We start from the raw sequence: 67,363 nt of genomic DNA on the forward strand, positions 1-67,363 counted from the left end.
TGCACCCGTCTCTAAGACTATACCCTCCAATAAATCAATAGCCTAGATGTGTTTGTCCTGGTGCATTCCATTCTCATCGAGCCCTTTCCTCTCGTCCTGAAGTACCCTCCTCTCCTTTTGCTATTATCCACACAATGTCTTTGATATTTATGTGCCTTTGTTCTTCTTTTACATTTCATTTTTTAGGCCTATTTGTCAAACACCATCTAAAAGCCGTTGTAAATTGCGTCGTCTGCTAATTTGTCATGATACAGTATTTCACAGTACTTCCCAGTGTTTGTCATCAAACATACTTCACACCCGGTTGTCTGTTTTGGTTAATTTTATAGAGAACAAAGGAAACTGTCTGTATACATCACCAGGGGAGAGGCCTTTTTGGACTGTGAAAGCTACACGATATGGAAAACCAAAGAAAGAGGGAATTTGATTGAGAGTCACGACAATTTATCATCAAACAATGAAGTATGGCACTGAGAACAACAGGACTTGGGGTGTTAGCGTTAATATGTTTCCATTAAGATGATTCCAGCCTGGAGAAAAAAAACATTTTCTCTTTTAATTTCATGTTAGAACAGAGTCATTATTTTTGTAATACTCACAGGAACAAGTTTGTGGATGCCGCAATTAAATTTCCTGAACAAAACACTTTTGGTGCGGCGGTGCAATCCCTACAGGATTGACGGTCGCCTTCTTTCTCTCCCAAGATCTAGTGGAAGGGGGTGTTTTCTAATGACTTCAAATAATCTCACAGAGCGTCAGCCACATATACCAATTATTAATTAGAAACTGGAAATCCCTCCGAGATCTCGTCTTGGTGCGAGAAAAAAAAGAATTAGGTAGTCCCATAGTTGCCATGCTGCAAGCTATTTCAAGTTCATCTTCAAATGCAGGGTGTACTGCCAAGTATCCAAGGGATGTTCCGAGAGATCAATCAAAACATCTTAAGTGAGATTATATGATGTGTACATACACACAGGGACACAGTTACATGAGCTTTTTGTTCTGAGTTTCAGTTATGCATTAACCTTTTGTCTAACTTTGTCCCCCAGTTAGCCCTACTTACAAATGTTGGTTTGAAAATGTAATCAAGTACCTAGTTTGAAGCTTAAATAATCATTATAAGTCATAATCAAACTAGAGATGTTCAGTTATTAGATTGCAGATCTTTGCAAGGTGCTTCTAAATGCCACCACTTCATTACTTTATTGAATGAGTACAATGGAAGTCCATCTGTTCCATCTGATTTGGAAATAAAAAAAGCCATTGGATTTCCAGCACCGAATACTTATGCATTGAAATGATATAGTATCTGAATTATTTGCCTCTGAATTGTTCACATTGTCTAGAACTCATTTCCAATTGCTTTTCAATGTTCACAAATTAATTATCAGAAATTCACATTTGAAAAGGAACATATATTGTATATTCAAGTTTCGAGTAACCGAGATTTGTTGATAAAAACATCCAGGAACCCAAGGAAAAGCAATGGATTCTAAATCAAGCCAAACATCATCCAGCCAGATCAAGCTTCGCTCATTTGATTTGTACAGTATAAGGCACAACGATACAAGGACAGCTTAATTAAGAGGTGTGAGAAATAAGGGGGGGGTGAATGACAGTATGAAAAAGTCAATAACATTTTATTTTTAGTTGTAAACATGCAAACGTGAGGTATTATAGTCATCAATAATCACATACAGTATCAATTAAACCAGCAATAACTGATGTATTGACTTATCATGTAGATATTTTAAGCACGTGTTAAGAATCAGTAAAGGAGCATCATTTACATTTATTTGGCGTCATGCCTAGGGTACGATTCAATATCTTAGTCCAATATTCACTTTTGAGCTGCTTTTTTATCTCTGGCAATTCTTGAGGGAAATATCTGGCCCTTTTGCTGTTAAATGCTCCCCTATGTTCATTCTAGCTAGTTGCTGACTTTGTCTTGTTGCTGTCTGGTGTAGAGCAGCTCGTGTACAGTGGGTTTTTTAGAGCTGTATTGCCGAAAACAGCAGTGACGAGTAGTATTTATGGGCGTTGGAGTATGTCAACTCACAACTCATACTCAGAAATTCTTGCTTCTCTAGTAAACCTCCAGTTATTTCACATTTATCATAATCCACATACAATGCAGTTGGAACTCACTACATACTTACTTTCAGGTCATACTAAGAATTGAGAAGATAAAACAAGGCTAACCCTGACCCTAAAAATCTTGACATCTGGTGTTTTGTGTAAAAATCAATTCAGCTGTTAATGTACATGTGTTGCATAAAACAACACTTACAAGGGGAAATATCAACTTGTAATCTTGTCCGAATTAAAATGTTGAGTTGTGTGACAAGCACCTTTATTGATAGTAGTAGAAATGTGAACTCACATAGAGGTCAGGGGGTTAGTTTGTAATGTCTACAGCTTTTAGTCGGGTTGTCCTATACCCATTTGTAAATAACCAAAAATACATACCAGTAAGTTCTGGTTTGGAGAGTACTTTTCCTTGTTGTTTATGGCTATTGGGAAATATTGATATTGGTTGCTAGCTCACACTTACATACCCCTGCAAAAATACTACATGTACACAACCGTCCATGCTGTATATATACTAACATTTATACCACTGACTTCACTGTGCATATCAGATCTAAATAGTGTTAAGACTGTATTTAAATCATACCTCCAGCTCTGCAGTCTGTAACATACTGTAACATACTGTTAGAAATAATTGTACCTACATCTATACTTTATGCATACTCATTACGTACTCTTATAACATAACTGTTCCAATTTTCTATTTATTGTAATCATATCTTCCTCGTTTTTTTCTTTATTTAATATTTCACCCAGTGAATATTAATTTTCATTCTTTACACTTCTTTGCAACTCTGGCTTAATGTTGAATGAACGCTTCACTCACAAAATGTTGTATATGAATTCCTTATCGAAGAAAACTTGCATAACTTCACAGTTAACTGTTATTTATCCACTCGTATGCTCACTATCTTCCAAAAAACAATGTTTTCTCTACAATTTAAAACACTTCCAAATAAAAACAAAGATTTCTATATTTGAAAACAGATGTTTAGTTAAAGTTGTGTTGTTGTTGAATATTAACTTAACCCCCATTAACTTCCAAATAACATGTTTTGTTAATGATTTGCTTACCGTGAAGGCATGCGAGAAAACAGGGTTTGTGATTGATATAAAAACGCAATGTTGTGCTTTTTCCATCAGAATATGTAAATGGACAATTATTAAATTAACAATGTAAGACTAATTATGCTTTGAGGCAGAACTTCACATTTCTAGCACAATTGTTTTTGTTTTACAAATGTTCCCTCCATTCTTTCAGTGTCTCTCATTCTGCCCATCAATCAAATTGTACTCGACTGGCTCCTGGATGACCATGACTATAAGAACCTTGCGTCTTCCATGTATGTATTTTGTACCTCTTATCACCAAAGACATTCATAAGACTCTTCCTCCGTCTATGGCCTGACGACAGAGCTCATCTTTCATCCTCGTCAACCAAGTGGCTAGTCTTCTTAATGAGCACTATTAAAGGTAAAGTGTCATTACCACAGCACTCTGTCTATTCATTACAACCATCAATGTCTATTGATCTCCGTCCTCATCTCATCATAGGACTCCTCTGCTAGCACTTGTCTTCATCTATAACCTCCCTCTCACATTACATCCGATTAATGTCAAATTACCTCTTTTGAGCCACATTCAGTATTGTATCCCAACGCTTGTAAACGTCACAACTGTAATGAGGCTTGTGGAGGGACAGACTGATGTTAATAGAAAGAGCCGGGTCATGTGAAGTCCTTAGGTGACTTTATCTCAAGTTACAATACAGAACTGTCTACAAAATCAATGTTTAGAGATACTTAATCGCATCAACCATATCAATAAATACAAATTGGTCACTTTCGTCGATCAAATGCAGTATGGACAACTCCTAGAACTTGAGTTGGTTATTTGTGGCTTGAATAGACATACTTAAGAGACAGAGCAATCACACTGTGTGGATGTCATATCTGAAACAAATATGAATATTGCAAACTTTAACTGTGCGCTAAACTGTAGTTCACTATCTTGGAGTCTTGACAGTACTTTGTAGGTTATGATCACTGTGGTCTCACAAGTGCATCACCTCTTCAACCGCTCCACCAAAGAAGCTCTCACTAGTGCACAGTCACTTTCAAACAGAGGCTCTTAAAACAAGTGCAACACATCCTGTGCATTAGTCACATTGACTTTCGAAGACATGCTAGTGTCTTTGGGACGGCAATGTTGCTTTGTTGGTCCATCAATCTCAATGGCTATTGGATAGGAAAGGCTAAGAAATTCCCAACACTATCCAAACTAATGGTTTCTGTGCTTTGTATGCACTGCATATGTCATTTACCAGCCTTCTCCTGAAAATAGGTTCCCAGAAACAGCATTATCTGTTTTTTGATATCCCACATAACTATTTTAAATGTTGGTCAGCAGAAATCAACAAAGTGCAAAAGTTCAGTGCGGATTGGTTTTTCAAAACAAACATGAGACTATTGCTAGCTTTTCGTGTCCCGTTAAAGCAAAAGTCAATGCATACTTTTTAGTTTTTAATTTAGGTCCGGAACTTAAATAGTGTAAAAGAATATACTTATTTCAAGCAGAATCATGAGCTTAAACTAGCCAGGCACCGTGGTTGCCTAAACAAAGCCAGGGAGTTTTTTCTTTAATATATTACATTTACCATTTTTGTCAAAAACGAAGAACCTAATACTGGAAAAAATATGTTTACATCGAAAGTAAAATGATAATTCTGTCCAGTTATATGATAACATAATTTTGTTGCAGACAGGGTTTTATTTAATGCAATGTTACAACCATAAACAGTTGTTACAACATTGTGTTGACCCAATAGTATTGTGGTGGGGTGGGGTATGGGGTCATACAGTATTCTTCCCAAAATTATGTCTTGCACCCTATTGGAAAAAAAAACTATTCACTGTAAATAAGAAATGTAGGGATTTAATACCTACATTTTTTACATTGTTTGAATAAATTAGAATGTTATGGATTTGTCCTAAGGATATGATATAATAAATCGTTCAGCCATGCTCAAAGTGAAATTCTAATTCAACGCTGACCCGCAAACACATGCTCAGCTGTTTCCCTGTTCTCACCTGAAAAAATACATGTTAATGTTACTCATGAATTAGATCAGTTAATTAATACTTACAATAGCTAAATGCAACATCTGCTAATGAATTGAAGTCATTTCAGTGTCAGCTAACAATTTTAGAACAGCATATAAACTTGTTTTTTAAAATGTGTTGGTGGGCTGTGTGTCATGTGAGTTAATTCACAAGAGTTCTATAAACCTCCTTTTATAGCGAAGCGTTCATGAATATTTAATATGTTGCTGGGTTTTATTGTCTCTCCCTGGCCATTTTATATATTCTCCACTTTATTCTCTTCTCCTGTATTTTTATGTTTTTCTGATCCCTCTGTTTGTGTTTTATTATATTGTTGTTGTATTGGAGTTTATGATTTTCATTTGCTGTTCTTTCGTTCGGAAAGACCTTTCTTCAGAAAACTTCTCTATGAGAAAAGTTTATTATTATTATGGAGTAAATTAGGCCTCTATTTGGACATTCCAATAAGAACGCAATAGACTCAATATATATATAAATAAATATAGTAAGCAAGCCTCATAATCATTCCTGATGCTGTGCTTGTTGCTGCTGCTCTTCAACCTTGGATACTCATTTGTCGCTCCATCCCCTTAGCGTCTTATTACATGCGTCCCCTAATGAAGCAGGAATAGAGTCCCTGTTTGTTCTATCAGCGGGGGACCGAGGACTGTCCTGCATAATTGGGAAGTAAGTGGAATAGATATGTGAAAGTGAATAAATAAGCCCAATGTAATTAATGAGGACCAGCGATTCGACCGATGATAATTAAATCCGCTGTGTTTTTTAATTTGCATGATTAAGATGTTAGTTAACGTTATGTTGTACCCACGCGTCGCAGGTTGTTCACTCTCAAAATATCAACATGTCAGAATTCTCAACACTGCACTTAATTATCTTCAGGAGCTTTAAAACTATCAGCTAAATCAATTAACTTTAATCTGCAACCAATTAAAGTGTGACTTTTAGGAATGCTAATGTGCCACATGCTGTACTTATACTTCGGGCTCGCTCAAACACACCCACAATGTGTCAGTGACGTCAAGCGTTGGGGGGGATTGGTTGCACATTTTCTGAACAAAACACTCAAAGTGTTTAAGCAGGAGGGATATTTTAACATTCTCCTTGCACTCCACTCAAATATAAGTTTGATTATTTTCCATGTTTCGTGATTCAAATAAGGTCAGGAGGAGTGATTTGCATATTAAAAAAAAAAAAAGGATTTTTAAAAACCTGCCGCAGAGGTTTTGAAGAGAGCCAAATGGAAGGAACCAGCCAGGGTACTCAATTGTGCTGTTAATATTATACTGTCAAATGGAGAGGGCGACACTTGACAATGAAGAACAATGAGTATTTCCAAAGCCTTTTATGTCCACCAGCCACACGACTTTGAGTACAGCACTTTTACTGATATTCTATATTAATGTTTTATTGACCGAGACTGGGGGACAAGGTGAAGAGGAGGAAAATGAAGACACTTTTTGTCAATTCAGACACAGAGCCATTCCCCCTGCCCCCATCTCTCACAGTACTCTAATTCATGAATGGCATTGTAACGTCATTGTAACCTTTCTTTTGCCCTAATGGTTTTGGCAGCAGCCCAGAATCTTCAGGAGATTCAATCTCTTGGTCACCTGGGAAATCCTGGTAGCATGATGTGAATGACCATTATTCTCAATGGTCTACCTTCAATTAAAGCTGCAATGTTGATTGTTTTTCTCGATAATACAATCTTACCAGATGAGTTTGACATATAAAACAGCTTCAGTCTGAATGTGTCCGACCTTGGGTGTTTATACATCGTTAACTGAAACAAAACGTTTTACAACGTGAGCAACAAAATGTGTATTTAAAAAGATTAATATGAGCGTGTTTCGGTTAAGTTGAGGCCACTTTTTCATTAGGTTAAGGCAGTGGTTCTCAAAGTGGGGGGCGTGCAGAGGCATGACAGGGCATGCCTGTCGCAGAGGCGAGAGACCAGGAGGAAAAATGGTTATTAAAAAATATATATATATATCATATTCTAAAAAATGATTGATTCGAAAATAATATTATACAGTACTATTACGTATGGGTCTCTGTGTTTCATTAAAGCTCGGCTCTGTGTGTGTGTGTGTGTGGAACGAGCCATTTTGTGTGCGTGCGTGAGCGAGAGAGAGAGAGCGCACCGGTACCGGAGATCGTTGTTGTTAGCTTCTGGTGCTAGCGAGCTATGCTAACGGATATAACGAGTTTTTTCAACAACAAGGTGGAGGAGAGTCCTCTCCTGTCAGACTGAGAGACTCAGTGAGCTAAAGGACTCTCTGAGTGTTATCTCAGTGGGCCTCAAACGTTTTGGTCACCATTAATGTAAACAATTATTTCGGAGGTACACGTTTATATGATCATTATAGTTATAAAAAAATAAGAGAATAAATGAAAAACAGGTATGAAAATGTACTATATGACAGTAAAAAAAGAATAAAGTTTAAAAGGGAGTGATTTGTAAAATATCCATAAAGAAAAAGTAAATCTGTTGGGTGTTGAGAGAGGTATCCATAGATCTCTTCATTTTGCTCTCAAAGTGCACCAGATTGATGCGTTTAACTTCAATATTTAAAAATAAATCTTCCCGGGGGAGCTTGCCCCCGGACCCCCCTATGTAAGGTCCACACACCACCTATAAAAATAGCACTTTACCTCTACGGTAATATGCCGTGAGCTGATTATCGAGCCTTCATTGTAACAGTCGCGGGTACATTGTATATATGCGTGGGGAATGTTGCAGTAGAAAACTCCACTGTAGCGACCGGTACATTAATGGGAAACCCTAAATGTTTCAGCACCCTCTATGAAACGTCAAGCTACCACACAGCACCCCCAAAAGAAATCTCTGGCGCCGCCACTGAGCCTGACTAATTGTGTTGGGGGGGCCCGACTTTTTCTCCAAAGGGGGGGCCTGACAGAAAAAGTTTGAGAACCACTGGGTTAAGGAAAGGTTGTGGTTAGGGTTAGGGTTCCCTTGTGTAGAAGCCAAGATGTAGTAATAACTATTTTTAATGTAATAACTGCCAGTAACCTAAACATTTTAACTACCCAAACATTTTGAGAACAACTGATTTCCTGTGGAGCTAAATTGGTCGCCTTGAAAACAATTAATAGGATTTTTACTGCCATCTAAATTTCACATGAAGCCAGTGCAAATAAACCAGCTCCAGGGTAGGGCTGTACCCGGATATCCGAATATTCGTTTGTTCGTTGGACTACTATTCGGGTTTCAATTTCGTTATTCGGATATTCGGTTTGCGCTGCGGCTGCCAAAATGAATGTATTGAAAACTCCAATATCAACGTAAGAGTTTGTGTCTCTTTGGGGGTGCTAACACTGAACCATAAACGTTATTGTTTACTTTCTCCGTCTTTATATTATATCTATATGTAGATATTACTTTTTCTCCGTTAATCTCCGTCACGTTGTTTCCATAGCAACAACAACTTCCTGTCAAAAGCGCTAACTCTCCTTCAAAATAAAAGCATGTCCATACAAAATAGGAAGCCTATACAACTGCAACGAAACACAAACACAATGCAATATCCTTTTAAATTTCAAAGAACACAAATTGGGTTGTATACATTAACAAATAACTATAAAACAACAATACTGTAGAATAACAAAATCAATGCCCCGATTAAACCGAAATACACATGTTGAAGCGGGCCGAATATTCGCTGCTGATTACTACCGAATATCCGGAGCCTGGAAAATGGTATTCGGGACAGCCCTACTCCAGGGTTATATGGAAACACTGTGGAGCTGAAACTCTCAACTCCCTGCATGCTTAGGCTTGTAGAGCCTTACCCTAATACTTGGTAAACTTCTTGGTCTAAAAGTGCAAGATAGACATAACAATGTAGGATTTGTGTGATCTGCTGCGTAAAGACAACATTTTGGAATGTTGTTAACAGGACATATCAAACTATTTTAAAAGTCTAGGGAGTATGATTTAGTGATATATCGTGGTGAGGTTGCAGATTGCAACAGACTAAGAACCCCTCCCCAAACCCCTCGCCTTTTCAATGTTTCAGGGAATCAACAGCGTCCCCCATGTTTTGTTAAACTGTTAAAAGCCCATAGCTAGAGTTTGGTTTGTCCACTCTGGGATACTAAATGGGGGCACAACATGGCGTATTCCGTAGGAGAGAAACCACTTACATTTGTTCATTCTAGTCTAATGAATACACAAAACACACAATTCTATTTTTAGGTAATTGTACATTAGTGAAAAAAGTTAATATTATATTCCATTACTGTCAATACATCAAAGTTATCCTTAAAATTGAAACTTGCAAGATGCATTTTTTTGGAACCAGAATTGGCCTCTTGGTTTTTTGCGATGAGTCCTTATTTCCATGACGACAAGGTGTCACAGATCATGCAAACTTAAAAATCAAGTTGTTCTTCTCGTTATGACAGTTTTCCCTTGAAGGCACCTTTCCAAAGAGGAAAATATTTTTGCAGGATTTTCTATGGATGAGCTTGGCCAGCTGCAGCTGTTGAGGGTTGGGGTGACACGGCAGGGGGTGAGAGGGGGCCTACCAGTGACGATTACAATAAAGAAAAAGTAAAGAAGAAAGAGCATGAAGTAAAGAAGAAAGAGCATAAAGTAAAGAAGAAGGAGCATAAAGTAAAGAAGAAGGAGCATAAAGTAAAGAAGAAGGAGCATCAGGCTGAAAGCATAGTTTGCCATTCCTGGGTACTCAACCTCAGGCTGGACACTGTTTCTATGAAGACTCATCAACATGATTGATAGGTGTTAAGTCAGTCAAATGAGTATGCAGGGATGCTGGTGGTGGGGGTTATTTGCAGAAATGTGTCCTTGATGACACTTACCCCTGCTTTAACAGGCTCAACTGAGAATACCCTGGTGTGAGAAAGTTGTGTGCTTGAAGTGATTGACCAGAGAACAAATAACATACTAGAGAATCCAAGTCATGCAAAACCATGACCAAATAGTACAATCCCGCTGTGGTGAGTTTCGAGAGTTTCAGATGTTGAAGTCAGAAGCACACACTGCAACAGCTCTGTGATTAATACCACTGACAAAGCAGTAACTAATGATCGATTGAGGATGCTTGGATTCTAAAGACCATTTCCCCTTCACTTGCTTGCCTTTTTTTTTTTAAACCCTTCTGATATTTTGATCACTGGCAGGGGCCATGTAGGTGGAATTAATCACTAAGTTAAAGCTAAAGAGCCTTCTCATTTTCACAGAACTCCACTCACAGAACGAGATTTTGAATGATGAGTGGGTTTCAGATTGACCTGATGTTAGCGGTGCAATTACCTTACTTTTCAGAGAACGTGCCATGAATGACAGTCATTTGGTTTATGTAGACTTGTATTTGGCATGAATTAGGGCTGTGCTTTGGCACTTTTACGGTGTGTTAGGCACTGTCTGTCTGTCTGTCTGTCTGTCTGTCTGTCTGTCTGTCTGTCTGTCTGTCTGTCTGTCTGTCTGTCTGTCTGTCTGTCTGTCTGTCTGTGTGTGTGTGTGTGTGTGTGTGTGTGTGTGTGTGTGTGTGTGTGTCTGTCTGTCTGTCTGTCTGTGTGTGTGTGTGTGTGTGTGTGTGTGTGTGTGTGTGTGTGTGTGTGTGTGTGTGTGTGTGTGTGTGTGTGTGTGTGTGTGTGTGTGTGTGTGTGTGTGTGAAATACATCAAAGTAATTACACCACCCCAAGAGGTCCAGCATGTTGTATGTGTTAAGAAAGAAGATGGAGTCACTGTTACGTCACTTATTGGCTTGTGGACTTGAGTTTTGAAGCCTTGAGTTTAGAATTATGTCCGTCCCCACCTTGTTTTAAACCTGAAGTGACACTGTGAATGAGGTAAAGTTGTTAGCGGAAACATGGAAAGCACCCAGAATGTGAAGCGCTGTGTGGTTGCAAATTAATAACAAGGTAGATGCACCCTCAAGCAATCCTGCTTGTATTTTACTCTAATTCAGACCATCATTTCCAAAAAAATACATTGTGCTTTATCCAAGAAGACTATAAACTAGGGATTGAGGCCATATTCTTATTGGAAACATGTTTATGAAGGTAATAAATCAAGTAAGAAGTACAGCGATTTTCTCATAGACTTCTATGCAATTGGACTTCTTTTTAAAAGCAATCTCTTATTGTGACCATAATAATGCAAAATTTAAGAAAACTAGAGATTGAGATCACAAACGTTTTGGAACAATCTTTACGAAGGTAATAAATTAAGCGAAAGAAGGGGAATCCTCTCATAGACTTCTATACAACTTATCTTTAAAACCAATGTAGGCTCCCCCTGCTGGCCATTAGAAACAATGTTACATGCACACTGGCACTGACTTCACTCATACTTGGATGTTTTCCTCTAGGTTTACTTAAGTCTTCTTTTAATGTCTCATATTTTTAAGTAAATATGATTATCTATTAATTTACTTTTCTTAACTAGACCTTCATCAGGCAAATGTAGTCTGGTATTCAAAATGTTGCAACTATTTAAAGAAAATGTGCAGGTTAGACAGGAAGCGTATTTGCAACTTTTAATCAACTCATTCCTCCTACACAAATGCCACACAGGATGGATTTGAAAAGTTGTTTCCTGCCCTGTTTACGTATACTTACTGTGATTTTTAAATGAACAGCCGCCCGGAGCTGTCTTTTTTCATACATTTAACTCTCCACACACACGTCCGATATGTGTCCGTCAATGAAAAAAACTTCATTCATTCCGAGGAAGAGAAACATGGCTCAACATTTACAGCCTAATGTATTATGCAGCAGAGTCTTTTAAAAAAAGATGATTGGAGAATTCCCAACTGAAACGCAGCTGCAACATCAAAGTGTGAGTGGGAAGGAAATTAAACGGTACAGAAATAAATAATGGTAGACTTGATGTCTTTGCTAATTGGGATCTCATGGCACTCGGGTCAAAAGGCCTCCACTGTGAGCCTAAGAGGCTGTTATGTTAAGGGGGAACAATAACATGTTGTGCTTTGACTCCCTGAATATGCATGGCCGCACTTCAGGTTGAGTTGAGGGAATGGGGAGATATCAGCATTCCGAGGTTTAATACTCTGTGGTTTGTTTCATCAAACGAGTGTCATAGCCCAGGGGAAAAAATCAACCTGTGTCAGACAATACACTGACCATCCTCTCCTGCTTCACTAATGAAGGCTGCTCTCCCCCTCCCCCCAAGGCTGCCAAGTATCCGGACAAACACTAGAGGGCCCTCTCCGTGGACAGCAGCATGGGCCCCCTTCTGCTGTCACTCACACTCAAACACAGCTATGCAACCATGACCTTTTCACAAACGGTTTTAATAAGACCTGTGTAACACTTCCCCTGCTACTTGTCTTTCAATAATGTGGGCTTACGTTTTTCCATCATGTGTCGAGAATACAAATAAACTATCACTTTAAAGGGCCAGGGAATTCAATAAATTGCCTTCAAGAGGATAGTTACATTCTATTGTGCCAACTGGGCACAACGTCCATCTGTTTGCTGCTATCCAATGACAGAGTAAATGAGCTTCGGCTTCGTTTTACTAATTACCTGGCTTCCACTAATAACCGAGAAAGGCGAGGGTCATCTCAAATACAATTATAGAGAGGGGGAAAATGCAGTAATGAGAGGGTTTTTACCTGCACACACCTTGCCTACAGCTACGGTGCACCCGGCAATTTGAGACGATAACCTTTGCGCGTCAGTGCCTGGGCAGAGCGGCATGCGTTCATTTGTGCGCCTGTTGACCCGGCTCCTCATCAACCCAATGAGCGCCGTGCAAGGGAGGCTCTCTTCGCCGCCGTGCATCTCTCCTCCATCTCCCTCCTCACTTTTCCAGTCGGCCAGCAAGCCTGTCGGAGCTCTTAACTACAAGCCCCACACTGTCTGTCTGTCACTCTGCGCGTCGACAAACTGCGGGAAGGATATCTAGCCTCTTGCCTCTGCCGTTTTTTCCCTCGCTTTCCCATCAAACGCCTTTGAATGAAACGAATTGGGACTTTTAGTTTTTGCGTAACGAGAGAAACATCGTGAAATGATGCAGCAGCAGCGGATGCAAGTCTCTTTGGTAAGTCACCGTAAACCTAACAGGTATTACTGATGGTGTTTAGTGGGTGGACTTCTTCTCTTTCTCCATAGCGGGGTTTCAGTGCTTTTTCCCCCGGCACGCAGCCACGCAGCAAGTCTCCCAAAAGGTCTGCAACTTAGGCTGCTTTATTTATTCACATTTCACTCTCCTATGTCGTGATTGGTCTCGCTTAAATGCTGCTTATGTATGCTTTATTCCCGTAAACCGGACTGCTTGTGCGCTCGAGTCCCACATTTGATGCACTGACACGGGCTCATTGGAAACAACGTATCCTGAAATGGTAAAACTTCAGAGAGACAGGGAATTAAGGTAATTTGGGTACGTGATGCAGACTTTAGAGGCTGTTAAAGGCATGAAGTTGAAACTTGGTGGGTTATTTATTGGTTTTATTTGACATTATATTGGAAAACGAATAGCTCATGCATGTGTATGGACTACCTTGGACAGTTCCGCCGCTGCCGGTGCTCGGTGTGCGGCTGAGCCGTCTGGACCGGCTGTTTTCTGCCGGGGAGTTGTGCTACCCCCGTGGTGCTGAAACAGGCTGCTTAGTCACGATCCAAAATTACTTAAAATGCTCTAAAATAACAGGAAATATCTTATTTTTACATAAGCTATTTATGTCTAATTGGTACAATTATAAAAAATGTTTATATCTGTATTTGTTCAGGTTTTTACTCTCATGTTCAAATGGTTTGCGCTTTTTTTCCTTGCATATATTTAACTAAATCTGCCCCAGTCTCCGGGTTATAGTTGTAGAATGTCACAGGATCCCTCCTCACTTCATGATATTGCAGTTGGTTTCAGGTGGAATGCGTTATTGTCCTTGGAATTGCTCTCCTGGAGCCACACACGCAATATGAGCACAGTGACATGCAGTGTGTGGTAAAAGTTACCGGAATTAACCGGGCTGTGAATCACAGCCCGGTTAATTCACAACCTGTGATAGCATGTCCACCTGCATCAGATGAGTCTGAGGACAGCTCAAAGACAAACCTTTGTGTCTTTGTTTTTTTTTTTTTCTTCCTCTAGGTTTTGCAATTTTGGGATCAATGCATATCAGTGTGAAGCCACTGAGGTTGTAAAATGGATATTAAAGCTAAAACAGTTCTTGATTAAAGGGCAGAATTTACATATATTTCTAATCAGTCACTCGGATGCATTTAATTTTTGTATTTTATTTCAGTCTTTTTGTGTTAAAAGTTACATTTCATGCCTATTAGGGAAAGAGGTTGTTTGAGTGTTATAAAACATCAATGTTGAAACACCTTCCCTGAATGCCTTCACATGTATCTCATCTGGATGATACCTGCAGCGCTGTTGACATTGTAGCGCTCACCTGCTGCCACCCCATCAATCTGAGGCTTAAAAAAATCTTGCGTGAAAGGATGTTTAAGGAATTTGATTGCAGAATGATGACAATAATTTCTACACAGAAAATGTATTGCGAAGACATTCATCATAAAGGGGAACATGTAATTGCTCAAAATCTTTCTGGGATAATCCCCAGAACAACAGATTAAAGCAACGCAATCTGATGTTGTGGGCTGAATAGCTTCGGAGTACAGACATCCCCATTTGTTGTGCAATTGTAGCAGCATTATATGGAAACACGATTGGGATAAAGTGCCATGAATGCTGCGGCAAGATCGTTCGCAATGATGAAGTGACATCTTGCCTTCTTGTCCCAAAATGAGAATTTTCTTCCTAAAACCCGTTTTTCGTTTATTTTCCTTGCCTCAGAAACTGTTTTCCCTTCCCTTCTCATTGCGTTTGTCTCCTCTGATTAGTTCAAATGTGTATTGGCCTCCACGCTCTTTATCCCTGCCTCCCTTTTTTCTCCCCCCACCTTCTTCATACAACTCCTCACAACACTTTAAGACAACTAACGGACAACTGCTTCCTTTTACAGGTCTCCCCCTCGGAATAACGCCAAATGGATGCTGCGCAGAGCTCTTCACCCCCTCACCAACTGCTATGGAGGCATGCCAAGCCATGCAAGTGACCTTTATCGCACCATGAATGTAGGCTCTGCAGTTCAAAGAGGACACAAGTAACCTTTTCTCATTATCTAAGAAGGAGCTGTTGATCTGACGACAGGAGCCAAAGAGAGACTTTGTAAGACAAATAGACGGACAAACAAACAAAAACACACGGGAGACAGGATGCCACGGCGGTCAGAAGAGATGCTGGTGGATCTGTGGATGTCCTTGCTGCTAGTGTGGATTACTTGCGTTCCCTGCGTGTCTATGACTCCGATCATAGGCCCGTCGAAAAGTACACAAACTGGTGGGTCCGCAGCGGTGGTGAGCGGCCCTGGCGAAGGACAAAGATTACTGAGCCGCGCCAAGAGGGGATGGGTTTGGAATCAAATGTTTGTGCTGGAGGAATTTTCTGGACCCGATCCAATTCTGGTTGGCAGGGTGAGTGCTGTGATTGTCAGCGTTATATTAAGCTTTCTTATCGTGTGGAAACATTAATTCGGCCATCTGAATGCTCCCTCCGTTTTTTTCTCCGTCTTCTTCTTCCCATGGGCAGTGGGAGGGTTTTGGGTTGTCAAGGGGAAGCAGAGATACGGGGACAAGAGAGAGGGATGGAATGCTTTTAGCAATAATTAAACTCTCATTAAATAATGGTTCTCATTTTCTGTGTTGGACGTCCTTGAAAACCAAGATAATGTGTAACAGACAGATTTTAATGTTACTTTGGTACTATTTTCCACATAACATTTTAATTTCAATCTAACATTTTTCACCCACAATAATTTCTTTCTGACTCTTTGACTTTGACATAGCATAAGAAAAACGTATTTAGTCGGTTTTCTTGATGAATAGCACTGCGGCCTAATCCTGCGGCTAATGGCCACCTGCTCCCTGGTCTGTGTGGAAGTGTAAGGCTGGTTTCAGGGGGTGAGGGGAGGGGAAAAGCCCGGCCAAAGCAGCTTGTTCACAGCTCATTGCTGGGACTCACCTGGGGAGAGTCGGCCTGGCAGTCACGCTCGCTCCCCCCCAGAATATCACCCAGCCACTTTGGCATGGAACGCGAAAGCAGGCCACGAAGCATATTTGATCTCGTTCAGTAATAGCTTTCACAAACAGTGTCGTGGCGCCTGATATTTGATAATTGGTCATTTTTGCTTATGACACTTTGCCATTGAAATATACATTGTCCCCCCTATGACATGGCACATGAAACAAAACAGCTGAGAAAAAGAAATCACTTGCAGTCCAAGCAAACACTTTTAATTTCCTCTTGTTTATTTATGTTCCTGTCCCTGGCATTGTCATATGGCTGCATCAATTAAACAGTTGCCACCATGTGGGATTTGCACCTGTGTTTTCCAAATACCATACGAACACAAAAATGCTGTTAAGTGATGCATTAATTTTTCAAGCGAGTCAATTAGGCAGCCTCTGCTGGATTCCATAATGTCTGCTCATCAAAATGCTGGAACAAACAAACACTCATCAGGGGCCACGGTGACCAAACATCACCATGGCATTTGTGTAGACATTTGAACTGCAGATGTCTTAAAACATGGCAACAAAGACTACATGTAATGCCTACAATCATCAAAAACCCACAGTTTGAACACCATGCTGTGTGAGTGTGAAACGCTACAGGGGATTGGTGGCACAAAATCAACTTCCCCTGTCATGAGGGATGCTTTTTCCCAAGGCCTCTCTTAATGCTTTGCAACAAACTTGACAATATGGATAGGTTAGTCACAGGCATAAGCATCTTCCTGTTGAAGGACATTCAAGGATTGGGCGCAGGGCGCGGGTAAAAAGAGGGGGGAAGCTCAGGATGAAGAAGAACTAGCCTTTTGCGAGGTGATGATGATGATGGGTTGCGTTCACTGCAAGGTTAAGTGCTCATGACTATGCCTGGCAGAGCTAAGATAAGTCCCGTGTTGAACCAAAGATGGCACTGTATTGGTTTATAAATCTCTCCCTTTTCTCTGTGTTTCTCACGCTTGATTACAAAATGAATCAAATGGGTGGGAGGTGTGATTCAAACGGGTCACGCAGCGCTGTGTATTATATAGTTTCCTGCTTTGTCTGTGCTATTATCAAGGAAGAGCAGGCCAGGACTGGACTCTTTCCACCCCATAGTTTTTTATTACCCAGTGTGCTCTGAGGTTTAATTATACGAAGCATCCCCAATCTACTGTCTGTGACTAGGCTCCCTTCAACTACACCGACACCAGAGTGAGAGATAGTGCTTGTGAGAGGGACAGAGAGGAATTGTGCCATCGATTTTTAACCGCGTGTCATTCTCGGTGTTCTCTCTCTCGGCGGAGGCTATTAGCATAAACGCAGGGAAGTCGAGGGAGGAGGGTTTAGAGGAGGCGGACGTGTGGAAGAGTGAGAAGGACGGCCACAAGGCGTGACAGCACCCTTCCCTTTCGCTGTTCTTCTCCAGCGCGCCGTTTTCCTGACATTGTGATTCACTGAGCGCCGTGTTTTCGTCAGCCCCCGCCAGTCCCGCGGAGCAGACATGCGCTACCTGTTAAAGTGAAGCAGGAGAGACAGCTGTGAAAGCTTGTTGCTCGGATGTGGCTTTAAAAAGGAACACTGTGTTGGAAGGGATTTGAAGGATTACTCATCACGAGCCAGGGACGCTTCAGAAATAACGCGTCATTAAGAATAGAAACGGGCAAATGGAGTGCGAAGGTAGATGGGCTTGAATATATTGCTCACACGGAAGGGGGGGGGGGCTTGGGGACACGTGTTTGCTCGTTGTTGGCGACGAGTGGGAGATAGCTCTTCAACAAGTAGAGACCCTCATGTAGGCTATTGGAAGGCAACAGAGGGTACTTTTAGGTAAAGCAGCTCTCGCTTTACCATTCCACAGCCATAATGGAAAAGTATAGCCTGGTTTTTAAAGTAAAGGAGAGTCCCTAAGTGTTTAAGGTTGTTGAAGACCTTGCTTTGTTTTTGTATGAGGCCTATACAAACCCTAATGCCATGTTTTCCCACCATTTTGCCTCTTCAATCAAAGATATTTCAATTATCCAGACATACAAAGAGGCAGCTCATTTACACCAGGCCATTAAAAGCAAAACATCGCCTCAGAACAAACAGACAAACACAGAACAAATTGCTGTGTTTGCATCAAAGAGAAGTCAGAATTCTTCCCTTTGTAATGCGTGGCAGATTGATGGCTTGAATATCTAACAGCCTCAGACGTAACTTTTCTAGACTCCCTTATTTACCCGACAATCATTAAGCATATGGTGTGTGAGGATTGATAATGATGCGTCCCGCTCTGACGAATTGTTGCGCAGATCTGGTAAATTGACTGATCCCTCATCCCATTGTCCAACACTTTTATCCACCGCAGCATTGTATGTGTTTTTTTCGCACAAAGATAAATGATAATCAACCATTAATATTCATAAATTCAGGCTTGCACTGCAAGATTGCAAGGACTGACAGCGAAACAGAGAGGAAACAAGGCTTTGATTATTGATTCAGCAAAGAGAACGGATATGTTCGCATGAAAAAAAACTTTGTGCCTTTGTTTGTGCTGAGAGAGAAATACAAGCGTCATTCTTCCAAACAAGCTGTTTGACAGGAATCCCAACAAGATGTGCCAAAGTACTTTTAGATAGGTGCAGTAATGGAGGTCCGCAGGGTGTTTTGGCTTGAAGCAGAGGGGATAGTCTGCAGTTTAAGTGATGTATGCTTTGTACACCTCTAAAATTGAAGACTCTTTTCTAGTACGGACTTTCCTGAGATGCTGTAATCCTTCTGCCCTGTTTAGAGGTCCACTCGGGTGAAACTGATAAGAAATAAAAGCTTGGATTCATTGGTTAAGTATGTTCCTTGAGAAAACAGGTGCCCTTAATATGTATACATGCATTTTCTGAAATGTGTTGCTCTTTTTGGCCACCTCAGTAAATAATTTGTTATCTGGGATGTTTCTTTTTTTTGCCCCAACGTTTTTTTTGCTTTGTTACCTTTTGCACTTCGGACTGCTGGTACACGATGTGGGATATCAGTCTATAAATACTGAAGCAAGCTACTTCTCCTCGGCTGGATTGCCTCGTTCTGTCTCTGTCCCCCCACCTCCACCTCTCTCCCCTCTTTGTTTCTCTGTAACTGGGTGATTATAGAGAGATTGACTCTTGAGCTCAAGTAAGCTCGCCTCCGGGGCCGATGAGGTGTGGTAAGATGACATTGTTCGGCTTTGGCAATGCGAGGCAGCAAGGCAAAGCTGGGGTGGGATTGAGTCTTGACTGCAGCATACTCTCAGGTTCTCTGCCTTCCACAGGACAGACTGTTACTGGTTTACAGACCAGATGTTGATCCCAGTTCTTGAGTTTTGTCAATGTGTTTCCCCTTTCTGATGTTATCAGCCCAATGGATAGTTGTTATCAGTTGTTATAAGAATTATAGATATGGGTTAGAGGTGGCCTGCTAAGCCGACTAGTAGGTTCATAAGACCGTTATGACCTTTTCACATGTTTGATCACCATTACAGATATAATACATCACACACCTCTAGCAGCCTTAGTTATTATGTTGGGAGCAAAGGTGGAAGTAAGGTGCCTTAGAGTAGAGAGCACCAAAGTCTGAAGGTGGAGGTCAGGGTGGGTAAAAACAAAACAGAACAAGAGCGCCCAGGAGCATGGAGTTAGTGAACATTGAGATACCAACCTGTTTTAGGGTACGTTACGCAACAATTTACACATTTTAAACAGAAACCATGATTTTTTCCAAACCTAGCCAAGGAGTTTGTTGCATAACTCTAACCCAGTCATTTTGTTTGATTTCACAACGTTAACCATGTGTTTACAACATTGCGTAAACGGGTCCTGACAAAGCGTCCGTATATGAGAATACATTGTTGACCCCCTTCTTTACGGAGTAATGTCAATGTGGCCTTTGAGCAACGATAATTCAACCTTAATTTGCATTAACCCCTTTCTAAGAAGCGGACATCTCGCTGTGCCTTTGATTGATAGATGCAGAGTGGGAGTTAACAAGAATAGTACCCGAATTATTGCCAGTGATTGATAGCCACTATGACACACACATTATAAGCGTTGGCTCGGTTATAATACATTGTCAAATATAGCCCAAATTAGACGCAGTGAGAGGAGGTGAATCAGAAAGCTGTCAATAAACCGAGGAATGGAAAATCCCGTCTGTATGTTTGTTGGACTTCATTTTGGTTTCTCACACCCACAGCAGCTCGTGGAGATGCAGCTCTGTAATCTCTCTTCAGGCAGCACCACAAAGATCCGTATTGAGCTGCATTCTAGCAGCAGTTCCTCTGTCTCCCAGCCCTTAGATCTCCATCCCCTCCTCTTGTGTAATTTAGAAAAAAAAACATGCTTACATCCCTCTGTTCTCTGCCTCCACCTCCTCTCCCTGTTCTGTCACCGCGTTCCTCTTTCCCCGAGGCTCACCTGTACAGTATATCACTGGTGGTGCCGGCAGGGCTATTATATCAATGGGCCCTCTTCCTTTCCAATCCCTCCCTCTGTCCGTCCCTCCCGGTCTGTAATAAAACACAGGGCCCAGCAGTGGCTCTGATAGAGCTGTGGGATCACATTAGTGCTGCCCTCCAAGAGCTTGACAGGTTTTCTATGTCTCTGTGTTGTCGCCCGGTTCCCATTAAGAAGCAGTGTATGTGTGTGTCGTACAGTAGTCCAGACGGCAGTGCTGTGGACTAAAATGAGATGAGCGGACAGGCTCAGATGGAGTATATTTAGACGGTAAATACAGCGTGTCCGTGAAGCTTTATAGCTGGTGTATCTTTGCAAACACTCACTGGTGTCATCTTTTTTGAAAGATTTCTCCCTAAACTGCTCTCTGTGTGTCTTGAGCAAAAATTGCTGCAAATTCTGTTTGTGTTTCCAATTTACAAGTGATCTTGTCCTCGCTGGCGATATTGCTTTGAAGGCTATTGCTTTTATCTTAAATGTTATTGCTACTTTCAAATCGGCAGATCATTTTTTTGAAATATAATTCCGTTTCCCTTTTTCATGTCTATTTTCCGAACACACTCACACATATAAACACAACGCGCCGTCTCTCCTCTCACATGTACCTAGTCACCGCTCTGCATTAAATCACACACTGTATTTTCCTCCCTGCGTATGACCACGAGGGAGCTGAAATCATGTTGCAGTTCAGTGTATCGCAAGGAGGCACATGACGCGTCTCGTCCGCGATCCCTGGAAGCTCTCTTGTGTACATGCATCAGCTGCAATTATAATTTAACAGGAAAGCACATCCATTCGCACGGCTTCAGAGTCCCCGAGCAAAATAACAAGCTTGCTGCTATCACTCACATCTGTGGCTCAGCGTGATTAAATCCATGTCGTACAGTGAGAGGCTCGGGCGGGGGCCACTTTCCTGAGCTCCTACACCCGAGCTAATTCAGAGTAAATGGCCCCTTTATGGTTTCACCTTGGACTGCGCTGCCGCGATTATCTCAATCCCATGCTGGTGTTTGTCAGTCAACGGTGTCAAACTCGTATGGCGAAATTCCTGAAAAAAGCCCCCGCGTCTCATTAACACTCCCCTACTCCCCACCCTTTTTGAACTGCTACTCTCATCTCCTCCTGCCTCCCTCACACTCTTTGGCCTGGGCTGCCTGTGCGGAGGCGGAGCGCTTAGCAGGCTAAATCATCTGGCGCTCTGCCTTGAACTTTGCTCTAACTAATTTATAGGAATTAAAGCAGTTCACCTCAAACGCTTGGCCCGTGCGCCACTCGGCTAAATTAGTTTCCCAAAAAAAGGGGGGGGTTTGTTTATACTTTATTTTGATTATCAAGAGATGCATTTGCAATTGAACAGGCTTAAGCCACTTGGCCTTTTATGTCTTGAGCTGACATGTAAATGATTGTTGATAAGTCAGACAAAACACCAACCCTTGTATAATCGCGTTCCGAGACGCGGCGTTAAAGAGTCGGACATTCTGCTTACTTATGAATCCAGTCAAAACACTGGCCCGAGCATCAGCGGCTGCAAATGAGGTTACAATTATTCAAATCAGATTATTCAAATCAAAAGATTATGATTATCTGAAACCTTCTAATTGGCCCGTGCGTCTAACATGGAAGTCGTGGGCACAGCAGCAGCAGCTCAGAGATTCCTGCTCCGTGTGCCAGTGTGCTCTCTCGGAGCTCCATGTTTGGCTGCGCTCCCCAGGAGGCTTCCTCTCCTATGGATAGAGCCCAGCGTATATGTGAAATGCTGCAGGCGGCTGCAGGAAGCTTATCCCCGTGCCTCTGCTCCCATGCACGTCCCATCCGCTAAACTGGAACTGCCGGAGTAATCTTGTTAAGAATGGATGTTGTTATTGTGCAGCTGGATGTGCATTTGGCTTCTCGGTTAGCTCGGAGCACACGTGGGCTGGAGAGACAATGGGGAGGGAGTTTTGGATCCAAGCGGGGGGGAGTGAGTGCCTATTTCTGGCACTTGAAAAACGCCAGTCCTCCACCATCTCTTTACTTATCCCTCCACATAATAACAACAAGCACGGTAAACAGTGGATGTGGCATTTACTTGAAGATGGGTGTCTTCACCTATAACAGGTATTAAAGATGATGATTATCGTCGGCGTGGAGCGCAAGGCGGAAGGTTGCTCACCTCAATCATTGAGTTGACAATAAAAACACACACACGGGAGAAATCAATGGTTTCGTCATTTGCTCTCTTCTCCCTCCCTTGACGCATCCACTCCTGACGCTGGTATCTGGGTGCCAACAGACTGTGGCTTTGACCTTTCTCACAAATGAATTATTTCGGTTTAATGATCCCTTCTGCAGGAAGAACAAAAAAAAAAGACCTGAAATAAAAAGCCACGGGAGGAGAGCAGGAGATGTAAAAGGGCACCCACACCTTATAGACTTTTCTTTTTCCCTCCAACCTTACTTTCAGTCTGCCTGTGAAGACACCTGTATCCCTCTAATAAAGCCTCTGCCTTGTGTTTGCGTCTCCAAGGTGCATGTGATACATCTAGCCCGAGCCTTATAAATGAACCGGCTTCAAGGAGAAAATCCTCTGGATGTAACACGCAGGTGCCGATGATGGAAACACACGCTTCTTTGTGTGTTTGACACTTTTTTTCCCTTTTCCACCAATGTTTGATTAATTCTTCTTCTTTTTTCTGTCACATCAGAAGAAAGAGGTTGGGAAGTGGAGGAGAAGGTGGGGGGATGCATGAAAAATTCAAAACGTTATAATATAAAATCCAGATGAATCATGAATGCTTAATGGGAATCAGGAGCATGAACGTGCTGGATGTTAAAATTGTTCTCAAAGAATCCTGGTGTGAGTGCTTTGTCTGCCAGCCGCCACGTGCACAAAGATGGACACGGCACGTTACGTCGCTTCGATGGCAACCAAATTAGGTGTTGGGGGACGACGAATAGCGGATGCCAGAAACATGTGAAAAGCTTTTCGGGGAGTAGAGGCCGGCTGTTATCGAAGTCTGGCTAATTGCCTCTATCCTAGCCGCGGTCGCGTGTTGTTGTGCTCGTGGATTGGACATGCACCGACGGTCCGTCTGATGAAATATTAACAAATCTTTGCTAACACACGGTCTTCTCCATTGTGTTTTAATGAAAGGCAGAGTTCCAAGAAAAACTTCTGCTATTATGAATAATAGAACATCCAATTAGTGTAACATCATCGCAGATGAGTTTGATAAAAGAGCTGTTCTGCTCTAATGTGAGGAGGAGTGTGAACATTTAGTTAAGTTATCAAAGTGTTTGAATGTGGTCGGGCTGCGTGGGTCAATTGCTTATGACTAGGCACTGACGTCAGACAAGGTTGAACTTAAGGGAGGTTTTTTTACGAAGATTTACATTCAAGGAAATTCATCCAAACACAACTTAAAGTTGAACTGAGGTGGATTTTGACTTTTTTCCTAAGGAAAGAAGATATGATGATACTGTGATACTGCAACTGTGTTGGCTTTTTGTCTTTGACAAGAGGAGGAAGTCATTTTTGTACATATTTGTGGAAGGAGTGCCCCAAGCTCCCACCGCAGCAGTCGACTGATATTTGAGAGAGGAACTGTTAACTTGATGAAGAATGTCACATTACCTTCCAAGGTTGAGACAATACTTTTTTGTCCTCCCTTTCCCTTTTTTTTCAAACCCTCACATAGGACATTACCGTTTTTGTATATTTCTGTGTTTTGCCTTATATATTGTCCTTTCTTTACAGTATAATCAAGTTTTACACATCCCATAAATCAGCACAACCTCAGCTAATGATATCTCTCACTCATTAGAAACTTATATACACTATAATAGGGGATATTTGCCCATAAATAAAAAAGAAACCAAAAACGGAGCTTGAATTTTTTACTTATTTGATTATAAATAACTACTAACCATAACATTGAAAGAAACATTCAACACAGAAAATTGCACACATTTATTAACATTGTATCAGAACTGATTAAAATATTCTAACTTATTCTGTTCATTAGTTGTGCCCATTCTTTTGGGCAGTGTCCATGGGCTTTCTTTTGCCAGGAATTTACATTTTTTGTCCTGCCAATTTTGAAGACTACACATGATATATATATCATGTCCACAATCACACATGGCATGCTGAGCAGATTCGTCTGAATTTTCATCGACATCGTCCCCTTGAAAAATCAGCTCCAAAGCCTCAGCTGTAGTAAACTTCCTTGCCATACCTCAGTTTACTTTCAAAACACTAAAAGAACGTATTCCAACCTTTATTTTGTTTTCGCGCGTGGAATTATACCGGCTCTCGTTTCAGTTCATCAAACAACGGAACTGAGAGGCAACCCTCTGAATCAGACTCTGATTGGCTGTGACTGCATCCACTCAGAGTGTCCGATTCAGAAACGTGACTCTTACACTCTTTACGTCACAAACAAAGATGGTGGATGAGAATAGACCTATAAAACATACAGAAAACGATTAGCAATGCGCCAGAATCAAGTTGAGACTATCCGCATCTTTTAAAACTTTACACACATTTGTTTCACCAAAATAAGTAAACGCCTCTCCATGAAAAACTTAAAGGTCCCATGTCATGGCCATTTCGACTGATCATAATTCCATTGTTGAGGTCTACTAGAATAGATTTATATTGTGCAATTTTCCAAACTCACATTGGTTTCTCATACAGCATCTCTGTAAACTACGTGTATTCACGGAATTTCACTCTCTGCCTTTAACGGCCCGTTGTAGCTCCAATAGCTCNATCAACGGCATCACCCTCTGCAGCTTCAACGAGGTGACATCATCTGCAATGCTAGCCATCATAGGCAAATCAAAGCCTACCAGCTGCTCCCTCGACCCCATACCCACCCCGCTGCTAAAAGCCTGTTCGCCAACCTTGGTTAATTTCCTGACAACACTCATCAACAAGTCACCACAGACTGGTGAGGTGCCTGTCCATTTCAAAACAGCACTTGTCACCCCACTTTTAAAAAAAAAACAATATCGACCGAGAACTCCTCTCCAACTACAGACCTATCTCCAACCTCCCGTTCCTTGCCAAAGAACTTGAGAAGGTTGTGGCCGCACAGCTCCAGTCTCATCTGTCTGACAATAAAATGTATGAGACCTTCCAATCAGCTTTCGACACAGTGGACCATACCATCCTCCTCCACCGCCTCGAGACCTACACCAGGGTGACGGACACGGCTACATCACCAACCGGAAGTACCACGTGTCTCTGGGGGATTCCAGGTCTGACGACACCGCAGTGACTTGCGGGGTCCCACAGGTCTCAGTGCTGGGGTCGATCCTGTTTTTCATCAATCTATTACCTCTGGGTCATATCATCAGATAACATCAACTTCCACTGCTATGCTGACGACACCCAGGTCTATATCAAAACACAACCCAATACCACCAATACTATCCAAACACTAAACACCTGCCTGGAAGACATCGGCTCCTGGATGAACACCAACTACCTCCAGCTCAACAGCAGCAAGACGGAGGCAATCCTGATAGGCACCACCGACTAGCTTGCCAAGGCCACCAACATCAGCCCCTCCCTTGATGGTCAGCTCATTTCTCTCTCTCTTCCGTTGTCACCAACCTCGGTGTAAGGTTTGACCCCACTCTGTCTTTCCAAGCCCACATCAAACATATCACCAAGACCTCCTTCTTTCACCTGAAAAACATTTCCCGACTGAAGCCCTCACTCTCAACTGATGACATAAAAAAACTGGTTCATGCACTCGTCTTCTCAAGACTAGATTATTGCAATGCACTCCTCTCCGGTCTCCCAGCCAAATCCATCAACCGCCTGCAACTTGTCCAGAACAGTACAGCCAGAGTTCTCACCGGTACAAAAAGGTCTGCACACATAACCCCCATACTTGCACAACTACAGTTTATCCAGTTTAAGGTTCTGTTCCTCACTTACAAAGCCCTGAATGGACAAACCTCTGTGACCTCATCCATACCCAGACATATACCCGCTCTCTCCGCTCCAGCCACGCTCCTCTTCTTTACATCCCCCGCACACGTCTCTGAACAATGGGAGACCGAGCCTTCTGCTCATTCGCCCGCGCCTCTGGAACTCCCTCCCAGATCAGCTGAGATCTGCCCCTTCCACCGAGGTCTTCAAAACCGGCCTTAAGACCCTCTTCTTTCGGCAGGCCTTCCAATAAACTTTGAGCATGGTACAACTGGAGTATTGAAATTTTTTATCGCTATCACAGACTTTTATTTTATTTTTTAATTTTAATTTTTTTAATTTTTTTAATTCTTTCAAATTGTATCAGTTTCCTTTGCTGTGAAGCGCTTCGAGATTTGTCTTGGCAGATGAGAAGCGCTATATAAATTAAATGTATTATTATTATTATTATTATTATGAAACAACACAACCATCATCAGAACCAGATTCAGATATTACTAAATTCTGATTAGCCAATGGAAGTGTGGCATATATTTTTTTGATTGAATTCAAGCAGGTGACACTCTCTTGCATAATTTCTAATCCAGTGTGAACCCGGTGTGCTAATCACTAATTTGATGTGCAAACAACAATTTCAACATACCGTGGTATAGGACAAACAGTTGTGTAAAGTCCAGCAATCTGATCACTTTGAAAGTCGTATCATGTCTTGGAACCAAGTTTAAACTTGATAGACCAGAATTCAAGCTACACGCTTCCTTTTCCTTCCTTGTTATACCTAACCCTAACCTTAACCTTGGTGTAAATATATAAGGGGGAATGTTATTATTTATTGGTCTAATTGTATTTTCCCAAATTATACATTGGCTCTGCATTCCCACAGAAATGTACAAGCACACACTGAAAGGTGTCTGAAGTTGTCCACTGAGCATAATTGGGCTACATGCCTTGTTAAAGACATGTTAGCAACAGTGTATACATTAGAAGCTCATTTATACTATTAGGAGTTACTTTGATCTCTGGCTTCCCGCTCTCAGGCGCAGCAAAAATATTAACCGCAAGTTAATTTCCCACCAACGTTTTGCATTATGCTGAAACTTCTCTTTTTTATTATTATTTTTTCCCTTTTTTATTAAGGAAGCATAATTCACATTAAACACTTTTGCCCCTGTGGCAGGGTTCTCAAATTAGGAACATTTTGTTCATTTACCCATGATAAAGTTGTTCATTAGAAAATATACTTTGCCTTATTCTTTGTTATTACCTCGCCATGGTAAATGCCTTGGGAGCAATTAAACATGTGAAGTGCCCAATTTTCCTTCCACTTCCAGGCCTGAACTCTATCTGCATGTTGCACACATTTCCTATGAACTAATTAAAGTGAATCAATGACACAAGCCTTTAAAATGGCGGCATCTGTCACGGCCATCAGTGGGTAACAAAGGACCCTCTTAATTATTTTGTTGCTACCACTCCTGTAAACGGCTTGTCAAGACAGCAGACTCAGTAGCTTACTCTTTTCATAGGGATGCTATGTACATACACACACACATACAAATACACACACTGTCCCCAGTTTCTCTGTGTGATGGCTCCCACTCTGCTTTATGAAAGACTAGTAATTGTAGTACAACAATGACAATGTAAGTGCTAAAGTGTGACGGTCCCCTTACTCCTCAAAAGTGCAACGTCCCCTATCCATCATTGGCTCTTGGGAACAGTGTCTTAGATGCTGACAACCATATCTTATCTTTTTTCCTGTTGTTAGAGCTCCTGTGACCTCCATTGTTTTAGTCCTAACCCAATTCAGAAAAGTTTGTTACAGTATTTATTAGCATGATTATTTTTTTAAGAAGTAAGTCGTAGTCACCGTAAAGCAGGGGTTTCCAACACGTCGATCGCGAGCTACCGGTAGCTCGCAAGCCCTCAATAAGTAGCTCGCTAAGCTTTTAATAAAACACTCAAAATGGGTCCCACAGACCCAAACCGCACACAAAGGTTAAAGGTAAGCATATCATAATGTTAAAATGTGCTAAATATATACACTGCAAAAAACAAAAAAAAGAGGAGTAAAAGTAGCTTGCGACTTGTTTTATTTTTTTAAAGTAGCTCTCATCCTAAAAAAGGTTGGAGACCCCTGCCGTAAAGCTACCCACTGGTACACGGATTATGTTTTTGCAGGTTTAAGTTAAGGTTTGGCGCATTTCACTCTTGCCATTCTTTGGATTTGGTCGTTTGCATCAAGGTTTTTCGGATACAAGAGAGTAGGGAAAAGTAATGCTGGTAAATACAATTTCATGTGACCAAAATGTTACGTCCAACTCAAAAGGTGTTTTAAAGTTCTAAGAAGGAAACATGGACAACGCCAAGAACATGTCAACCAAAAAGTAACCTCTGCCTAAAGCATATCGTTTATTTTACTATAAAGGGTGCCCTTGTTTACAAAGTTAGATTCTATGTTGAGGTAGACTTGCAATTAATACTAAGTATAACTACCATACATTTTAACTGAGTGTCATTTGCTCATAGAATTCCATACAATCTGACTTATTTTTGCAACTCTTGGAGTGGCCTCAATGCAAGTTTATGGCAAAATGAAAACACAAAGGGCAAAAGTTATAGGAAAAATAATAGGTAATGTTGGAAATGTAGATCCTGCCTAACGCATACACTGCTTTTTTGAATATACATTGGTAACATCACTTACAAAGTTAAGAAAAAAAAAAACTAAATCAGGGGTGTCCAAACTTTTTTCACTGAGTGCCAAATACAGAAAAATGATCGAAGGGCTGGGCCACTCACTAGAGGTGAAGTATACTGCCTCATAAGTTCAGTTATAAGTTTGCAAAATCAATCAACAGTAGGTAAATTATGCTTGATACTTGAATTTGCTTTAAGAATATAAAAAAAATAAACAGCCTACATCCCAGCTCTCCAGGGAGTTTCATTTACTTTGTTAGCAGCTCATCCCTTACAACAGGAGCCCCATATTGATTATCATAAGAGGAAATAGGAAGGGTATATTTCAAGTTTGTTATGTATATAAGTTATTGGGCTTTTTTCTTATCGACTTAGGAAAATGTTTACTGAGGGTCATTTACTCATAGACTTCTATACAATTTGACATATTTTTGCTGTGTTTCAGTCGCCCAGTGCTAGCTGTTGGAGTGCTAGTTCATGGCACTTCTATGAGGGACCGTACAGGCCGTAATTCATACTGGTCCTCTCACGCACATACATTCTCCTTTCACATACATATATTTTCAGTCTCACACACATACATTCTCCTTTCACATACATATATTTTCAGTCTCACGCACATACATTCTCCTTTNATAAGTGTGGCTTGACATTGAGTAAGAAAAAGGTTGATAAACGCTGTGAGAATGGGTCTGCAGAGAGAATTTTGCCGCGATCCCAACTGTCTGTTATCAGCCTGCAGCCAGGGAGGAGAAATCAGCAGAGCTGCTTGCACTGAGTGTGTTTGTGAGGAAGTCCGTGGATTGGTCAATTTGGACCAATCAGCGGGGGCTTAACGTAACGGCTCCGCGGACGTAACGTAACGGCTCCACGGATTGGTCCATTTGGTTCCAGGTACGGTTGACATCATGCGTACCCGGAAGAATCAATGGACAGTGACGTATCTCCAACGAGGCGTTTTGAGGAGGTATTTTCTGTGTTCGAGTTTTACTCGCTACAGGGTGTACTTTGAGGGTTTGTGACTCTGCAGACCATTTACATGTATAACAACCTTCATAACACAGAAGGGGACGGGTAATAACCAGAAAAGCATGACATGGGACCTTTAATAGAGTTTTTATGGCCGTTTCTGTAGTTTAAGAGGAAAAACAGCTGAGAAGTTATGACGGCCCATGGGTCTCAGAGGGTTAATAGGATTTATAGAACAGTTACAAACGGTTATTTTCCTTGAATGTGTAGCCCTAATTGTCAGGTTGAGTTGCTAAGGGTTCTTTTGCCTTCTTCCCAATAAAATGGAATTTGATAGAACTCTGCTTAGGTGCTGAAAATATATTTGAAAAAACTCAACAGCAATGTCTCCTTAGTGAAATCTTGAACTTGTTACTCAAGATAATCCACAGAGCTTGTTGTGAGCTGTTTCATAGGAACTACTTCTTTATCTAATAAAGAAGGTACTTATTTCCAACTTTAATCAACCTCAAAACAATCCAGATTGATACAAAAGTAACACAGGTAAGAAGTTTGGATTCCACTCAAAATGTCCAATCTACAAAGCTATGTTGGAACAATTAGCTTTATATTGGAAAGAAGGCAGAAACTTCTACCTTTCTATATTTCCAATATCTGGCAATTCACACCAAAACTAGATTGATAAAGAGTACTACTGGTGAGAGGATGATTTTGGGGTGAACTGTCTCTTTAAGTTTGTACACCGAAAAGCCACTTACTTGCATTTAGAAAGTGTTAGCCCAGATTGCTAATATGTGACCTGCTCCATCGAAATCAGTCGCATTGACCCGAAGACACATTTTGAGTTGTTGGAAAGAGGAGATTTCTAGCTTTCTAATGATATCAGGATTTGTACTCCAAATATTAAGCTAAATATGTCACATTATATAATGACTGTCACCGAGTCATCATTTTGAGAAAAAGGCCTTTAAAGTTTGTGAATGGTCCGACCGGCCCACTTCGGTACCGGCCCACCGGGAAAACTCCCGGTATTCCCAATGGCCAGTCCGCCCCTGAGAGCGGGTCACATATTAGCATTGATTTACACTAGATGGAAGTCTCCACCTTGTTATAAGAACACCTGCTGAGACTTTGGCAGCTCTTCCACACTTAGTGTTGTGTCCAAATGACTCTTGGGACTGAGGAACAGCTAACCATTAGCCCAGTAGCTATTGAACTGTCTGAGTGGTCATTGGAAATGAAGTGAACACATTCTTTGTACTGCTCGCTCACACATCATTTGCACCAATCCCATAACAGTGTCATTCACAACTAAATGGGATCCAGCTGAGAACACTACTGTAAGGGCACTGCTGAAGAAAAAACTCAAATTGACTATTTTTATAAATGAATGACCAAATGCAACATTTTTCATTTCACTTCAATTTTAAATAATAAAAAGCTTTTTAATAATTATAAGTAGCAACCTAAGTGGCTGTTATATAATAAAGCTATCCATCTTCTTAGCTTATCCTGCTCAGGGTCACAGGAGGCTGGCACCTCTCCCAGCATGCACTGGGCATGAGGCGGGGTACGCCTTCCAGGCTGCCAATCTATCACAGGGCTCAACACACATTGACACATTCACACCCCCATTCACACCTACGGGCCATTTAGAATGTCCACTTCACCAGTTAACCTGCATGTAGCGCCACAATGCGGCTTGTATTAATTAATGGTACTTTTAGCGTGTTTTCTCAAAAATAGTGGCGTTAAAAAAATGTAAATAAGAGCATGATTTCCTTTTCAGAATTTAAAAAGGTTGCCAACAATATTATCCTTTGAGGAAATTCTCTTTAGCAAGAAGTGTACTTAAAAATCTAACAAGAACGAGGAGCCGTCTCTTGGAGAGGGAACCCCCCGCTAGTCTCATGAGAAGAAGAGGTAACACTCTGCCAAATGGCACGGTGCCCTTTCATGTTACTTTCTGTTCTTTATCTGTGTCACAACGCTGTTAGCTGATGAAGACGTGGGAAGCATGAGGCAGCGATTTTTGAATGGCTCCACAGATCTCTAAATGGGTTTTCATCCAGGGTTGTTGGAGATAGGGGGGAAACAACCTGGGCCAACCCCAACACCATTGTAGCCTCCATCTGGATGGAGGCAGTCACACAGGTCCTCTTTTCCCTCCATCTCAACCTGTGCGGCGCTCCCAGTGTTTACAGAAGCCGGCGCCCGTCTGAATCACCACTTGCCAAGATGTGGCGTGCTTATCAGGGTCTCTTCTTTGCACACAGCGGCACATAAACACCAACACACAGGCGCAAACACACGTCTCATTGAGTGGCCAGATAAGAAAACATGACATTATCTTGTACCTGTGTGAGCACACACAAATGTGTCCGCAGTCAAAATGCTAATGTCATATCTGCCTTCATGACCTTTTCCTTTTTTGTTGATGCCCGGTGTTTCTTTTTATAAATACTCTGCTGATATCCTTGGATGTGTAATTACCCCGCCGCAGAAACACGATACCTCTTTATTAGTTTTCAGACAATGGCCTTCATCGTTCCGCTGAGTGCTGTGTGTGTGTGTGTGTGTGTGTGTGTGTGTGTGTGTGTGTGTGTGTGTGTGTGTGTGTGTGTGTGTGTGTGTGAGGCTCTTCTGTTGTCCTGTTTACACAGCTGAAACCTACAGTGCACCACAGTAGGCCTACTGGCTGCTGCTCACACACGCCTACAAAAGACAACGGATCAAGAGTGCGATTCTATTTATATGTCAACAATAATATCCATAATATGCCATTTATTATCCAGTTATTCATCTACAGCAGCTTCTCAGGAGAGATCTCGGGGGATTCATGAACGGATCAACAAGATAGATGAGAACAGTATGAAGGGATTTAACCGAACTGTATTACTACAGCATCTGATCCAGACGAAAATTCCGATCGGGTGTGTGTGTGTGAACATACACAATGCAAAAGCAGGAGCGGGATTCCTGCCTTTGTTGCATCAGTGGCGGTGAGCAGGGAAAATGCGTGTCAGAGAGGTCTCCGCGCATACGTAATGTTCCTACTCTGCAGCGGCTCTGCATTTGTCGATAAGGATCACACTCCCCAGGTTCGACTCTGGGGATTAGAGCAGAGGCCGTTTGATCATGGTGGTTTTGCATAAGAATCACAAATTCTCCTGAATCCTGTAGCAAAGGAGCTGACTTAGCTAATTGGGGGGTGCTGCTGCGCTCCGGGACGGACACTCTGTGGCTCCGTGTCGTGTCCTCAAAATGCCTTTGACAACGCCGCAATTACAGTGAAGTCAGAGTGCTGTGGTAATGATGCTTTCAGAGTGGAGGGCTGTTTTTGAGTTATGCAGCCAATTGACACTGGAACCACGCTTTCAAATCAAGAAAACACACATACACAGGGACTGGATAATGTGTACCCAACTTATTCCAATCACAGCGGGCAATCAGACACGAAACTCAAAGTATATCCTGTACGCTTCGAGCTGTGGTCCCTCTAGCATCCACATCAGATGCACACGCGCTTAAAAGCAGCCAACGCAGCAAAAGCAGAGAGGGGTGGTGCCAGTTACAGAACATAATTGCTACTAATGACCATTAGGAGTTTGGTTTTCATCCTCCAGGGGCTGGAGAAAAGGCCTTTCGTCTTATCAGTTGATTAGAAGCAAATAGAAGGGGCCGGTTCCTGCATATTAAGTAAACAGGGGGCTAAAATGGTGTTACTCTATCAGGGGGAAAGCCTAATGGAGTGTTGGGAGCTCATCCTCGGCTAAAGCAAAAGTTCTAACAAATGGACAACTGCTCACAAACCCCTGCTGCAATTGTCACTTATTTCTGCAGTTATAATTGTATTCGTAAAAAACTAAAACTGAGATAAATCGTTCTATCAGCTCGAGGCCTGGACTTTACTTTCCCGCTCTTAGCGGCGGAGCGCTGTAGAACTTTGTGCCGCTCTGCAGTAAAGGCACTTATGTTTTTCCAGCAGCAGTGCTGGCATCCAACTGTCAACGATGGCAGCAACCTTTTTTTTTTCCTCTCTGTGGATTCATTTGCATTATGCAAATGAACAATTGATATGGATCTTCTCCCCTCCGTTGAACATTTTGCACAGCAATTTGCCAAGCAAGTAATTACTTATTGATAGAATGATATTACACAGGAAATTGTTGTATAAAATGGCAAACTCATTGGTGGCAAAAAATAATAAGAATAACAATAATAAAATTAGAAATCATCAGTTAAATGGACATGAGTTACAGAGGCTTGAACTCATCACTTTTGTTCCCACTGCGCACTGTGGTTGCTCTCTGGGCTCCGTGGCTTTGTCTTTTAATTAATTCCTAACATTATTAAATATACAAATTCACAGTTTCACCCGACTGCACTACTCAATGTTGTCGAGCCGCAGGAATATCAGCAATTATCCATATTGTGGTGGAATATTTACACCGTGTTTGTGTAACCTGCATGTCACATTGTGTCTCCACCCGCCGATAAAGCCCCTTTTCTCTGCTCTTTGGAAAGAGGGTTGGGAAACAAAACAAATTCATTTTTCTGTTTAATAGATGATACATCAAAACAAGAGCAGTGTATTGCAAACTGGAAATATGACTTTGCAACACTATTTTATTCAAATGGACGTGCTCAGTTTGTTTCAACACGAAATTCACTGTTAGGAATTATCACAGGCTGGATTAAAAAACTGGTTGAATGTATTTGTTTTTCTTATATATATTTTAAAGGCCAGTTTTTAACATGGTAACCAGGTAACATCAAAGGAGCCCCTGTATGCTTTTTGTGGTTTTTCGCTTTCCTGTAGTGTGTTATATAGCTCTTTGTGCATGCAAGTGGTCTGCAAAGACTAACATCCCTGTGTTCCCTCCAGAGGGAGTTTCTCTCCCACATACTCCCCCCCCCTGCCTGAAACGCCTGCATTGGATTCCTTTGTTTACTTTTGTAAGATGGTGACATCACTATGTAACATTCACACTTCTATCAGCTAGTGCTCCAACACATTGTATGTGTAGGTAGGCTAAGGGGTGGGACATGTATTATCAGTTGACCAATCAAAAAAGAGCTTGACAGCTAAGCAATCAGAGCAGACTGGGCTCTGGTTTCAGACAGAGGGTGAGAAGAGGAGCTGCTGTGACCTCTGGGAACCTTGAGAAGAAAACAAACATATAACTCCTGCAAAATCAGTGTTAACTTCTGGAAACACAACTCATGTTTATTATCTTGTCATAATGACCCTTATCACAGTTATATTTCCCTTTGTCTGTTCCCACCTTAATTGCAGAAAGAAATTATCTCCACACACTGTGTTTGCTTCAGTTCCATTCTGGCTCTAATATCGAGCATCTCCAGAGATTGGCACCTGGAGGAAAACAGAAAAGAATGGGCCTGTGTGCAGCTGCATTTTCTTCCTCAGTAATCGAATCCCTCAAAAGGGGGCCATTTTTCTTCATCTCCCCAGGTCCACAGGACCTTTAAACAGGGCAAGGCACCAAAAGAAGGCGCCATACAACACAATTATAATTCCAATATAGTCTTGTAAAGAAAATGTAAACAGATAGCCAGGCTGCAAAAGCTGCCCCCATTTTCCCAGAAGACTGGTAATAAAGTAGAACAGATGTAATACTGGAAGAGGCTTTTTACCCCCTGTCCTTTTCTCACTCCAGAAATTGAAACGTGTGGCTCGCTTAGATGACGCTGGTACAAAAAAGGGAGATTTATGGGAGATTTAAAGGGGAGACGGCGAGGGGGTGGATTTTAGCAGAGGCGTTAATGCAGTTCTGCAAATTAACTCTAATGCACGAGTCTTGATAAGAATGAATGGTGTTCTGCATTGCTGGTAGAGCCCCCCCTTTCTGTGAATGTTTTGTCAAAGGGCTTCATTTCAGAGCCCTCTACACTTTGACAGGGGACACAAAGAAACCACCGACCCCCTCCGGAAATCTGAACAAGAGCAAATTGGTGTCAAATTTTGATTTGGAAGAGCGTGCTGCTTTCACATCCCGTTTTTCATCCCTTTCCATAGTTTGTTCCCCTCTCTTGAATATTCTGTTTGTTTTGTGCTGTCTTGGGGGGTAGCATTTGTTTTATGCCCGAATTAGTTTTTTCTCGGGTTTACTCTCCAATCATTGGAAGGCAGAGGAAACAGCAGTAGGCTGCTTATGATAATTTCCTGGCAGTGGTTGAAACTGGCCTAATAATAATTACTGGTAGTGCGAGCTGCATGGGCACACAGCTTAGGGCCGTGTGTGAGGATATATGGGGCCAAATGTCTTTCTGCTGCACTCAAGCCACAGCAGTCAAGGCACTTCAAACCATCTATCATTTATAACCTCAGAAAGTCTTGTAACAGTGATGTGAGGTCAAGAGTGCAGTTTGCAAATCAGCATTCATGGATTTCTTGCTGTTTTACAAACCGTTCACACTCCTAAACCATCAAATATTGATGCTTGGTCAGTGGCCCCAACAGTCAAACTATGATGCTCCAAATACCCCTCTAGCGTCAGTTTTGAAAGAAACTCGTGGGCATAATAATGAGTATAGACGAAAGTGACTCTAAAGAGCGACTAAGTCCACATAGGGAGGAGTTCATAGTGGATGATTGGGTATAAAAACTCAACCTTGATTAATTGTAAGTTACCTAACTTATGTAAAGTAAACACAGTGCCCCTAGTAAAACAATAACTTGTAGATTTAACCCCGAATCTAACCCTAACCCTAATATTTTATGTGAATGTATTGTGTATTCTCTTTTTAATTTGTGTTGTAACATTCTTATCCTGCTAGTTAACCCCACTCTTTCAAAATGTAAGGACATTTTTTGAATCCTGATATCCTGTTACATCCGTTGCTCCCCAAGCCTGGAAACAAACATACTTATTATGAATCAAAACATGTTGTGTTCAGTAATCTTAGCAAGTACTTTGATTGCCTCAATCTAACCAAGTAGTAAAGTACTTAACTTGGTTTATGTTATTAGCATATCATAGAAATCCTAACCCTAGCCCTTGCATACCTAATAATGTAAAATACGTACATATTCTGAATAAAACCATGTTCTTTTCCAAATCCTTACCAAGTAATTTGGTTGCTTCAATCTTACCAAGTAGTACTTAACTTACACCATGTACAAAACATTGTACACGAACGGTATACTCAGTGAGAAGTGACCCCAAAGAGTCCTGACTAAATAACCAGATGTGACGAATTGACAATGTAAAATGTTATGTAATGTATTTCGTAAATGTTCCGCGGTTTACACATTTAACCATGACGACCATAGTCTGCCGATGTTCTGAGCCATGAGGCCTGTGCGGAACATTTCCTGGCGTGAACTTTAGCATGACTGCGAGTGGTCCTCACTTAGCCCGGGAGAAGAGGCTCCTGGAGATGGTTAGTGGGATGAATGTGGCTGGCCGCGCAGTTCCCCACAGAGCGAAAATCAAAGAAAGAAAGCGAGAAGCATGGACTTGTGTGTACTTGTGTGTAAGTGTGCACGTATTAATATGTGTGTGGGAATCACAGTCCAGGCCAAGAAGCAGCAAGGCCCGGCAGGCCGGTAAGGCGATGAAGAGGAGGAGGGCGGGGGGGTGATACAGTTTAGTGTGAGGAGGGGAAATGGCATGGTGCTGCTGAAGCTAGTCATCCGTCTGCTGTGACACCCAGCGTGGAAGATGTCCCCGGGACTTGGGTGAGGCGGAGAGGAAGTGTGGTCGTGCAGAGGAGTGGGCGGCAGAGTGGAAGTGTCATCCGCTCTGTAAGTGTCACTCTGTCTCTGGTTCTCTGTCGCTCTGTGGCACATGAATCGCTGCTTCGCACTTTCTGTCGCTTTCCAAAATGTTCCACCGCACAAATGGACAAACATTGTTTTAACCCTTTGAACCCTGGACTGCTTCTAGAATGCCTTTCTACAGGCCTGGGGCTGGTTTTAGCTGGATATGCAAAGCAGGGTCAATGGTCATGATACCAATTTTTGAGAACTCAAAGTCGATCTTTATGATTTGTAATGTTTTTGCAGAAGACTACTTTTGCCAATTCTTGCTCCAAATGACTGCAGATTACATATTTTAAATACTGGCTAAAAGCACAGGGTAATGAGACGCTGTTTGCTTCGCATTTTACCTTCAAATATCACACTTCTTCTTAATTTGCAGAGGTTTAACAGGCTAAATATCAGTGCAATCCTTAGATCAGTCTGCCCCACTGTGTGCACAACACTCTCACATCTTCTTTGTCCCAAACTGTGATGTTTGCCTTTAAAGGACTTTGCATTCTTACAGTACATTATAAAAATGAGAATACTTGCAAGATATAGGGACCAAACTGGCTCTCTGTTCGGTACAAAGGTAAACCTGAGTGTCCGAGTGTTCCAGATTGTCAGCGACTGGAACACTACTTCCAATTTAATGGAGTAGAGATTTTGAGGGAGTGATCCACACCGAGTCCTTGAGCGAGATAAAACAAAAAGAAAACATGACATCCCATCTATTGAAGGGATAGGATGAAGGGCACCTCTTCTAAGACACTAAATGACTTGTTTAGCCCTTATTGGCAGGAGACACAGATGGGAAACACAAGGAGAGACAGAGCGGAATGACTGCAACAAAGGAGAAGAATTGGGGAAATAGCTTGTGCATCTCATCTAATAGGATGCTGGGGAGCCACAGTTGGAAGATGCTTCCATGGAGAAGAAGCATGAAAATGTTGCTTTGTTTGGCTGATTTTTCACAGGTTCTAAGCACACAACAAGTACACGGATTGGACACATACCTAAAGAACAACTATGCAATTTGGTGGTGTAAGATGTGGGCGCATAGTATGCTGCACATATTATGATACTTGAGAAAATGTCTACATCTGATGATCCTCCATTATGCTTTCACTTACATCCATTACTTTAGTAAGCGCAGTACAAAAACATTTTGTATTTTTCAGAATTATACGTATGAGTACGTAGCAGCATTTAAATGACTGTATCAAAGATTAAAGTAATTTCTTTATGGAATGGTCCATTATAAAGCGTTATTATTGATCTATTAGTTTGTAAGTAGCATTTTATGCTGTAGTGGGTGAGTTGGAGTTCTCCTAAACATACTTATTACTACTGTTTTCTAGTTTGATCTGAAATTAAAAACAATCATCATAGAATTAGATATTTTTATTATTTTATCTTTTATTGCACATTCTCCCTTTGACATTGAACGTTTATGTATATATTTATTTAAATGTCATTTTATTTAGATTTCCTTAAAATAATTATCAACTGTCACAAAACTCAATGTCCCCTGGGAGAAACAAAATATTCTGATTCAGATTTTAAGTGTGAATATAAATTTTGTAGAGTAAGTATGTGCTATTCAATAATATAGTGGAGTAAAATATTTAGGAGTAGAAGAGTGAAGTGGCATGCATTGGAAATACTCAATTGAGTCGGCACTTACTATAGCAAATACTAAATGCCTAGTTATTTCTCACCTAAGCATTGAAGCTAATCCCCACAGTATGTGTACACAATAGTTTGTCCTCTTTTAAATTTGAACTTATTCCACAATATCCAGCTTTATCCCCCAACCCTGGACCCTTCTCTTCTGCATTGCGATCACTAGTGATTAATGGTGCTACCTTCAGGATCAAACCTCTCTCAGTGGATGACCCAGTTGTGCGATGGGGGAAAGACAAAGAGAGACTGAGGGGGGAGCCAGAGTTTGTGGGATTGTAATGGCTCCTGCTTGCCAAGTGTGGTCATGATCCTCCAGCGCCGAGACAAGGCCTAATCAAAAGCCCCACACCGTGTGAGTGACAGCATCAAAGAGCATCTGCATACTGCGGGGAATACTCCCAACTTTCTGATTTCCTCACAATTAAAGCGGGTGCGGGAATGGAAAACGCACGCTGGGATAATTTCTTCCTTCTCTCTCCATTTTCCACTTTTTCTCCCGTAAACAACACAAGGCGCTTATCCCGTCCTGCCTGTTATGTTTGTGTACATTATTTCCCCAACCCTCAGGAGGCCCAGACGAGGAGAGAGGGGGAATTTAAATAAAAAAGAGCTGAGGAATGAAAATGTAGAAAGGGAAAAGACGCCGCTGAGGAGGGGGGGGGAAGACAGAGCGAAGGAAGACAGAGCGAGGGCTGCATTTTCACACCATTACTATTTGTAGAGCGTTTTAGCACCCTGAGTAAGTACGCCATGTCCAAAAAAGAAGTGTTCTGCTGCTGCATGAAAACATCTTTCTGGAATACGACAGCGCGACCCAAAGCGATAGTTGACCAAGAAACTATAAACACAAATGATTTGCTATGCTCAAAGACGATCTCTCAGCTCTGTTCCCCATTTTTTTTTAATATTTTGCCATAAATATTTCACTACAGACTCATCCAAACGTTTATATTTTGGGACAGGAAGGAGGCAAAAGAGGGATAAAAATGTACTCTGTCTCCATCCCATTAGCGGATTGGCTACTGAAGTGCCGCTTCCTATCGGGGGAAAACTTGAGCCAGAATGATGGAAATTACTTTCTGGCTTCTCTCTGTGTACTGCAACTACGAGGCCAGAAGTGTATTTCAAATCTAATTGAGTTTGTTGCATTCACAAAGAGAAACAATTGTTTGTGTACGACCAACACATTATTTCGCTTTCGGATACGCAGCCAAAACTTTTTGCATCCTGGCTATATTCACCTCTTCCAAAAAATCCCCTGGAACTGTTTGTTAATGTTATGTGATTGGTTTTGTTTCATACCTGCGTCCTTTAGACCTTCCAGTTCCCCCCGCTCTCTACTCTCAATGTGACTCCCAAGCTCTTCCATTTGGCTTTCATGTTATTAAATGAAAAGACCTCCGGTTGCTCGCAGCACCCCACTCTACAGCAGCCTTTGGAAATACAGTTATTCTCCTGCCATTCTACTAACAATAGAATTAAATGTAGAAGGAAACCATAGACATACATATGTTGTCATGTAAAGCTTTAAGTGGCCTCTGGGAAATATCTATCAGATATTGTATTTCTTTTAATAAAGACCAACTAATCCTACTACTTGTAAAATACCAGATCATAAAGTGTCTTACTTATCCCTCATAAAAAGGATAGCAACAACTAAACCAATTTAGATGAATAATAACTTCGTAAACTCAAAATGTTATATGGAAAAAATAACCCTGAACATTTTTAATTAGGATCATATCTTTGATAATAAATGAGAACAATTGTTGAGCTATTGAACACAAAACGGTACTAATGACCCTTCGGTCAGACGGGATAATTATGTGATTATAGGAATTAACGATGTATCCATTATCTGTTAACTTAATAGCACAACAATATTGTTCATCCGTTATATATTTTTTTATTTGTGGATTGTTGTTTACTTATTTCATGTATCTCAGTTAGACCCCAACCAAGTATTTTATCTTGCTATGTATGTATCCATGTAACCCTAACCCTACTTTGAAAATTGAAAGTACATTTGAAGTTAAACCCCTAATGGTCCCAGGCTCTCAAGGATCAATTCCTGATCATGTGACGTCCTTCTTTTATAGTTTTTTCAACCTTCCGTAAGGACAGTGAAGGTCAATATGTATGGCCACCCCGTTTCTGTGTGTAAGCATTTTTTGCCAGCATCTGGAGCGACTAAATGGATATTGGAAGCTGTTGCGGGAGCCGAAAGGATGTTGGACAATGGTTGAGATTGATGAGTGTTTGGGCGCTATCCCCGTGACCCCATCGCATCTGGCAGGAACAAAGTCAGGCAGGTGTGACAGCCAGCATCCATCTAGCAGTCAGCTGTAATAGGGAGGTGGCATTTGTACAGACACACCCACCCACCCACGCCCACCCCCCCCNCACACACACACACACACACAGACACAAACACTCTCAAACACACACACACACACACACACACACACACACTGAAGCTTGTTTTTCTCTACCCATTTTAGCAAGCAAGGATGCACATATCTATCACACAGAGGCCTGTTAGGGACGTATGCAAAGTGACTCGAAAAGAAAAAGATTTCCTGGCATTCCCCGCTGTGGGTCTTTCCAGGAAGGAGTCATTTTGCGATGCTGACTTCCTTCAAACGTCTGCGAGCTCTCATGTCTTGTTATGGGAGACAAATGACATGTCGTTCAAACGCGGCGTCCCCGCTCGTTAGCTCCGGACATGACAACCGTCGCAACATGTCCCGCTGTCCCCGTGAACGTGTGGAGAGCTCAGACAGCACACATGTTGGGATTCAAAGTGTTATTGTAGATGTTGGACAGCTTGATTTGGGGTTTTAGTTTAATAATAGATTTTTGCCTGTCAGTGTCATTTTCTGGGATGATAGAGGTTCTGCTCTGACCAATAGGTCAGATAAAATCATTTTAAATGTTTTAAAAACATTTGAAGTATTATTCAAATAGTGCTTTAAAGGAATGGGGTTAGGGTTAGGGTTAGGATATTCTGATTTCTTTCCCTCCAACATTTCTGAATCCCTGTACATCTTGTAACTTGTCGACTTATGTCATTTTACCTCGTATTTATCTTTGATTGCTCTTGTATGGTTTTTATTTTAAGGAGAAGAAGACATACTTTTATCAATAGATCACTGGATATTCAATCTACTTTATTTATTTAAATTATAAACATAGGTCGAAATACACATGAACACATGTTTAAATTATAAGTGGATGTAGAAACCCTTGCTTTGATATTTGGCTATTTGTCATATGCACAAAAGCTACAGTGTATTGATCAATCTTGATTTTAAGCTACAACCATGCAACATTAAATATACCTCACATAAATGTAAAATACATTAAATACTGCAGAAAAAGATTGCAAACCACAATAGAATAATATATAAAGTTAAATACTGTTGCTTGGAATATGTACTTTATACTATAATAATAAAAATATGAAGCTATAAGGACTTATGTGCACATGAACATACATTTTCAGAGGGTTTTCACCAATATAAAGGAAAAAAAAACAATTGTTCAGTTCAAAAGCATCAAAAAATGCAACTTTTCCAAAAACATATAGCAAGCCTGACGAATACAAACGCTTTTTCCCTTTTTCAAACATATTTTTGTAGAAAGTGAAACCTGTGAGTTGTGTGACATTTAGGGAGCCGGGCCTGAATGCAGCCATGCAGGTTGTCTGCAGTAAAAGCCTCTCTCAGCTGGGTGGTCCGTGCCACCATTGTTAGAGTGCCTTACTGCGTCAAGCCCCAGGGTCCATCCCTCCCGCCCCCCCTTTCGTTGGCATGGAAAATCCCCCATGAGCCTCTTCTCTGATGTAAATCACAGGTAGGGGAAATGTGAGCCCGGCTGATGCACCGGCACTGTGGCGTGAAATCTCTGTTGACATTACCGACGGGCGATTCCAGAAAAAGACACAGAGCGAGAGCAGGGAGGGAGCGAAAAGAGAGAAGATGTGAGGAGACGTGAGCATTTCAGGGAGTCACTTTTGAATTGTTTTACTTTTCCGACTCACCGTGTCGTCTTTGGCGTGATGGACTGAACTCGGTGAGCCTCATCTGCAGTTTCTCATGGAGATGTTCTTTTTTCTGTCCTTTTTCAAGGATAATTCAACCTGCTTAATCTCCCAGCTTCAACACCCTCTAGGCCACACCTGTTTTCTTACTTTCTTTGGGTAACCTTTTAACAGACAAAGATTGATTTTGTGTCCCCCAGGTCTGGTAGCTTTGTTTTCATGATGCGAAAAAGATAACTTGGAAATGAAGTGAGGGTATCAAGGGAATCAGGGAAATGGGTTATGAGGCAATTTCCATGCCCACTCCCCTCCTTCTCCCCAGCGCCAAAGGAATAGGTAAATGACTTTCATTTTAGTATATGAAAATATTTAGTTGTGCTTCATCTTGAGTATTCCAGGAGGGCCTTCTGTATCATTTATATTTCTTGGTTTTCGCGGAGGGAAAAGTTTGCCCTGTTTAGCCACAGGATATGATTATGTAAGCGAGAAAGATGCCTTGGATGTGCATCTAATGTGGCGTTCAAAGGCTGGGGGGATTCTGTCTCTGAGCGGCGCGGTAAGGCACTCGATGGTCGCCCATGTGAGGTGAGGGTACGAGATAAAAGGAACGTGTCATCCCCGCGTTAAAACAACGGATGACTCCTTTCTTTTGTCTACTTTTTCCCCCTCCCTGGTGTCTAGTGGCATCACGACACCCAGAGGGAGCGCTTGTTGCTGCCGTCCACTCCAAGGTGATCTGACATCCTAAAAAACGACTGCACATTCACTCAGACAAGCGTGTTGACGTCGCTGCCTAGCCAAGACCCCCCCTCCCTCCTCCCTCTCCCTTACCAGTCTGTAGCCGGCTGCCAAGTGCTTCTGCGAAGAGGACGGCTTAATTGTTTCTGCCACAGCCATGCCTCTTCTTCATTTTTCTCCCTTTCCTTCCTAATCCCAGGGACGGGGAAATGGAGCTGTTATTTGCATGTCTAATGATACTCCATATCACAAGGGCTCTCAAAGGAGAAGGCACAGATGATTATTAATATAGCCAATGAAGCCCTAATTTACACAGCCTTTTGTTCTTAGGTCTGAGCAAAATGCTGCTTTTTTTCTATACCTTCTATGCTTTTAAAAAAAAAAACATAAATAGAGACTTTGAATGTGTTAAACAGCAGCAGATTCATGCTGTCAGTTTGGAGGCTGTATTAAGCAACTGATGTACAAAAAGATACTTCGTCAGAATAATGTAGCGGGGATATTGATCCTACAGAGATGAGATCAGAACTCCTATTCTTGGATGTTTTACACAGACAGGTCACAACCCTTATTTTGGCAGCGTTTGGTCTCGCTCCATAACCCCCTCGTACATCTGACAGCTGTCCTTACATGATGGAGCAGATTTTGGACTTCACAATGTTCGCACATTAACCATTGATAAAATAAAGCCATAGCCTGCAGGGGCATTTTAGGAAAGTGCCTACAGTCAGAGGCTTGATATAAGAGAAACAAAAGTGCTAAGAAAAAGCTGTCGAAGCCCATTATTCAAGTCCTCTCCAAACGTATTGCATACCTGCAGGAGTTTTCCAACAGCAGCCGTGCATGCCTCTCTCCAGCCGCGGTGGCAGTTAGCATTGAAAGCGGCTAATTTGCAAGGCTCCTCAGGTTGAGAACACTGACTCTGACAGCTCGATGCAGGCACTGTGGAGCACATCTGCATTTTTCCGCAGGAATAAGCCCCTAAGAATGGCTCCGGCACTCTAATTATGGAAATATGTGCATGTCTATATAGGGTATATGCTATATATGAATCACCACCTGAAACATGCTGATTTGTATGCAAAGAGAATCTGAGTTTTGACTCTTGTTCCCTGCACTTTTTTTCCTGTTATAATATTTAATTCATCCCAGAATCACAGTAGATTAGGTAATCTATACTCTGACATGTGGTACAGTATGTACATAATTTAACAAGGCGTGTGTTGTGTTCTCACATGCAAAGCCAGTCTTTAAGATGGAAAGTACAATCTACTTTTCACCCATCTATAATTAGATTAAAGTAGATGATAAGAAAAGCTACTGATCGACTTATAGAATATAATTTCTTTAATGAATCCAAATTAACAGCATAAAGAGCAGTTAGAAGTTTAAAGAATATATCTGTTTTAAATAAATGTTGAGAAAAAAACATTCTTCAAGAACAAATGAAGGGCTTCTGGGTTAATGGAGTATATTTATGGGGATTGGGGTTGCACTGCAAGCTTTAGTTTGTAAACATTTGTTTTATAAATGTTACATTTCAACAGGCATTGGAACTTAAAAAAGGACTAACTGCAAAGACCTTCCTCCCATTATGTAGAAAATAACATGAGTATAAAATGAGTGCACCTCTATGAGCAATGGAAAAGGCAACACTTCATTCTAACCCTAAAATGGTTCCTGTGTTATTTGGGAGACAGCCATTTGACAGTATTTTTCTTTGTAACATGGGTGTAATAACGGTGTAATAACGGTGTAATATGGTTTAAATCCATATAACATGTGCAATGTATCACTAGAGATACAGAGTACTAGTTGTAAAATGAAATTAACATTTTAAAATAAATTATTAAATTTGTAATTTTTGTCTAGATACATTAGAATGTGTTAATGAAAAGTTTGTTGCAAGTACTTGTTTTTCCCAAAATATTGCCCATTTAAGGGTTAATACTGTATATCTTTAAAGTAAAGTTCAAAATAAGCCTGGAATAAAACATAAATTAGGGATGGGAAAAAGATAACCTCCCCTGCTGCATGAAAAAGTCTGAGTACCCAAAAGTCAAGAGACACATTACGATATCCTCCTTATTTTCTGACCTCCCTTCATGTCTCATTATTTGTACACACTCCCTGATATTATACACTATACCCGACTCTTGTTCCGCTCAACTTTCCTTAACATGAGCCACAACAGTCCCAGCGTGAAACTCCACAGTCTGCCTGTGTTGCTCGTGACATTTAACAAGATCACAGGATCCCATGTTTGACAGATCCACGCTCATTCACTCAGTGCTTAAACTATGAACGGACAAACAGGCAAAGAGCCTGTGAGTGAGTGAAAGAAAGAGCGAGGGAGTAAGGGGGAGGAGGGGGGAGTGAAATGTTGAAATATGAATTATAAACCCGAGCGTCACCATCTGGACCGAGAAAACACACATCATAGTGGAGAGCCGGCACATTGAATTAGACTTGCTACGGGATCCATCTGCACCTCGTGAAATCAATCTCATTGCTTGATTTGATTAGGTCGGCCACGCTGAAGAAAGAGAAACACTGTTGTGCTCCTTGATTAAGCTTGTTTTGTTTAGCACCCCCCCTTCACCATGCTGTGTATACCGATGAGTTCGGTGCCCACAGGTAGGGTAATGACAGTAGTCGAGGTTAATGCTAAAAGATCCCCCTCTATTTAACACTCAGCATGCTCGCCGCAGCCTCCGCAGCAGAGCTCATTTACACTTTATCCACGGCTCTTTTAAACGAGAACATTTATTTTTGTTATTTGTTTGTTTTGCTAAAATCACAGGTTGTTCTTGCGGAATTAATTCAAACTGCAGAGCTCTTCACAGGAAAAAACATGCCGAGCTGCCAGGAATTGGTCGGAAGCTTCTTCGTGTTTCTTATTTACCCATTGTTTTCCTGGCGATGACGGTTGAGTCTGGCACACGCCAATGAACACACTGATTGTCTAATGTTGTAACAACAGGCTGTAATGAGCAGGCAGTACATATTGCTCACATATACAATAGGTCATTCTTGAAGTGCTGTAGCCCGAAAGGCCTGGCCTCATTATGCGGAGTTGTTTTATTTTCTTATTCTCTTTCTGTGGTGACACTGTACCCTACAATGATTAAAATGCATCCTCCCATGCATCCACACTCACAAACAAAAAGGCTTTTCATGGGTGGCTAAATCTAATTGTGCCGCCCTCTTGTTTCTAAAGGTAGCCGCTTTGACTTTGACTTATTCTCCAGAAGCAATAATGCGCCGCTGGCAGTGAAAGGCAACACATGTGCCATTGCTCAAAGTGCAGGGATGGACACGGAAGACATTATCCCTGATTGACCTTGGTACAGATTGCACACAAATCCAGTACAAAGGATGTTGTGCTTTTTTGTATTTTGTTTATCTCATTAATTCACGATTGTCCAAGAGAAAAATGGAAACGATTGAAAGTGAAAGGCAAAAGCTTGCCAAAGAATCCGTTCTCTGTTCTCACAAAAGCAGTGTGGAGAAGGTATAACACTGGGGGTCTCGGTACTGATTGTAATTACTGTAACTTTTCTGAGTGGAGTGCTTTTTCGATTACAAACCTTCACCTTTGCTTGTATGTGGGTCGTGACACAATCTCCTTTCCATTGTCTCAATAAAGGAATACTGTCTCCAGTGATAATACATGAAAAAGAACACTTTTTGGCCTCCATGAATACCTATTTGACCTCTCCAGAGAGCAGTATTGATTATTGTTCTGTCGCAAGAGATGAACCAAAATCCCAATGGATTGAATTCCTTTGTGGGCAATGCAAGGCGACAACAATGGATAACCTGGCAGTAAAAGAGGGTTGTCCTCAATGAGAATAACACTTTTTGGCACCATTTTTGGAATGTAAAAGACCTAACATATTTGAGATCATGGCTAGGGTTAGGGTTAGTTTCTGAACATACCTTTTTATATCCAATTTTCCACCACCGCGTATGTTCACTATACGGTTTTCCTTCAATGAAGTCTGTTGTAGATCACACCAGAAGGGGAACTTTTTCTGTCCAATTTGATAAAACGCTCCGTGCCATGAGACAGACTGGAGGGAAATTGTTCCCAAGAATACCTAAGTGTATCATATATCATGCATCGCGCCATCTGCTCCGTACATTCAAAATGTTATTGCAATATTTAGAATTACAGATTATTCATGTAAGTGTAATTAACAGAGTCAAAATCCAACAAATGGGAGGAAAAAGCGACAATTCATTCCTTGACATGTTTGAGCAGAATCTATGTGGAGTAACTATTTAGGCTAGCGTTGCCTTAGGGTGTACAGATGGGAAAAAAATGGTAGCTCTAATTTTACCACTTTTGGCAATGAATTACCGCTCTTGGTCCCTCATTGCAGTATGAAGCCCTCTTGTATGAATTCTTTGGATTTGCTCTGTGGGACTGGGTCACGTTGACCAGGAAAACTAGGCTATATTCTACTCTGCACTATCAAATTAAAAAAGGTCAACATCTGGTCATTACAAAAGGTGCTATGTTAACTAGCAGTGCATGGCCCTGGGGGTTCCCATACGTTTTACATAACAACATGCAATCTTATACAAATTTAATCGGTAACATGACATGTTACGGTCTGGTCATGCAACCTCGGTTAAACAAGTCTGTCAGGTTTAGTTTTGACCAGGATCTAACCAGACATGACATTTAGAGTCAACACGATGATGCATTATACAGTGCGCCACATTTGCACGCTGTAATACGTCCTCTGCAGTTTGCATCATTTGCTACATTAAATAACATGAAGTCCTCCTCCACACAACACAACCAAAAATGATATCCTGTGTTTTTTCTTTCTTCTTGTCAAGCAAAAAAGGGACTATACCTTTATTTTGTTTTACAACCCTATAGGTTGTACAATTACATAACTCATCCTTGTATCAAATCAAACGTATATTAAATAAGGAAACCCTCAAGTTAAGTACCTTAAATACGAACATATTTAAGGTACTTGTTCTGTACTTACTTAAGTATTGCCACTGTGTTTTGTGATTTTACTACTCTGTATTTATCCAACAGTGACTATAAAAGAAGACATTTTATGAAAATGATAAATATATTGTGTTCGTAAAGATCATTCTGGTTGTAACAGTACTAAATTGTTTGTGATCACTTACATACAACCACTTGACCGTATTACCTAACCTTGTATATGAAATAGTATATCAAATCAAGTTACAACTTACTTATAAACACATGTTGTTGGAACTGTAAGTCACATATTGACAGTATCTGTCATAATATAAGTGTCTTTCTTTTACTAGTAACATGACTTGATCATAATTCTGTACTTTTAATTGAATAGAGATTTTAATGATTCATTTCAACTTCTATATTCTTGCAAAGGGTCTGCCTTCTGTGTACAAAAGTGCTAATGGCTGTCCAACAATTATGAAGTATAAGAAAACCTTTGTGGTGGTCGTGGAGATAATGTTATAAAAAGATGATCAAAAGATAAATTTGCCATTAAGAGTTTTAATAAGAGAAAAAATTGCCTCGTCAGGGAGAATCAAAGAGTGCCACAGAGATGTCTGTCTTTATAGCGATATATATTTCCTTGAACGACATTAAACACAACGTTACAAGGTTACTTTAAGTACACACACATACCGTTGGTTATACAAAGCTACACTTCACAAAGACAGGGCAGTTCAACATAAATGGAGCATTCTTCCAATACATCTTCCAAGTTATAAAATGCTTTATAAATTGCTTTGATAATAGTTACAAACCATTATGGATCTCATTGAGTACTTAGAAGTATTTATACAGTGCTATAAGCAGATTATACCGCATTAGAAGGTTGTTTATGATGCATTTTAGCATCATAGAAAGTGTTACTCTAGCGGTTGACCCTTGCAGAGTACTAACTGAGGTAGGATTTGGAGGAGACAGTGAGACGTGCTGTGTGCAGTCTGTTCCAGCAGACAGTAGCTGACAAGCTGCATCACAGTGACAGCATCTCCTCACCCCCGCTCCTCACTTCACTTCTCCTTCTCCAGTCCTGCTGGTACATGCATAGGAGGAGCACACGTCCTATCTACGATGTGCCCTGACAAGGAGCAATATCATTAGTTCCCTCTGTAGGGCTACACTTAAGGATGTGGAACCCGGGAGCCCTAGGCAGGGGTGGGGGGGTTTGTGGGGTTGGAGCAGAATCTGTAGAATATTCCTCATTAGGACACAGTGATTGTTCAAGTGATTGCCGTAAAAAGCTCGTCTTCAGCAGGGACTGACATATTTCCTCCTCCGCTGACAGAATAAGAACTCCCAAGCAGCCCCTGATTGGGAGTTGGCAAATGAAGGTGTGTGTGTGTGTGTGTGTGTGTGTGTGTGTGTGTGTGTGTGTGTGTGTGTGTGTGTGTGTGTGTGTGTGTGTGTGTGTACTGTGCACAACAGTACAGGCACCATGCAAAAAGAGTACTGTAAAGTTATGCCACGAGTTAATTTCTGCAGTCAACCAAGGCCTTCTTTATCACTCTGAGCTGCAGCTTCCACATACTATATGGCTGATTTGAGTACAGCAGCTAACGAAAGAGTCATTATAAGCTTCCCCATACACACACACTTAATTCTCTAATGAGTGTTTTGTCTTCATGATAGATTCTGTTACACCAATACAATAAAGCATATTCATTACCTAGAGACCTTAAATTGTAATAATTGTGGAGGTTGTATGTGATTCCAATGCAGTGCTATGTCAGTAGGGTTAGGGTTTAGCTGCATTCACATGACATGATCTTTGGTTGTCGTGATGTTGGGTGCAGAGCCTTGCGGTAACAAAAGCCAGTAAAGTGTTGTTTCTATGGTTCCCTCCCCTGCTAGCTGGGGCCGCTTAGCATAGCCCTCATGTGATTGGAAGCAAGTCCAAATGTCAGCTGTGAACGAGATCAAAGTTGAAGTATTTTGCACTTAGAGCACATCGCTCTGCGACCATTAGAGCGGTTCAGACAGTTAGGGCAGCGCTTCCACGTAGTCGGGCAGCTCTCTTCATAGGAACACAACTTTGTAAAGTAAAAATTCGGCAGAGCTTACCTCCCATATTTTGCCAGACACAGAGCTCGTAAAAAATGTAGTCTTCTGCGAATTGGTGTATTTTAGTTGTTGTTTTTTTTGCAATCTTTTTTGCTTCTGACATGCCTTTTTGTGTCCTCGTAGAGAATATGATGATATGGGATATCATATTGTATAATCCCATAGAAATATAATCTGACTTTTCTTTTTACAACATTTCTGGTTGAAATGTGGGAGGTGACACGACCCATAGAGACCTTGAGGAAGCATTCACAGGGGAACATAATAATATATAAGTAGGCATGTATAATGTAATATTTAAAATATGACATATAACCTGATATTCTTATTTTTAACATACAGTATACTGTAGGCTGATACCATTGGATCGTTGCAGTACATTTCAGTAAATCACAGGTTTACCTTGTGACAATGTGCACAAACAAAACACATATGTGCGAGGGGTGATTCTGAATCATATGAGGTCCCTTGGTAATACCAGCCCTGTGCAGATAGGGCTTTAGATTACACAGCCAAGAACACAAGGCTCTATTGCCACTGTTAGTCCTCAAACACAGTCAGGGATCATGATACTGTAATGTCGCTTTCTTTCCTGAGCACCACAGTCAATGTTGCTGACTCTTGGTGCTGTTTTAGTTGCCCAGGCAACTCACTTAATGACGGGGACCTGTGACAGATTCCTCCCTTCAGTAATTGTACTCTTTGATGACTGTTTGTGTACTCCAGTGCGAAGGCTGTCTAGGAAGTGGGCGACCAGGGCATTTAGAGGAGACGTCAGTGTAAAGAGCTGCAGCTGGTTACCCACCAACTTTCAGGGAATGGACAAAGTGGCAGATTACAGCAAAGTGATGATTGATTGCAAGACTTTTCTTTCTTTTTTGTTAAAGAAAGAACATAGTATGCCGTTTTTGTAGTAGAGGATTTAGTCAGCCAAAATACACCATGGCTCGTGCTTACATAGAGATGCGCACAATGTTGAAACTCCATTTGAATGTTACAAGCAGAGGAATTGATCTACTAACACAATGGAATGTGTTGCGTTTTACATATCCTTTCACAGGGCTTATCTGGTACATGACCTTCCACCTTGATGATTAGTTGTACATTGCGCTGCCCTCAGATAACACAAACCTTTGCATGTGGATATCAATTCATGCATGTTAGTGCCAATATAGCCTGTTTTCTATGATTAGTTTTTGGTCTGTTACCTTTTTTATTTGTTTTTCCTTACTTTTCTGCTTGATTTTTGAGGAAAACAATTTGACTAAGTTCATACCTAGTTATAAAGCAACTAAATGATCTTACCAGTCCATGACGATAAGCCAACACATTTTAACTGTGGTTGAATATTGTATTTTCAGATTGCAATAACCAGGTTTTTGAGGATAAAGGAACATGTCAGTTTATAACAAATGTATTTGTACGTCTGCCAAGAAGATCAAGATTTTGGCTTTTTTTTGTGTTTTGTTTTGTGGCCTCATTGTTATGTTCTTGGCTGAAGGGTGTAATGGAAGAACCCATTGCAATTTGGAATGGAATCATTGGACGGTTACATGCATCATGTTTACATTTCGTTGAGATTGGGAAAATTATGAAAAAATAAGTTCCTGACAGGACAATGTGTATATGACCATCCCCTTAACTCTGAAACTGATATAAATAAAACAGACCAAATGTTCTTTGGGTCTATTGTGTTTCCACATTTCGTCTCAAAACTCACTTGCGTTGGAAGAATGATTTCCAAACTCAGCAAGTGAGTCCATCCTTGACGTTTTTGGAATCACCATTGGCCTTGGCGGAGGTCTGAGCTCTCTGAGTGCCATTCTAGTATGAATTATCTTTAAGGGCATTGTTATGCCTTTGTAGTTGAAAGTACAGAGATGACAGGAAATGACTCCAATAAGAGTGATGGGAATACAATGAAACAAATTTGCTCACAGGATGCATAAATCTCCATGGTCAACAAAAAACAAAAAAACTACATTTATATTGCAAATATGATGACGAATAATCAGCAAAAGCAGCAAGCCTAAATTCAGTTTTTTAAGCCAGTGCACTCTCTCATCTATATTTTATACTTATTGAACCATAGTTATGGATGGTTGTTCGTCGACGGATAGTTATGGATGATTGACGGTTTATTCTTGACCTAAAGAAAAGTGGACAAAAACGATGCCATGGTCCCTTGCTTGTTATGTCACATGGTTCTTACATTTCTTTTCTTATAACTTTTATTTAATCATATAACACATGATACAAAAAGTCTCAATGGTGTCCTGCCAAGGATGCAAAGCCACACGCTTAATACACTTTCATATTTATATATTCATACATAAAATAACATATATCACCAGCATATTGAGGGTGCACAGTTTCCACTGAAGGTATTTAAGCTGAACTTGGTTGACTTTGAGCTTTAACACTAATTTTGACCTTGAATCATATCCGGATTAAACACATATTTCTACCTCAATATGCATACAATTGTACATGGGTGACCTTACAGTATAATTGCCATGCATCAAGATTATGTTGTGTATGTGTTGCTAAAAATATACATGCCATAACTAAATCCAATATGCAAGCTGAAATAGTTAATTTGCACCCCTTTGAGAGCAACATGCAGCCATACATGCAGAGCTGCAGGCATACCACTACACACGTAGGATAAAAAAAACAATGACAGACCATCATTAATTTGAGCTCATTTAAAGAGTTTCTCAGTGGGCAGGATGTTGCGAGGCATTTGTGTTAATGAGCTACATCATTCATTTGAAATGATGGCACAATTAGGAAAACAAAAGTGCAAGGTGTGACAATTTAAGTGAATGTGCTTTGTCAGTGTCTGCAAACAACACCTCTGAGACAGTATATGCATAAAAGCCAGCTTATAAAAACATTGCGCGGGGGGTGAGTTTAGAGGTCGGGATTCTCACCCGACATATTTTTACCTCGCTATTTTGCAACCTATCCACGCTCCCACGGGAAACGCTGTTGGAACACTGTGGCTGGAAATGAAGTTAAAGCTGCTGAATACAGATGTTTGTATGCGTGAGTGTGGGCTCAGATGTGTGTGTGGGTTATTGAGAGGAATGTATATTAAGAAAAAATACAAAGGAAGAGGGCTGACAGGCGTTTCACAGCACTGCTGGATTTGTAAATGTTTTACTCAGCGCCTCCCCTCTGAAAGTCACTCACCTCGGGGATCAAAAAGGCTTATATTAAAGGTGACTTACAGTATCATAAGTGCTCTGTCTGTTTATGTGAATTAAACTTCCCTCATGTCCCTTTTTCTCATGACCTTTTGTCATCTTGTGCTGTTGTATCCGCTACGCTGCAAATGTACCTTTTTTTTTACGTACAGAAGCCTTTGCTCCTTTCCTCGGTCTACAGATGTTTCAACAGCCTAATGTAGCATTGTCACACTCATTAGTTATACTCAGCTCTGCGGCGAGTGGGAGCCATCCACTCAGCCTTGCACGTAATGCAGCCTTAGTGAACTAATGAAACTGTAATTACAAAAATAATGAGGAACATGCAGCAGCGTCCACTAACTTAGGGCTAGTTATTTGCCAGCATGAATCATCATGTGCAGAGTTTCCTCGTGCATTTTTCATGGGTTTTGATGCTTTTCTCTGCTCTGTTTTGCACATTCAAAGCACTTCTGGCTTCTGTGCATTCCAGACTGAAGGGAGCAATATCCCCCCACATTGTGTGTTTGTATGATGTATTTGCAATGTATAATGAGGAACAATGTAGGCTAAGGTCCATTTCCTGTGCTACTTATAAAGCTATTGCCCCCAGTGGGCCTCATTTAGCAAAGTGTAGGCTATGTTGAGCCACGTTTAGTATCCCTGCTAAACTAGTTGGAGCATAGCAAGGAGGAAAAAGAGCAACACATTACATGTATACTGTTATATGCATTTATATGTTGAGAACTTCGGAATCTGCTGAGCATATCAACTTGCATTCATTACAACCCCCACAGCTGTCTCTGCTTCCACAGTGGGATCAAACTGAGGACTCCACCTGTTAATGTCATTATTCTCCATCTCTGTTTACTTGCAGCTACACACAGATTTGGATGTGGGTGGCAAGAACATCAAGTACGTCCTAGCGGGCGAGGGTGCTGGCACCATCTTCGCAATCAACGAATTAACGGGCGACATCCACGCCATGAAGAGGCTGGACCGCGAGGAGAAGGCCGAGTACACGCTAACAGCCCAGGTCGTCAACGCGGACAACGACCAGCCCCTGGAACCACCGTCAGAGTTCATCATCAAAGTCCAGGACATTAACGACAATCCGCCGCAGTTCAACGAAGGCCCGTACCGAGCGTCGGTTCCAGAGATGTCCGGTGTCGGTGAGTCATTATAAACAAATTTCATTTCTGGTCTGCAGCCTGATCAGTGTGTGAGAGTTCCAGGACGGCTGATCTCTAATGGGTTATTGCATGAAAATAATGAGTGAGTAGGAACAAGAGGAAATGAGTATGCCCATGTACATGCTTGCTTGTTATGAGTATTTTGGCAAATGAAAATAGGACAAAGATAAATCATATAACTTCAGCCATAACTCAGGGCTGTATCTGCATAACTGGTGTCATTCAAGGGTTCTTAGGATCTTCTTAGCATTCTTTTCTTTACATTAGGTCAAACGTTCAATGTATGTTACACTGGGTCAAAACATTGAAATCACTCACAGACAACTTAAAGCCTATACTTGTGTTTACTCCTTGAAAGCTACACCTTCAAATTTGACAATTCCTTGGACTTGAGACATTGGTATCTCCACAGTGGCTGAAAGAATATTTACCAATCAAACAGCATTTGACACGTCCATTCCCTTTGTGTAATAAGGGGCTGATTCTATGTTTACATGATTCTATGCACACCTTTTCACTCTTGCCTTCAACTCCTAATCCATTAAGCCCTCGCCCTCATTCCACCTATTTTAGCACTTTATACTTTTCTTGTTATGTTGTTTTACTTGCTTGTAAGCGCTTTGAGCACCAGGAAAAGCGCTATATAAATCTAATGAATTATTGTTATTAATATTATATCCTCTTTATGACACATTACTGGGACCTTTCAAAGGATCTTATGCTCTTACTAAAGTGTTTTAACTTAGGACAATGTATGCTTTTGAAGTTACTCACCTACAACTAAAAGCCAACTTATGTTAGACTCCCTGATAGCTACACCTTTTAATTTGGGGGCTAGAAAGATCCATCGGCATAAGGATGTAACGACTAAACAGCCATTGAAACGTCCATTTCCCTTTAGTCTTTTTCACTTTAGACTGCGAGAAAAGCCCTTGCTAAAGTTTTTACTACTAAAGTAATAAACATTCGTTATTTTATCTTCAAGCCAAAGTTATTTTAATTCTCTTGCGATGTTACAGATTCTTAACTAATCACAAAAAAGACATCTCACATTTGGCTGAACCTTTTGTGTATAATTGTGAAATTGTTTGTGGTACCTACAATAAGAATAGAAATGTGTCCAGTTTGGGGAAGATATCTTTGTGTAAGCCGTTTTTGGGATAAAACAACGTGTTGCCTTTGTTTCATGGTATTTTAACCAAGGATTTAAGCGTTTTCTTTTAAAAGCAAAATGGTTTTGAGTATCATTTTGTATCAGTGTCGTTTTTATGTTGGTTAGTAAGTTTATATCAAGAACATAGGATCCTGGGAAGATAGAACCATGGTTACATAAGGATGACCCTGCATAAAGCTAACACTGTGTACATAATAACCCACTTGCAAATAATTCCAAAGAAAAATGCAAATCACCACATCAGGAAAGCTTGATTGAACTTGAATCCTACAGAGGCTGAAAAAGCACCATGAGCACATGACATTCTTCAGCAACATCAGCATACAGCACTCGGCCTTCTGGCAAGCATTAAGAAAATGCTATTATCCGCTTTGCATAGGTGAAGGGCCACACTTTCTTATTATGTGGAGCATTTGGTGAAAGTGTGGTATTTTTATTGCGTTGTTTAACATGTTCATGTTTGCAGTCTATTATGTGGTATGAGCTGGTGATCAATGCGATCAAATATTTATGGAAAGATTAGAAAGTGCAGGATGTAATGTGTTGAAAAACTGTGGGGAATTGACTAGGAAACCACAGTGGATCTCTTTATTTAGTATCAAAGGCATTCAAAACGTGACCTTCTTTCCCCCCTTCTCAACACAGCAGGAGAGCTGAACAAACGCAGCTGTAGAAAAGTCTATGCAAGAATCCTTTTAATTCAACATTCAAGCGTTTAAGTATAATTATAGCAGAAGAGCATAAATGGTCTACATTTACACTTAACTGTCACTTAGCTTGTCAACACTGACAGATGCTAATTGCCACAAGCTACCTTTCTTCATTCCTCCACAAACTAGTACACAAACACTTTCCATTTTGCCGTATGCTAATGTATTCATATATTCAATTCATATATTCACATTCCATCCATGCATTTAAATGACCACTGCATGCTGATCACATCATTCAAATGTATAGCCCATCTAGGATTGGCAGAAGCCTGTAAGTGGATCAGTACACTTTGTTGTTTTCTTTCTTCAGGGGAGTCTTGCCACTGACCCCCAGAGCAGCAGGAGTCTTGTAGAAAAATGTTTCCATCAGTAGCAGGAAAGAGATCATAGTGTGTCTTTATGCCGTTTTGACATTGGACGAGTTCAGCGTGGGTGCCGAGGTCTGCTGTTGGGCGGTATGCGCTTGTTATTGTGTTTTCTCATCAAGCTTCCTCTTGTTACCTGTCACGGAGCTGACACAACATGCTAGGGCAGATGGCGCTAGGTATGTAATGGAATCTGTTTTGGGAAATCCCATCTGTAGGTTGCAGCCTTGACGTCAGCTCTTGGAAGGCGATTTAGCATCTCGTGATCATGACTTCTGTTAGCTGCTGAGGGAAGCAAAAAGGAACAAAACACAGTGCAATATAATCCATGTAAACACGGAATAACAGTGAACTCTTGTTGTCTGAACTCCATTACTTGATCCCCACTGCTTATTGTTTTGGATCTCGCTTGAAATGCTAACGTATCTCTCCAAGGGTTTTGCCGGCGCAGTACAGGGACATCCACGGTGATGGGGTAGCGAGCAAAGTGGTAGTTGACAGCACTCTGTGATTTGCCAGTGGGAATAATGCATAAGAAATGGAAAATCTGAGTCTCTTTGTTGATTGTTGTTCCCTTTTGTCACTACTGATTAATTAAACATTCAGTAATGCTCAGTTGTTCGCTTGAAAGCCTTTTTTTTGTTTCTTCCTGCGAATAGTTTTCCTCTTGTTAAGTTTTCATGTGCCGCCGCACGGTGGGAAGAACGTGATTCTCCGGACAAACAAACAATAAGTCATTCATCGCCTAATATTCATATATAACCGGCTTCCTTTTACAGTGGCGTTTCATCTTTTTATTGCGTTGAAATGAGAATTTGTGCAGGCCTCAGTGGATTACTCGTGCAGGGGATAAAAAGCACAGGAAAAGGGGGAAGAAATTAAACGGATGTTGCTGCTGCATATAAGCAAATTCCTGAACTACGCATTACAGTGTAATCTTGGCACATGCTAAGAGTAGACCAGCCGTCTGGTATTGCATTCAGACAATGCTGAGAACGTGATTTTGCTTAGCGAGAACCCTCCTGCGTAGAATAATCAAAAATCTAATCCGCACCGTAACGGCTGCTTCTCCTGTCGATGTTATCCACTTGTCAGTTCCACTCCAGGCTTCATCAATGTCTCAGCAGCTCCTCGCTTATCAGGAGTGTGTCCACGGTATATCAGCCAAACCCGGGACAAATATCAACACCCACCTTTTATCTGCCAAGGACTACGGATAGGTACAAAGCCCTTCTCATTGAATGTCACCATCCCCCCCATAGGTCCGCACAGCCGGATGAGATATGTGACATGGGCCACGAGGTCGCCATGTTTCCTGCTCGCGGAGGACCATAGAGGTTAATGGGAAATGAAGGAGAAAGAGCTTTTGTTCTCCCTTTTTAAAAGGCCCAGTCGGATAAGACGTGTGGCTCTCCGTGACTTTTCTCTGACTTTCATTTCCCTGAGAATGGAGGTGACTACCGTTCTAATTGTTCAGCGGATGGTTTCTCAAAGTACAGTGCAACAATGAGAGGAAGGGGAGAGCAGAGGTGGTGTTGGAGGAAGTCGGAATTGAGTTTGAGCGTATTAATGTAAGGAGTCTAAATACATGACTGCTGTGCTTGATGGGGTGTTACTAAATGGTGCTGTTTGACAACGCATCTTGAAAGATGCCCACTTTTTAGTAATAAGTGAAAACTGCTATTGTTACTTTTCTATCCAAATCCATAAGCCAGTGGAACACATAACATTGTTTTTAACACAATTATTTATTCAGCAGACACAGACAAGATGCTTTTCTGGGCATTTGACGAATTTGACAAAAAAAAACACAAAACAATTGAATTCAATGAAATGGTTAAATAAGCAATCTTGATGCTAAATGCTCCACTATGTTAGCTAACTAGGAGCTGCCTGCCATGGTTGGAAATGAATTGGTAGGATGTCAAACCAAGACAATGGATGAACAGATGGACACAAGCTAGAGTGCAGTGGCCCGGGGAGCTCAGTATACTGTAACTATAGCAAATGTGAATGTGCTGCAAATACAGAAAACATAAGCAATTACATAAATAAGTCCAACACCACCCAATGGAAATGTAGGGAGGTAACTAACAATTGATACAAAATAACTTATTTATTACATTTAGTAAATCTGCTCAAGTTCTGTACTTAAGTAAAATGTAGAAGTAGTTTGTCCATGTAATGCTGCTTTATACTTCTTCTATGTTCTAAAAGGATAAGTTGTAGCAATATACTAGCCTGTACCTCAAGAACTATACTTTTGTATATTTATTCTTTTTAGTGATTTAAAGCTTTAGAAAGTGGCCCTATTCTGTTTTTGGGGGATTTCCCTTTCCAGTAGTGTGTTATATAGGTTTTTTTTTTTTAACTGTAAAGGGTCTGCAAAGGTTCCCCCAGCCTGAAACGCCTCCATTGGACTCTACTTCCATTACATAATGACATCACTATGTAACACCCTGCTTATAGCGCTCAAACAGATTCTGATAGGTTAAGGGGCGGGAAATCTCTTATACATAGCTCTTTGGTTAAGGTTTGGGAACATATTTTAGTTTCAGTTACAGTAAATATGAATACACACATTGCAGAATCTTTCTGTATTAATCCAAGACCACAATCGTTGACCATTTATACTTTGTTACTTGCTAAAAACGTCAATTTAATACATCTTAAATGATTATTCAGTTATACATTTCAGTCCCTTCAAAATGTATTTGTTGATGCAAATTAGTAGTATATCAAGTCGGTTCTTTGGAGACAGTTGTGAAGTATCTGCTGAGTTGGTTCATTATGAACAATCCTTTCCCTAAACCCATTTGATCATAGTTAATATAAGTGTAATAATTAGTGCAAATGTATCCACGTATGTTTTTTTTATTATCTATTAGATTTTGTGTTACGTTTCATATAAATCCATGAGTTTTGTAATTTCCTCTGCCCCTAATCTTCAGACAAGTAAGGACAGTGTGGTTTCTTTTAATTGAAAGATATAAATTCTAATTAATATTTGATATTTACTCTACCTCTCCATATTTCCCCTGTATTCTTAATTTCATATCCGATAGATAATCATGTTTCCCATTCACTCCATGATCAAGTGAGTGTGTTGCGTATTTGTAAAAGCTTAGCCATGATAGGAATTGGAATTCATGTGCAGGGATAGCACAGATCTCCGAGGATTAGTAGACCTCTTTTTCCTGTTAATGGGGTCTTCGACTTTAAGGCCAGTACAAGCTAGCAAATTCCCCCCGTATGTCTGCCCACCATATGCTGGAATTATGAGGCTCTGCTCCCCTTCTGCAGCTAACAAGGGGGTTGTGATGTAGTTGGAAATTACAAAATCTGCTTGAAGAGAAGCTTCAGGTAATTAGGAGGAGGTCATCCTCCCTTCGCTGGGGGGGGGGGGCTGCACATGACAATAATTGCTACACTGCGAAACAAACTTGCTGAAAGTTGTTTTGCCGGATGGAGCCCGTGCGAAAGATGCCTCGGGAGTGTTGAGTGTGAGTGTACTTCATTATCAGGGCGATTAATAAGCGGACGCGCAGACAGATGGCCCGTCTCCTCGATCAGCGGGCCGTGCTCTCCGAAACCCCCGCAAAATGAGTACCTGTATGAAAGCACGGATCAGAGCCAAATGTGTCAAGATCTGCTAAATTGGAGCGCAGACATAAAATTGAAGTGACATTAATAGATTACCTGGAGTTGATTTGCATTTTCTCAGTTATTATGGGTGTGGGTAAGAGGACTAACAGGCACAGCCGTCTATGTAGAGGCCTTAATGATGTTTCTGATTACACTCTCATCACCCGCGGCAGCTGGGAAAATAAGTAAAGGCTTGTCAACGCAGATTTGGACGATAAATGAGGCGACTTGATCAAGGGGAGACGTATGGAAATGAGCGAGGCGCAGACCTTTATCGGAACTGATCGCCTCACGCCTTCAACATACAGCAGAAAGCTGTGGTCATAGATTATTTAATATGCATATGTTTTAGAAGTAATACACTCGTACGTAATCCTGCATGAAAGATAACATTCTTAAATACAGCTGCATGTCTCATCAAAGCATGTGTTTCTGATAAATCTATCTATATCTATCTATCTTTCTTAGATTCATATTGCTCTTTACTCATGTATTTATCTACAAATACACCTCTCTCAGATCAATACAGGGAAAGCTGAGCTATTTTCAGAGCATGTCATGCTCCACTTGGGCCAGATGTTCTATTAATGATTGTGCTATGCAGATCTTGCTGTAAATCTCGAACATATCTCAGGCTAGGAATTTCTGAGTCTGAAATCATTACAATGCAGTTGTATTCACTTGAATAAACTGAGCAGTATTTCAGGCTTGCATCAACCCACATAAGTTGAGGGCAGCACATATTTAGTGGATCTTTTTATCTGGCATTTCTCTGTTGTGCTTTGAGAGCGAAGAGCGAGGTTGTCTGGTGTTTGTGTCTCTCTCCTCTCTGATCCCAGGCTCTGCAGCTTGGCAGATGGACTGAGTGGCAGGGGGCCCCTGGCCCTTTAACATGGTGGGCAGCTGGGCCAGAGCTGGGCCAGTGCTGGGCCGGGGCACATCTGATGAGCAGGCTCCCGGGCTGGGCAGAGACGTGGCAGACCGAATCTGTGGTGGTGGTGGTGGGCGGCTCGCAGGCTGAGCTGGGGTCAGAGCAGTGAACCTGGCCGGGGCTGCGACCCTCTCAGAACTGTCCGACTGCCAGGGAGTGTGCATGCCAGCCTGCCCTTTGCTGTGGCCGTGCTAAATGGGGATAGGACAGGCCTCAGAGGCAGAGAGGATTTAACTGACATGCTGGAGTTTCTCTGCAAATAACCTGCTACTCCCATCCATCTCACCTCATTTGGCAACAACAGCTTCACTTGTGCATCTGTGTGTGTGTGTGTGTGTGTGTGTGTGTGTGTGTGTGTGTGTGTGTGTGTGTGTGTGTGTGTGTGTGTGTGTGTGTGTGTGTGTGTGTGTGTGTGTGTGTACGTGTGTGTGTGTGTGTGTACGTGTGTGTGTGTGTGTACGTGCATGTCCTCTGTGTTTAGGCTTGCTTTAATCACATCTGTTTGCGCCTGTGACACTCTTCACCTGTCAATAACCCAGCACCATGGGTGAATAAACAGAACTGGATACAGGAAGCGGGGCCCTGTTCATTCCTACAGAAGTTGCCTTGTGGAGCATGAAGCAAAAAGGACTCTTGAGAACAAAAATATATCCAGATCTTCAAGTAATCTCGGCCCATAGATCATTGTGCACATTTTCCTTAAGCCCTTCCTCCAAGCTTTGTGACGGTTACGGGAAAATAACAAAGTTAAACACTGAATTAGAAGTCTCTTTCTCAATGTAAGTCAATGGGAAAAGGTATTTTTGGGCTCAACAAATTCACAAAAAGACTGACAAAAAATGTGTAATTTAATTTTGCCGCTACACAAATGTGCTTCAGCGCCCGGCGCACTTCCTGGTGGGTTGACTTGGGCCCATAGAGCATGAGCACTTTTTTTTTTTGTCACGTCACAGCTTTCCTGGCTCATTTAGATATATGGAGGGGATATAATGATGGATTCATATTTTAGCACATTTTACAAGTTTTACAAACAAATTATTTTGTCAGATTTTTAAAAGGTATTTTTGGGCCCAATGATGTCAAGTGACTGACACGGAAGTTGTAGTACTATCGTTTTTGGCCAGTGCTTCAACATCCGGCTCATTTCCTGGGGGCATGCTAAGCGCCCTCTTTTTTTCTGCGATCATCCATTCTTCTCATGTCTGTAGCTACACCCAGCAGCTGATAGAGTCATTGCCTATTCAGCATGCCTTTGTTTCACGCTAAGCCACTACATTAGTGTATGTATAGAAAAAAAGGGAAAGTCAATTATCCCCCTCACTAACACACATGCTGGTCCGGAGTAAGGTTAGCAAACATGACAAAACACACAGTCACAGCTGCTCAATATCAATACAAATGTGTATTACTAATTCAACCAAATGTTATTTATTTTCCAATGTACCTCTGAATTATGGATGTACCATCATCAGTCACTCGTCCAGATGCAGTCATAGAAGCCCTTTAGAGCCTCATGGGGCATTATTTAGTTTCTAGTACGCATGCAAGCAGGCACACTTGCACATGTACACACACACACACAAAGTGCATACAAGTGCACTAATACACACATTCTCTGCTTTAGCATAAAGCCGCGGCGCAGTCGTAAAGATGCTGTTGTTCAGGTGTAATTTGTCCCCGCTCCCCTGTGTAACCCGCAGAGAGGCACTCTCTTTGTAACTCACCCCCTCTCTTCCTCTCATGCACACACTTTTTATGTGTCTCCTTCTCTCTGTACTTCTCCCTTCCCCGTTCTCCCCTCCTTCAGCTCGCCATCGTTCTCTCTCGGCCTCTCCCTTGAGGGGGAACAAAAAGTAGCTGGCTTCTAGGTAATGAAGCCCTTCAATGTGATCTGCATAAGATTGCCTCCCTCGATGGCCTGGCTGCAGAGCCCCGATGAATAGCAAAAGACTCTCTGTTAGACTAAGGACACAAAGCAGCTCTCTCCTTCGCCACAGTGTCGTTTCTCAAACAAAGTCGCTCTTTTTTGTTGTGCGCCGTGCCCATGAAGTAGAAAGAGACGGGAAAATGAAAAGGAAGGAGGTAAATAACAAACAAAGTTCATGAAAGGGAAGGTAAATGAGAGAGTGTGCAGCATGTCTACAAGCTGCCGTGTTTTTTTGTTGTTGTAATAATGAGGAGAAGGATGCGGAAAGCTGAAGCCGCCACAAATGCCACCATCTGTGTTGTTGCAGCCAGTGGATGTGATTAAATGGATTTCATGCAACAGGGTCAGTGGCCCACGGAACACGAGGGAAGCAAAGGTTAGAAATAAAATTAATTTGGCTGAATGCTTTTTTAAATATTTAAAAGGCTGCAGTGTTGGATTGCACTCCTAAAAAAAAATATGTTTCCAGGGTTACTGTCCTGTTTAATTAAGTGCTGTAATGAAAGTTTTTGCAGCGTTGGATTACATTTACAACTCGTCTCCCGCTGTCATACTGTCACACACTGCTGATCATTGTATCAAGGTCAGTTAATCAATGTGAGAGTGAACACTAGGACGCAGGATCAGCAGCCCTGCAGGGTGGAAGGGGACAGAGTCGCATTCATTGTGTCATCTGAAGACAGCGTAATGCCTTCAAATGGGAAGATCCATTTACTGTGAAGTTCTCCAAGTTTACTGGCTGACACTGGGAGTAAGCTATTGTAACTAAAGCCACCACTAGTCCATCGACAAAAAGATGATTCAGAACTAACTCTTTTAGTTGTTGCTGTCGTTTTAGCAAAAATGCTGACGGACGCTAGCTTACCTGCTAATTTTCACTTGTTTTGTAGGAACACAATAGTCCAGTACACATCTGAAATAGTTGTAATGTGCATGGTAATAGCCCATTTTCTATTATTTGTTTGACCAGGTTGTTTAATGATGAATGGCATGTTTGAGAGAATGAACACATATTTAAATAATACAACAATTGTAACTGCCTTTGGCTTTTTGCTTGGCCAAAGTGGTTGGTAAAGCCTTCCATTGGCTCTAAATTGAATCTTTGCCCTTTTTAATTATCCATTGGTGTCAGAGAGTTTTGTTTTCACCGATTTAGCATTGAACCTCAACTCGAGGCTTGACAGATTTAAAAGCTATGAAACCAAATCAATCAATCAAAGTACTTTGTTAAACCAACTTTCCTTCTGAACATCACACTGCATATAATGCAGGACTTTGACTGTTAAATGATGTAGTCTCCAAGCACACTATTCTGAGGCTTGACAGAACTCCTCAAGAGCCAAAAATATAATTCGACTTTATTGTAACGTCAATGTAAAATTGTCCCTCCTTAAGTAAAATTGCACTCTAGCCCTGATAATAGAGTGCTTTTCAATGGATACTTTAGTAAATGATTTGATTCACCCTCATTTTTTACACCTAAAGTGAACCAGCTGTCGAATATAACATCCTTTGTGTTCTCTGATCACAGCTTTTACTGTAGTCAACCTCCATTCAGAGCCCTACCAATGCGACTGCAGAGTGTGACTGTAAACTAAATGTAAGTGGATAAGCAAAACAAGAATGAGTTCTTGTGACCCATTGTGTACTTTACAGTGGACTTTTTCTTAACTTTCTGAAATCATTTATTTTAAGTACAAACAAGGAGTTTTACAATAATGTTTTATTATTATTATTATTATTATTATTATTATTATTTACCTTTAGCATAACTTGCTCCATGGTATCGATACTCTGAATGGGAGCTACAAAATGAACATCATGCTATATTGTAGAATAATTCAAAGCTAAATTAGGATCATAAATCAAGTGAGAAGCAGGAAAATGTTCTCATATACCTCCATACAACCACATTTCAATATGCACCAATAGAGTCTTGCCCTTTGGAGGGAATGCAAGCTTAAGGGACTTTTCAGTCGCTGTGTGACACACATTGTTTTGAAGCACACATATATCACGTAAATGTGATTTATCAGCACGCTACAGCAGGGACCTTCAACCTTCGACCCCCAGCACACCACTGCAACAGGGTATTGCATGGCCTTGATGATGTTATTGCTTTTTACAACATACAACATTGCCCATTTTTTATTATAAAAAGGACATATTGTTTTACTTAGATGCAACCTCACCTGCATGTAAGACAGGGAAGTTTGATGCAGATGCCTGAAGTCTTTAGGCCAGTCCATATCACACCCTGCTGGAGATAGATCCGCTGTAGCTGGGCTGAAACTGTCAAATGATCACTTGCTCTTTCAAACATGTACTCAGTTATTGCCTATTGGCCTCCATTCTACAGATGGCACACTGAGCTGGGATCATTCACGGCAGTTTACTTTTCTTTGCTGCACAATGTGTTTGTGTTTATAATGTAAGAAAGAGGAGATCTGTAAATGTATCTTTACACTTCTGGAATAATTCATTACTAATGGATAACACGTTTTATGGACTTGGAGTTATATTTCATTTTCCTTCAATATGACACAAAAGGTCCATTTTAAAAGATT

The 67,363-nt window shown here is 41.2% G+C and overlaps 1 protein-coding gene and 1 long non-coding RNA gene across 2 annotated transcripts in view; both read left to right on the top strand.

The window, feature by feature from the left end:
* LOC104966944 (uncharacterized) overlaps nucleotides 1–6,941 on the top strand; it is a 23,283-nt gene extending 16,342 nt beyond the window's left edge. The window contains exon 4 of the long non-coding RNA XR_800702.1: nucleotides 6,930–6,941. This is a non-coding gene — a long non-coding RNA (uncharacterized lncRNA). The remainder of the gene's footprint in view (nucleotides 1–6,929) is intronic.
* A 6,022-nt stretch (nucleotides 6,942–12,963) lies between these two features.
* On the top strand, nucleotides 12,964–58,255 carry LOC104967301 (cadherin-8-like). Its single transcript, XM_010796713.1, has 4 exons — nucleotides 12,964–13,270; nucleotides 15,201–15,711; nucleotides 55,726–56,020; nucleotides 58,239–58,255. Exons 2-4 carry the CDS (start codon nucleotides 15,454–15,456, stop codon nucleotides 58,253–58,255), a joined length of 570 nt encoding a protein of 189 aa, XP_010795015.1. The 5' UTR covers nucleotides 12,964–13,270; nucleotides 15,201–15,453.
* Nucleotides 58,256–67,363: the final 9,108 nt, after the last annotated feature.

Source organism: Notothenia coriiceps, unplaced genomic scaffold, assembly GCF_000735185.1.
Source record: "Notothenia coriiceps isolate Sejong01 unplaced genomic scaffold, NC01 NC01_scaffold00037250, whole genome shotgun sequence".
NCBI lineage: Eukaryota > Metazoa > Chordata > Actinopteri > Perciformes > Nototheniidae > Notothenia > Notothenia coriiceps.

Excerpts from the sequence above, each read along its gene's own strand:
- LOC104967301 (XM_010796713.1), top strand. The coding sequence starts at position 15,454 with ATGCCACGGCGGTCAGAAGAGATGCTGGTGGATCTGTGGATGTCCTTG. Across the intron at positions 15,712-55,725 it reads ATCCAATTCTGGTTGGCAGG|CTACACACAGATTTGGATGT; the intron begins GTGAGTGCTGTG and ends GTTTACTTGCAG.